General features: G+C 34.0%; 4 protein-coding genes and 2 pseudogenes across 5 annotated transcripts in view; 4 read left to right on the forward strand and 2 right to left on the reverse strand.

Moving 5' to 3' along the window:
• Positions 1-1,103, forward strand: part of LOC120115612 (protein NRT1/ PTR FAMILY 5.4-like) — a 4,114-nt gene extending 3,011 nt beyond the window's left edge. The window contains exon 5 of the mRNA XM_039136267.1: positions 169-1,103. Within this exon, the coding sequence (XP_038992198.1) occupies positions 169-1,060 (892 nt within the window). The 3' untranslated portion in view covers positions 1,061-1,103. The remainder of the gene's footprint in view (positions 1-168) is intronic.
• An 8,950-nt stretch (positions 1,104-10,053) lies between these two features.
• Positions 10,054-18,822, forward strand: LOC120115613 (PH, RCC1 and FYVE domains-containing protein 1-like). Its single transcript, XM_039136268.1, has 9 exons — positions 10,054-10,167; positions 11,007-11,093; positions 12,604-12,693; positions 13,143-13,223; positions 13,391-13,585; positions 13,665-15,797; positions 16,449-16,595; positions 17,532-17,914; positions 18,428-18,822. The coding sequence occupies exons 1-9, from the start codon at positions 10,102-10,104 to the stop codon at positions 18,543-18,545; spliced, it is 3,300 nt and encodes a 1,099-aa protein (XP_038992199.1). The 5' UTR covers positions 10,054-10,101; the 3' UTR covers positions 18,546-18,822.
• A 3,645-nt stretch (positions 18,823-22,467) lies between these two features.
• On the forward strand, positions 22,468-29,650 carry LOC120115608 (reactive oxygen species modulator 1-like). 2 transcript variants are annotated; one of them, XM_039136266.1, is made up of 4 exons: positions 22,468-22,474; positions 27,517-27,609; positions 29,060-29,097; positions 29,381-29,650. In XM_039136266.1, exons 2-4 carry the CDS (start codon positions 27,537-27,539, stop codon positions 29,492-29,494), a joined length of 225 nt encoding a protein of 74 aa, XP_038992197.1. In that variant the 5' UTR covers positions 22,468-22,474; positions 27,517-27,536; the 3' UTR covers positions 29,495-29,650. The 2 variants fall into 2 exon arrangements, with proteins under 2 accessions (XP_038992197.1, XP_038992196.1); XM_039136265.1 differs by lacking the exon at positions 22,468-22,474 and having other exon boundaries at positions 27,430-27,609; positions 29,381-29,641.
• A 19,042-nt stretch (positions 29,651-48,692) lies between these two features.
• On the reverse strand, positions 48,693-57,710 carry LOC120115614 (flowering time control protein FY-like). Its single transcript, XM_039136269.1, has 19 exons — positions 57,388-57,710; positions 56,945-57,036; positions 56,327-56,395; positions 56,133-56,237; positions 55,296-55,391; positions 55,108-55,190; positions 54,915-54,986; positions 54,743-54,840; positions 54,579-54,638; positions 54,432-54,492; positions 54,265-54,352; positions 54,131-54,154; positions 52,269-52,308; positions 51,957-52,035; positions 51,148-51,237; positions 50,419-50,507; positions 49,700-50,199; positions 49,215-49,466; positions 48,693-48,934 (listed from the first exon to the last, which is right to left on the reverse strand). The coding sequence occupies exons 1-19, from the start codon at positions 57,566-57,568 to the stop codon at positions 48,863-48,865; spliced, it is 2,151 nt and encodes a 716-aa protein (XP_038992200.1). The 5' UTR covers positions 57,569-57,710; the 3' UTR covers positions 48,693-48,862.
• A 5,474-nt stretch (positions 57,711-63,184) lies between these two features.
• Positions 63,185-64,349, forward strand: LOC120115616 (annotated as a pseudogene).
• Positions 64,244-67,612, reverse strand: LOC120115615 (annotated as a pseudogene).
• Between the last annotated feature and the right edge of the window lie 4,477 nt (positions 67,613-72,089).

Below are 72,089 nucleotides of genomic sequence, written 5' to 3' on the forward strand. Positions count from 1 at the left end.
ATTTGGGTTACTTTAAGTTCAACTCATTTCAAGTTCGAGTCATTTCTGATTTAAATCATTTATATTTAAATTGTTGACTTTTTATTATGTAAGTCAGAATAAATGTAATTTATATAGTATTTCATTTATTCAAGCTTGATTTATTTACTATATTTCTTGAAAATGCAGATTTTTGGATAAGGCAATGATCATTGACAACAAGGATTGCATGAGCAGAACCAAGGATCCATGGCGGCTATGTTCATTGAACCAAGTTGAGGAAGTAAAGCTTGTACTTCGCCTCATCCCCATATGGCTTGCTTGCTTAATGTTTAGTGCCGTGATAACCCAATTACACACATTTTTCACCAAGCAAGGCGCCACAATGTTGAGATCAATAGGTCCCAATTTCCAAGTCCCCCCTGCAGCACTCCAAAGCCTCGTCGGCCTCACAATCCTCATCGCCGTCCCGGTTTATGATCAGGTTTTAGTCCCCATCGCTCGAAAAATAACCGGACATCCCTGCGGAATCACAATGCTGCAAAGAATCGGCACCGGTCTATTCATTTCCATAATGACCATGGTTGTCGCAGGCCTAGTAGAGACGGCTAGGGTAAACACCGCGAGCAAGAACGGCCTACTCGACACCCCGAAAGCCATAGTCCCGATGAGCATATGGTGGTTAATTCCACAATACGTACTCACTGGGATCGGTGACGTCTTCACAGTCGTCGGATTACAAGAACTGTTCTACGACCAAATGCCGGAAGAAATGAGAAGCATCGGAGCAGCTGCGTATATAAGTGTAGTGGGAGTTGGGAGCTTTGTAAACACAGCCATAATCTCGGTGGTTCAAGCCATTACTTCAAGGCATGGGGATGAATGGCTGGGAGATAACATGAACCGGGCAAATCTTAATTACTTTTATTGGGTATTGGCCGGTTTGAGTGGGGCTAATCTGTGTGTTTATATGTGGATTACTAAGGGTTTTGTTTATAAAAAAGTGGAAAATAATGATCAAGCAATTAGTGATGAGGGGAAGGAACTGGAAATGGGAGGCTATTTGGAGGCAAAAGTATGAAATTTGGGGCCATTTGTATGTAATATATATTTCTTAGGAAGTATAATCGATTACAAAGATAAAAAATTAAGCTTTCAAATAAATTATATATACCTAAAATCAAATAAATTAACAATAATATTATGTTCACGTTTGAGTATGTTGATTTAAATGATATTAAATGTTTCGTTTTTTTTTAAATTTTAAAACATTTATAAACACACTTAACAATAACATCATCCAAATGTTATATACAAAGCTTTCTCTCCTTTTTCAATAATAATCCATATATACAAATTTAAACAAAAGTAAGCTTAACCAACAACCAAATAAAGAGTCAAACATCAAATTCCGACTCCATAAAATCTTAAAAAGATTATACGTATAAATCACAACAAAAATATTTACTAAATATTAACTGGACATAATTCAAAATTCAATACACCTTATCCTACTCCTACTCCTACTTATATCTATATATACTAAACATCATACCCTACAGTTGTATGCCGTTTCACTAACCATCAGAAAAGCAAACATGAAGACTTCCATGCTCAACTTGTTGCTCTCTTCAACGCTGCTTTTCGTTGTGACCGAAGCACGAATTCTGCCGCGCAAAGCGCATGTAGTGATCTACAATGATCTGAACCCTGGCACAATGCTCACGATCCACTGCAAATCGAAGAACAACGATGTCGGCGTCCAACATATCGCCTACGGCCACTACTTCCAGTTCCATTTTCGACCGAGCTTTCTGAGGAACACCTTGTTTTTCTGCACCATGCAATGGGGTGGCAAGAGCCATTGGTTCGACATTTACATTCAGTTCAGGGACCAAGCTTTTTGCAATCGGTGCGTGTGGAAAGTGAGGCCCCATGGTCCCTGTTTGTTGGTTTTTAATGAAATTTGCTACTCTTGGAACCCCCCTCATTAGGTGCTGTTACTAAGTCTGTTGAAAAATAAAGACTTTTTTGTCTTTTAGAAATAAGTTAGCCATAGTATCTCATATTGGTGTTGTTTATATGGGAATGAAATTGTTTTTTTATAGGTATCAAATATGTCGTAGAGATTTATTATGATTATAATCCTCTATCAAGGCTACTACACATATGTTATATCCTTGACATAACTAACACATATGTTAAATAATAGTTTGAATTAATATCATTTATTTAATATTTTTTTTGGATAATTACAATTTTATTATCCAAAAGAGAACATAGTCTACTACAAAAGAAACTCAATCAAGGCTACAATCAAACTGAAAGCAAAACAAAAACAAATGCTTTCAGAATATAACCCAAATTACCCAATAGGCAAAGGAACTACTATTAAATGTGCTGTTGGTGGGATGATAATTAAGAAAATAATATTTATAAAATAATATAATCTTAAAAATAATATTAATCCAAGTTACTATTTAACATATTTATTAGTTTTGTTAAGAATATAATAAATTTTTAGGTTAATTTGCTGGTTATTGTCTAGCATTACTTCATAAAGAAGTATTGTTCAAATTCAACTGAAAGTAATTTTTCATCAAATGATTTTAATAAAATCACATCATTTTAGGCTTTTTGAGTATTAAAACAGTCGTGTCAAATGACGTTTTGGTGAGGCAGCCACGTTAATAACGGCATACAGTTACGATATCATTGTCCTATTAATTTACTAATGGCAAAATGGTATAATTGCACTTAAAAATAGACATTAATACTAAAATTGACAAAATTAAAAATTTAATGGTATAAACGAATTTTCGGTGTAATGTGGATATAATCTACCAAAAAAAATTAAACATAAGCAAAATTTGAAATCTTTTTTATGCAAACCAATTTGTATATCGATTTGCTCCTTTTATATTGTCATGGCACTGTATCGTGTATTTGGTTTATCTTTCATAATAATTATTGTATTTTTCCTTTTCTATTGTTTAGATTGCGTTTTTTGGTAAGGAAATTTTTTAATAATATACAATTTTCTTTTATAAAAAAATTAATAGATTATTCAATAAACAAGACGTGTAAATTTTAGTTTTCACATGATTATATTAAATTGAGTTTATAGAGTTAAATTTTAAAATTTAAAGGATTTAAGATTTTAAAATTAGAATCCATAATCTAAAAGAATGTAAAATAACAAAGATAAACAAATTAGTTAATTTACCAAATGTGCTTGCTCTTTGTATCAAATATTTAATTTTTCATAATATAGATGAAAGTTTTTTTAATAATTTGAGTGATTATAAGATAATATCTATTTATAATGTTTCTTAACCTATCGACAAAGAAAAATAACATTCTCCAACTATTAAGGTCACTCAATAAGTTCGATTTAAATGAAAGTTTATTTTTACAATAATTTAAAATGATTACAAGTAATATCTTTTTAAAACTTTTTTAAATTTATTAACAAAAAACAATCACTCTACAAATACAGATACTCCATAGGTTCAATCATTTCTTTTATTACTAGAACCACTTTAATTTAAATAAAAATTAAATATTAATATTGAATTAATTAATAATATTAATATTGCAACGTCTAAAGATCATAACTTCACGATTACATGATCACAATATAACACAGTGAAACAAATCAGATGAAATTTTGGAGAGTTAGTTTTTCATAATCAGTAGACTGAACAAAACAATATCCTATAGTCGAATAATCTTTTTTTAATTTTTCATAGTCAGTAGACTCAACAAAGCGATATCCTATATTCGAATAACTATTTTGTAACCTCTAATAATTAGGGCTACTATTGTTTAAATGTGAATTTATAATTTTTTAAAACTCATTTTAGTTGATTAAATTAATTTGTTTATTCAGCATCACCCTTGGATTGTAGTGATGATAGTTTCTTTTTATTTTTCTAAATTTCCTTTTCTTCTGATTTTTTCTATTTTTTATATATTTCCTATGAATTTTTAATTTCTGTTCTCTTTTATTTATTTGTTGTGATGGTTGAAATTTTATTTTTTTTCACACTTTTTCGTTTAAATTTGTAAAATCTCTTCTCCCCTCACTGATCCAAAGACCAAAAAATTGTAATTATCACATTTAATCCTACTGAATTGATTAAAATTTTCATTTACAAACCTAAAAGATATTAATTTTATTTATTATTTTGCTGTTGTGTATAATTACACTATATAAAGTTAACAGATGATACATACTCATGGTATTCCAATGGCCTTTGTCATGCAAATGAGCATATCAATCACAGTATCGCACACGTTATCGTCGGCAACTCGAAAAATGTTTCTGCACGGATGATATCTCCATCTTCCAGCTCCAAATCATCGGCTGTTTTCTTCGGATCTAAATGTGAGCCGATTCGAGTACCGAGAAATTTCGTGCAATCATAAAATTGAAACGTGCGGTCGGTATAGTCACGAAATGCGTTTACTAGCGGAGTTTTCTGGCCGATCAGATAGGCCAAGTTACCATCCATTCCTACACACTCCACTTGCAGGCAGATCGGTCTCTCCCTTCCGCCCGGGGCAATGAGATCAGAGTCGTCTTGGATCCTTTTGCGACCATGTGTTCATCATATTATCTTTTCGGATAACATCATCGAATCTCCGTCTGCCGGATCTAAAAAATAGACTGGAACGGACAGGTATGGGAATATATACATGTTTATAAAGAAAACTCACGGAGTTAATCGAGATAGCAAGGCGACGAGTATAGTCCATCAGCAGTTCGGCCAGCCTTGTGCTCGGGCCAGTCCAATAGTAATATTGACCGGCATCGCCCTGGATTTTGAGAAGAACCCTCTTTTCATCAACTTGTTCCTCGGACTTTGGAAAAATGATTAAAGTCGATTGAGTTGTTCTTATCCTCTGGTTCCTACTCATTTTATTTTCTCTCGAAAATGCTTGATTTGGTTGTCAGTTTCTTATGGCTTAAATAGCTTTGAAGTTGCAGGAAAAAAGGAATGTTATGATAATAAATTAAGAATCAGAATTCAATTCTCAGAGGCATTCTTTACTTGTCATAAAGCATGAAAGTTATCTATCCCCTAATGAATTAAGAATCTGAATTCACTTTCCAAACGCATTCTTTGCTTGCTTGCTTATGCAAGAGCCGTCAAGTTGAAAGGACAAGACATCTCCTACCGGTTCAAGTTGGAGGAGTGATTCATTTATCGTTAGATGTCTTATCACCTCAACTTAAAGGGACAAGACATCTCTTGCTGCTTCAAATTGGAGGAATGGTTCATTCAAAATCTCATCGCTTCAAAGTAATGGAGCAAGACATTTCTCATCATTTCAATTTGGAGGAGCGATTCATTAAAAGTATTATTTCCTCATGTTAAAAGAGTAAGACATCTCTCACCATGTCAAGTTGGAGAAACGATTCATTCAAAGTCTCACTTCCTCAAGTTAAAAGAGCAATTAATTCAAAGTCTCATTAACTCAAGTTAGGGAAATAAGACATTTCTCATTGCTTTAAGTTGGAGGAGCGATTCATTTATCATTGAAAGCCTAATTTTCTCAAGTTGGAAGAGCAAGCTATCCTCAAAATCTAACATTTTAGAGTACAAAGGAGTAGATCGTCTTCAAAAAAATCCAACATCCTGGGGTATGAATGAGTGCCATTGTTCAAAATTTGGTATCCTCAGGTATGAAGTAGTAAAACATGAGTATAATATGGTATCCTTGAGTACGAAGAAACAAATCATCTTTATCAAATTCAGCATTTTCATATACGGAAGAGTGGAATTGAAAGATAACACCCGGTTTGATGGAGTATTAATGTTATTCGAGGTTAGGTTTTTCGAGACTGACAAAATTATCTGTAACTAATCGAACATGACATTGGAGTTCTTACTGGCATTTCCCCACAAAAATTAGACTATTCCACATTGTGATTGCAATTGAAAGATAACAACCATATGCTATGACTGCTACATTAATCTCGACAAAAAGCAAACAAACGTATGAAGTGAAAACGGGAGTCCCTTAGTAAGGTCCTAAGGCCCTAGCTGATAAACTCAAAAGGAAGTGCAACCAAAACAAGAAGATAAAGTCATCTTTCTACTCTCACAATCAGCACCCTAAATGCGTCTACATATCTCCATCCTGGAACCCCAAATCATTGGCTGTTTGTTCGGGTTCGATACCATGCCCTTTGAAATCAAACTTGATATCCTCGTATAACTCGCAAATGCGGTCAGCAAAATCAAGCACCAGGTTTCCAATCAAATAGCACAGCATCTCGCTTTTTCTTACATTCTTCACTTTCAGCATAATTGGTTTTTTTTAACACCATAACACATATATCTAGTAATACGAATTACAGATGTCAAATCAACTCAACTGATTTTTATTGAATTTAAATGCTTAAAATTTTATTTCATTTAATAATTTACTTTATAACTTTAAAAACATTTTTTTAATCATATAAATTTATAAAATATTATTTGATCATTGATAACTATTATGATTTCAGTCAGTAAGTAGGCAGTTCATTGTTGTTTCATAATCGAACACAACTGCCTAATATCGTTTGGTTTTAAATCATTTAAAATATAACATTTATACTAATCACTCATAAATACGATTAATACTAAAATTAGATAAAACTAAAGAAAATAATCCTAATTACTATTACAAACCCTTTTAAATAAATCTGATAAAGCAACCCAACAAATATAATGTACATGTCACTAATAAGTCAAAGTTATGATGTCTTACTGATATTGTTGTTAGGTTTGATTTTGCATAAGATGTTGGCAAGCTTCTCACTTCACGACCTCTACTTTATTCAAACACATACACGAAAACCATCAACCACTAAGTATAACTTAGTGAGGCAGAAATATAACTGAAGTGATATAAAACATAAATTTCATAAAATATAAGAAAAATTTGTAATTTAAGAAGAACATTAAACTTTAAATCGGGATAGTCAAGCCGTTTTTCCGTCTGAAAAACCTGAAAATCATCATCTCATGATTTTATAAAAAAAATCATGTAAGTTATCATTAAATATCATAAATAGCTTTTGTTCCTATCATTTGAACATATTTCATAACTTCCTTTTCAATTCTATGTTCTTTATTTTATATACTATCATAACTTTCACATTTACTGTTATAGCCCAATGTATATGTAAGAGAATATAAGGTACGCGAGTTTAAGGTGAGCACTAGACACAACATGGTGTCAAATCATAACTGAAACTGAGATATGACACACTTCAGTGCAATCATAACCTAAATGTGCACCAACGGTGCTGAACATTGATACACAAATGTACCAAAGTCGAACTGATAACTGAACATTGATACACTAATGTACCAAAGTTGAACTGATAAGTACTCACTTAATGGCATGTCAAATGTACCTACGACTCTCAATGCAACATACAATGGGCTTATATTTATCATCATAAAGTTATTTGTAACACTCCAAAAACCGGGCTAGTGACTAAAGTGTAAGATTTTAAAACTTTGTGATCAATTTTGATAAATTAAAAAAGTTCAGGGATTTATTTTGAATTTATTAGTGTATGATTGATTAGCAAAGATTGAAAGATGGGAGGGTATAATGGTCATTAGACAAGAAATGAATTAAAAATTCCTTAAGTGGTGTATTATATACACATGGATAAAGGAAAGGAAGAGTTACATAGAAATCTAGAATTCTTTCTTCATCCTTTCTTTCTCCTCTCCACCGTGAGTGCTTGGCTAAGGTAAGAAATTTTCAGTCAGCTATTTCTTGTAATTTTGATTTGGTTTTCATGCTTGGGGTATAGAGAAACTTGAGAAAGCTTAAAGAGAAGTAGAAACTAAAAGATAGATAAGTTATGGGTGATTAAGTAAAGAGGGTTTTTGAGAGAATTGATGAGAAATGATTAGTAACTGGATTTTGAAGTAATATTTGACTTGTCATTAGTTAGAATAAGAAGTTTAAGATGTTAGAAATGATTAAGAAAAAAGTTGAATAATTGGGATGATTTTTAGTTTCAAGTGATTATGTGGGATTTTGGATGTTTAGATGTGTTAAAGTGATTTAAGTTGGTTTTATTAAGGGTAGTGGAGTTTAAAGGCTTGAAAATAGTTAACAGTGTGGAATTAAGATAAGTTTTGGTCAAATTTCGAGTTGAAATGAGTATTTTCTAAGCAAGGGTATCGGCACTGGATGAACAATACCGATATTTCAAAGAAAAAATAGGTGAAACTGGATTTGAGTATCGATACTGGAATAATAGTATCAATACCATAAGGTAAAATTTTATGAACCTTAATACAATATCGATGTCGAAGGAGTAACATCGATACTGGATTTAAATGTAGTTATATGAAATGAAAATTGGTTATAAATTTTATATTGTCTAAAAGTCTATGTGTTAATGATATGAAATGTATAAGTAAAAGTAACATGAGTATAAAGTTATCAATGTTTAATAAGATATGTTATAAGCTATAAAACTTGTGGTGTTTGTACTTAATATTTCTTTTGTAAAATTTCTATAAATGTTTTATTGTTTTATATTGCTCATAATGCCTCATTAAGTCATAAACTTAGTGTGTGATAGTTTTCACACGTAGGTTTAAAGTTATGCGAGGAATAAGCCGAGTAAGCAAGGGGCAGGACAACATACCGCTGAAAATTATCAGATCAAAGAAATTTAAATTGTATGTGATTGATTAACTTTTAAGCCATAAGGGTGTTATCTATTATACTTTGGTATGAAATGAATGTATTTTGACTATCTGAAATAACTTCAAGCACAAACTTCATTAGCCTAGCCATCATAATACGGATTATGCATTTATAGACAATGTTGCTGCACGAGATAAGTCTATAATCTCACATATGACTGAGATTAATTTTTTTAGGAACGGGCATAAAAGTGACCGTGTTAAAAATAGACAACATTTTTTAGTGCTTAAAAAATAAGTCACACTATGAAAGACATCATCCTCAACGAACATAAATAATCGAATTTAAACGTTAATTGACTTTAAATTAAATTAATTCGATTTCAAAATAATTTAAAATTAAAAATAATAATTGAAAGATGAAAATTAACATGATAAATAAAAAAATGATTATAAAATAATTTATTTTTATAATGTATTGATTCGAAAAAAAATTAAATCTCAAATTCAAATAACCTAAACTTTAAAGTGATTTAAACACATAATAACTGGAAAATTTTCTAAACTTAAATTATCCGAATCCAAAACCAATTAACTCATCGATCTAAAAATCTACTCATAAAAATACTAAATATTAAACAATTTTATACGTATGGAGAGAAGCAACAATAGAAAGTTTCAATTTCTATAGAATAATTTGTAGTGATTATAAATTTTATATTAAAAACAAAAATGTTAAATGTGCATGAATTGAGTTTATACATGACGTGGCAAAAGATGATTGGTGGGTTTACTTTAAAAAGTGAATGTCAACAAGTTGAAAAGGCACTTCAACCAAACGAATCAATCATTTTCAACAAACTTTTCCATCAGATTCTTTCCCCTTTCACTCTACACTTTGAGGCCTGAGCTCGCTTCCTTCCCCACTAATGTCTCTTTGTTTTTTTTTTCCAGCTGATACTTCCGTTTTCCCTTCGCATTTTCCTTCATTTTCTCGAAAAAGAATCCCTCAAACCAAACGGGACCTTACCTTAAAAGCCAAAGGACAAAGAGAATCTTAGGGTTTCCCACCATTTTTTAATCTTTTTTCCAGCTTTACTCTCTCTGTCTCTTTGCTTCAAGAACCTAGAAACCCATATCCCCCACTTAGGTTTTTCCTAAAGATGATTCAATAGTTTCTGTATTTCTTTGTCTCTTTTCGATTTTAGCTCTATTTTAGTTGTTGGATGAAAAGAAGTTGATTTTTGAAGGAAATTTCTTTTTCTTTTTAGTTTTGATTTTGCTTGAAGTTTGTTGCCGACGTGGAACGCGGGTTTAGCTTAGCTGCGATCGAGTTAGGGTTTGCTTGAAACGGTTTAATGCGGTTTTGATCATGTGTGCGCGGGTGCATTTTGGGGAAGTGATGGACCTGAGTATGGTTGAAGGAATCTATTGTTAGTCGGAAATGATGGCTGCGGTCAGGGCGGAGCAGTTGAGGTCGACGGATGTACCAGAGAGGGATATTGAGTTGGTAAACCTTTGTACTTCGATCTTTTCTTAGAATCCTTTAATTGTAAAAGGAAATCGATTGGTATATTGCTATATAGAGTGAATTATGCTGTTACTTTCTTCTTTTCTAACGGCTTAGCATGTATAGTGACAATGTAGAACATATAAAATTGTTGTTGCTATTACTAGTTGAAATGCTGTCTAGATTTCAGATACAGAACCGTTAAGCATGCTGTTAATTGGGAATTTTTTTTTTCATTTTTTATTCGGATTGTGGTTGGTGGAATAATTGTTACTTGCTATAATGGAAAGGGAAAAGCTCGAGTTTCTATATATGTGTGTGCCAGCATTTGAGTGTCAGGGATGTTACCCCTATATGCTAGAAGATTTTCTAGAAGAAATGGTAACTAAGATAGAGAATATACATATGATTAGTAAATGTGGCTGTATTTAAAACGCACAAGATAGAACCTGATGACAGTGCCTCACTTGAGGAACCTATAAAATAGATCATCAAAATTGTTACTATTGAATAATGTCGAGATTAACTGTCATAATTAGCCATAGCTTAGCTGGAGCATCAGGGTGAAATAAATCTGATGTACAGTAATATTGTTTCTCTTACATTCTGTATGAAACCAAAACTTCACTGAAATGTTGAGATGTTCTACCAGTATTATTGTTTTTGGTTTCTGGTGAACTTTCTGATTTAAGTTAATGGCTGAAATTCATTGTGTTTATATTTTTTTTTACTATAATTCTTATATATATCCACAACTGGAAATCTTTTCTTTTTGATATGAAGTTCAGTTTTCAAGTTGGATTCTATGTCTTAATTCATTTTTTTTACGTTTACGACAGGCCATCACTGCCCTTAAAAAAGGTGCGCCATTGCTCAAATATGGTCGTAGAGGAAAACCCAAATTTTGCCCCTTCCGGTTGTCCAATGTAAGATTGACTGCCTTTGAAGATGCATATATTTCTGTTAATAAATCTGCAATTATTAACCATCTTTACTGTTAGTAAAAGTCATCTTTGAATGCAATGAGCTCTGCCTCTGGCTTACTATTTATTTAAAATGTGTCATGATGGAGCTTTTGGAAAAGTTGATCATTATTACTTTTTGGGGAAGTTAGATGTCTTAGAAGCTGTCATTCTACTGAAAGCAAACAGAAATTTCTTATGTATATACCTATACCAGGATGGGGTGTTAAATGATCTCTTCTCAATGATAGAATAGCTGTAATATGTTTTATGCATATTGGTTCAACAGATATCAGATTACTAAAAGTAAAAGGATTGTTTTAGCAACCTCAGCATGATTATTTTACTGAATAAAATTTAACAAACTTGATTTAGAAGTCTTGATACCTAGAATTTCATAAAGCTTGGTGGAAAAGGTTATAAAAGTCTAGTCGTATGTGATGATCACCTGAGCTTCCTTTGCGTAAGACTTGCAAGGAAGGTATCTCCTAACAAAATGGTGGCTTTGAATTTACACTTTTGGGCAACTATTTTCTTGTATTAACCAGTGCTGGTTTCTCATTAACTAAGTCTCGGGGCTTATGTTGCTTACAAGTTGCAGCCCTTAAGTTTTTTATTGTTCCATGATTCCATCAGATCTGTGGTGTATGCATATGGGTACTTAGGCAATGTTTGGTTGTGAGGAAAAAAGGCTCAATTTTAATACAATGGGTAAACTCAAAGAAGGAAAGTGACAATGAAAGTATGAAACCTAATTATTAGATAAAAAACCTTTTAATCCTTCCTACCTAGAAAGCCTTAGAATTGGGTTGAATTCCGTCTTATAAGTAACATTGCAACAGTTATATGTAAAGGCATAAGTGAAAAAAATATGGAAATTATTCATGGAGATTTTGTAAGTTGCTGTATCATTGAAGCAATGAAAAATTGGAAGTGACCATCAAACTTGTGATGAAGGGACTCCTTATGAGGGCTTCAAGACTTGCTGGAATTGCTGTCTCACATAACTTTTATCTGTTGGTATTTCTTTTTACTATATTTTGAAGAAGCTTTACGTGTCAATTTTGTTGAGTGAAAGCAATTATCAGACTAAAATCAGATATGTAAAATCCAGGTAATAGTATTTAGAAGAAAAAGGTAATACTATTTGAAAAGGGAAGAACAGTCTCAGTCTCTCAGGTGGCTTCCTTAAAATGTTTTTTGTTACTGATTGGATGTTACTTTCCTGGGAAAAATATGTGAGGCAATTCAAATGTGCTCATCTGGTAATGGCATTTTTTCTGCTTGTGCATGATGTTTTGTTATGACCAGTTGCAAGGAGACTACAGTAATATGTCTACACTGAATTTTGCTGGTTGTATTTCGTTTCTTTTGTTCCTTCCTGCGAGAACAGTTATCTTGTTGATGTATGCATCGGAAACCTACTGTAGCCTAAAACTTCATTTACCACATGTCTTTACCTTGTTTTTTCCAGGATGAATCTGTTCTAATATGGATCTCTGGCAAAGAGGAAAAATACCTTAAACTAAACCAAGTCTCCAGAATTATACCTGGTCAGCGCACTGTAAGTTTATCCCTGTCAATCTTTTCTTTACTTTTGTTGTTACATGTGTCTTTTAGTTATATCAAACATTAAAGACTAAGCCTGCATAAATTCAACTGATTCTCCGCAATAATGGTTGCAATGTTTAAGGTTATTGTTTTTAAATATTGTTGAACGAGAGTTTTCTTTTCCTGAATTTCAAGGGGCGTGCTTGTATCTTTTACTACGAAAATTCTGAATTTGTAAAGATTTTAATAAAATGGGGTGCTTGAGGTATATTACCGTGTAACCATCTCATCAGCATTCATAATTGTAGCGTACATGTTTCAGTTGCATGACTCTTCTGTTATTTTAACCCGGAGTTGATTAATTGAATTCCAATTTTAGTTCTGGCAACAAGAAATGCAAATTAGAAACTCTTTGGTGATTTGAATTTTATTGATCGTTTTTTTCTTTTTTGCTCATTGCAGCCAATATTTCAGAGGTGTCCTCGGCCTGAAAAAGAATACCAATCGTTTTCCCTTATATATAATGAGAGATCACTTGATTTGGTAAGCATTTCATTTTTTCCCTTGACATAGAGTTGCCCACTTGTGCCTAACTTCTAGTTTTTTTTCTTCTCTATGCATGCATAACCATTGCATTGTAAATTAATTACCAAGTTTTTGTTGGATGAAAATCTTTTATAGTTCATGACCCAACTTCTCTTTTGCACCAGATTTGCAAGGATAAAGATGAAGCAGAAGTATGGTTTACAGGTCTGAAGGCATTGATATCACGTGGTCATAACCGGAAAGGAAGACCTGAATCTAGAAGGGATGGAATTTCGTCTGAAGCAACTAGTTCTAAAGAACATACCAGAAGAAGTTCACCTCTGAGCTCGCCATTTGGTAGCGGTGGTAGTTCACAAAAGGTTTCCCCCCTTCCATTTTCTGTCGTGTACTTCTATCTTTTATATATTTAATGAGAGAATTCTCTTGTTCCTGATATAGGATGGGATGAATTCCCTTCGCCTTCACACTCCGCACGAGAGTCCTCCTAGAACCGGTTTAGAGAAGGCATTGTCTGATGTAATATTGTATTCTGTGCCCCCCAAAGCGTTATATCCTTCAGAACCTGCTTGTGGATCAACCCATTCTCTGTCGTCAGTAGGTTCAGATGGAGCAGCTGGGTACATGAAAGGCTTGAATGAGGATGCTTACAGGGTTAGTTTATCTAGTGCTGTTAGTTCATCAAGTCAGGGGTCTGGTCACTATGATGGTGATGCTTTAGGTGATGTTTTTATTTGGGGTGAAGGCACCGGTGATGGTGTGTTAGGTGGAGGAATACATAGAACTGGAAATTGTAGTGGTATTAAGATAGATGCTCTTCTGCCTAAACCTTTGGAATCTGCAGTTCTTTTGGATGTTCAGAACATAGCTTGTGGAGGGCAACATTCTGCTCTCGTAACCAAGCAAGGAGAGGTTTTCTCATGGGGAGTGGAAGCTGGTGGCAGATTGGGGCATGGTGTGGATTCTAATGTCTCCCATCCGAAACTTGTAGATTCTCTTAAAAATATAAATGTTGAACTTGTCGCATGTGGAGAGTATTATTCTTGTGCTGTAACGCTTTCTGGTGAAATGTATACATGGGGTGGTAGCTCGGGCAATTTTGGTATACTTGGTCATGGGAGTGAAGCAAGTCAATGGGTTCCAAAGAAACTAAATGGACCTTTGGAGGGAATACATGTTTCATCGGTGTCTTGTGGACCATGGCACACAGCTGTTGTAACTTCTGCTGGACAGTTATTTACTTTTGGTGATGGAACATTTGGTGTTCTGGGACATGGTGACTGTAAAAGCATATCTGTACCCAGGGAAGTGGAATCCCTCAAGGGCCTACGCACTGTCCGAGCAGCATGTGGTGTTTGGCACACTGCTGCTGTTGTTGAAGTTATGGTTGGGTCTCCAAGCACCAGTAATTGCTCTTCAGGAAAGCTTTTTACATGGGGGGATGGAGATAAAGGTCGTCTCGGCCATGGTGACAAAGAAGCTAGATTAGTGCCGACTTGTGTTGCTGCTCTGGTTGAGCCTATCTTTTGCAAAGTATCCTGTGGTCATAGCATGACTATTGCGCTTACAACAAATGGGCATGTCTATGCTATGGGAAGCCCTGTTTATGGGCAATTGGGGAATCCTCAAGCTGATGGAAAACTTCCTATCCGTGTCGAGGGGAAGCTCGCAAGGAATTTTGTTGAAGAAATATCTTGTGGTGCCTACCATGTTGCTGCTTTAACTTCAAAAACTGAAGTTTACACTTGGGGAAAGGGTGCAAATGGACAGTTAGGTCATGGGGATACAGATGATAGAAGTTCTCCATTTCTTGTTGAAGCTCTAAAAGATAAACAGGTTAAGAGTGTTGTTTGTGGTACAAGTTTTACTGCAGTTATCTGTCTTCATAAATCGGTGTCCAGTGTTGATCAATCAAAATGTTCTGGCTGCCGTCTTTTGTTTAATTTCAAAAGAAAACGTCATAACTGTTATAATTGTGGGCTTGTATTCTGCAATGCATGCAGCAGTAAGAAGTCTTTTAAGGCTTCCATGGCACCAAATACTAACAAACCTTATCGTGTTTGTGATAATTGTTTTTCCAAACTCACAAAAGCTCCTGAAACCAGCTCTTCGAATCATTATGCTCTGAGTAGAATAGGAAGTATGAATCAGGGATCAAATGACAGCGTTGAGGAGGTTAAAAGGTTGGATTCAAGAAACCATGCCCAAGTTAGTAGAAATGCTTCAATTGAATCATCAAAAGGGTTCGACAGTGGATCTTCAAGAAACAAGAGATTGGATTTTAATAGTACTCGAGTTTCACCTTTCCCAAATGGAGTTTCTCAATGTGCTCCTCAAAACAACCCCAAAACATCAAATGCTCTATTTGGTTCATCCAAGAAATTTTTTTCAGCTTCTCTTCCTGCGTCACGAATTGTATCTCGAGCAACATCACCTACATCTAGACGATCCAGCCCACATCGTGCTACAACACCTACACCAACTCTGTCAGGAGTTTCATCAAAGAAAGTTGTGGATGATGCTAAAAGGGCAAATGAAGGTCTAAGCGAAGAAGTTGTTAAATTAAGGACTCAGGTATTTTTACAATTTAAATTGTTTGCTGGGAAATGTGTTTTTCTTATTAGTTCTCATGTTTCTTTCTTTTTTTTCCCCAACATTAGTTTTTTTTTTTATTTGATAAAAGTCAGGGATCTCATTAAAAAACCCCTTCATGCTTTTCAAAATACTGCCAAGTATCCAAAAAGTAGCGGAAGGAGGAAAAGAGTACCTCGGATTTTATTATCATCTTAAATCCATACAAGAAGTTGAAGTACAATATCGTCCTTTAAACTCTCCTAATAAGACAGGACCACATTCAAACAGAGTTCAAAAAAGACCTCCCAATAATACACATCCATAAAGAACACTCTTCTACCCTATTCCTTTTTTTGCTAGTTCGTCCGCATTCGCGTTAACACTCCTAACACAACGAAGTTCGACTGCCCTTTCCTTAACAATTAATAGAACTTATCAATGTGCTGTGGAAGAAAGGAATAGTTTGAGATTCAATAAATTCTCTATGCAAATTCATGCTTGTAAAGATAATAATATAGCATAAATAGCAAGCTCTTGAGTTTAATATCAGAATGGAATGAACTAAACTGTTTTCTAGTCTTTCAACTTTTGTTTTATGCATGTGCGTGTTAAGTTTTTTTTGCTGTAATTAATTTTGTCTATCTGATGAAGGTTGAGGAACTTACTCGCAAAGCACAACTTCAGGAAGCTGAGCTGGAAAATACCACTAAACAGCTGAAGGAAGCCATAGCAGTAGCAACAGAAGAAACTGCAAAATGCAAAGCAGCAAAGGAAGTCATAAAGTCACTCACTGCTCAAGTAAGTCAATTAACTCATTCCTAAAGCCTACTACGGAGGGTTTTAACTGTTTATTTATTAACATTGTTATTAGAAGTCTTTATTTTCTTTAACTTGAGAATACCTGATCTTCCTGTAAGCTGCTGTGCATAGTCTTTGGTAAGTGTTGAATCCTAAATGATCTCTGGGGTGCTAAATTAATAACTTTTGAAGTATTCATTATGGCTCAAAGAGACCTGGATTTTGATGGAAGAATGTCTGCATATGATAAGTTTATCATGCTATACCCACTCCGGTTAAAGTCCCTAAAATACCTACCTTCGTCCCGCACATGGACTTAAATGCCATTCATCTATGCTTCCGAAGACGATAAGTCCTTGACCCTTTGTGACTTACTAAATATCTGTTAATAGTATCAATAGGAGAAGCTGAAAACCATCCCGAAATGGTTCTTTATGTCCTCATTAGCCTTGCTACGTTAGCATCTAATTCCATAATTTGGCTACTTATATTTAACACTAGCAATACTATTTTAGACATTTACAAGATCCTCTATTGCCACATCAATCATGAATATAGGATGCATGCTCGATGTTAGTTCTTAAAGTTTCTATTAAATTGGGGCTTTTGGTTGGGGTGGAGGAATTTAGTTCTTAAAGAAAAAAAGCTTCTTCTAAGTGTACAAAAGTAACTTGCTTGAGTATCTAGCAGGCCTGTTTTGTATGATTCCCTTCATGAAATTTGTTAAAACCCAAGTCAGCTTAACAATTGCAAAAGTGTATGCAACTTCATAAATTCAATTTACTTGCAAATTATGCACTTTTCATGACTATTATTAGAAGGCATCTATGTGGAGATGCAAAATGCTTGGTTAATTATTGTTCAATCTTGAGCACCAAATTTCAGGTTTTCATATACCTGTCTTCTTTGCTTGACAAGTTTTCTTAACTTTTGAAGTTGAAGGATATGGCTGAAAGGTTACCAATGGGAGCAGCAAGAAGCATCAATTCACCTTCCTTTTGCTATTCTGGCTCAACTCCTCCTCGGGATGTTTCTTCTACTGGCAGTGACCAATCAGGCGGTCCCATGAGTTGCCATGAAATAGATTCAAATGGGCCAAACAGCCTAGTGATTTCTAATGGGTCAGGATCCATTACTAACAACCTTTCAACTCGCACTGAAGTTTATCATCCGGATGGATCTGCAAGGAATAGGAACCGAACTACTAAAGTTGAACCCACCCATGGGGATGAATGGGTTGAGCAAGATGAACCTGGTGTATACATTACCCTTGTTGCATTGCCTGGAGGTATCAAAGATCTTAAGCGTGTTCGGTTCAGGTTTGTTATGACCACTGCCAACTTTCTCCCCAAATTCTGAGTTTTACGGTCTAAATAAACTGCATTGCCAGAAAAAAAGATTAGAACGTGAATTAAAGGGATTGAACCAACCAAAGTGCATCTGATTGGAATGTTACAAGTATTTAGCTCTCTATAGTATTCCAGCTGTTCCATACCTTAAAAAGCAGTATTGGCCTCCTATTGAACTCATTGTCTTCCCTGTTTATTTAAGCAAGTAAAACATGAGTGTAGGGTTATTCACGGATGCGGTTCTTATTCAATTGCACTGTAAATAAAAAACATTAAATTCTGTCTAGAAACATCATTATTACCAAATCTCATACGTCTTTTTCTTAATCATAAATCTAATTTTTGTTATATTTGTTAGTCTTTGTTGATCACTTCTATCGCTTGCAAACAACAGTTCACCATTGTGGAAGCTTATGAGAAGTAACTGACGGAAATTCCTTTGAAAAATCATTTGACAATGGTCATTGTTTCTCATGATTGCAGCCGGAGGCGTTTCAGTGAAAAACAAGCAGAACAATGGTGGGCGACCAACAGGGCTAGAATATACCAAAGATACAATGTTCCCTTGGTCGACAAACCTCCTGTTGGTTTAGCTCATTGACCTGCTGAATCATGCTACACAATCCAAAGTTCTTCGAGCTTTCGAGGCTGAACCAAGGTAAGATGCCCTCGATTTTGTTTTCATTTAAGAGGGTGCGTAATAGTAGTTCGTCGATGCGGAACATGATTTTAGCACTTAAAATTTCCTCTGTAAATGTATCTGTACTATTGTTGATTTAGGAGATAAACAGAGACGAGGGTTGTTAGAATTGATTTTCTGTAAGTAGGCTGCCCTACGGCCTTGTATTCAAAACAGATTGTAAATGTATCAGAACTTACCAAAGATCGAATGTTTGTACAGCATGAATTAATCATGCATGAGCTTCTTATTTTTAATGTTTTTTTATTAGGTTGGACCAATTTATTTTTAATATAATTCTAATTCAAACTTAAGCATTTTATAAATTAATAATCTCGGGTCCACTAGATTACATTTTGATCCTATCTTATGTATGGGTTTTTATTATATCATTTATTTAAAATTATTATATTGGATATTATGTTCAACTAATTTATTTAAAATAATTAAAATTCTAATAAAATATTATATATTTTTGACTAAATAACAGTTATTATATTTAATATATAATTATATTTGCCGAAAGAATTATAACTTATTATAGTCATCTTAAAAAAAATATTTGAAAACATTTGTAATTGTAGTGATACCATATATACAAAATCCTTATATAACATAATAATTTTATATTTAATGTAAAATTATTATATCTTTATGGCCCTTCTAATAAAAAAATCAATGTGATTTTGTCTTTAGATTTGTCAACAATCTCTAGAGAATATAGTTAAAAACTCTCGATTGATATTCAACACCAATTAAGAATAAAATTCTTCTTCTCTCTCTTCCCTTCGGTAAAAATTATTCAAAAAAAAATATGATCTTTAGACTAAAAAAAATTAATGTGACTAAAAAACTCGTATATTTCTGACATGGTAGTTGCTAGTGTTATTGTAATAGATCACATTATTAATGTGATAGTTCACAATACTAACGTGGAGATCCACTATGGATACGGTGTGTCAAAAATATTTAATTGATTCTTTTAAAAAATTTAAGTGTTTTTTTACTTTTAAGAAAAAATAAAAACTAATAAAATTATTTAAAATTTAAAAGATTAAAAATAAAACAATCTTAAATAAAAAATGGAATAAATTATAATTGATTTTTGTTTAGACGACAACATTAATCTTAATATTGGTTGTTGACGGTCGATGATTATTATTATTTTTGTTCTTTTTTTATATTATGTCATATTTTTTAGTTTTTAAATTTTAAATAAGAATACATGTCATTGTGACATATTTTTCTATGCTTTTGTGACGTTTTTTCTCTGCTTTTGTGGTATGTTACTTATGGCTTCTGGTATGTTTTCGAATATATTTGTGATCGTATTGGTGCTTGTACAAAGATTCTCACAACATTTGTTTTATGATTAGTTTTTTAGTGGTAACGTATTATCATATATCCTCTTTCATAAAATATTATTTGTCGGTATAATCATAATTGTGTAAAGAAGTAATTTGTCAAATTGTTTGGTTCACTCGTCACTCCTTTATCACTTCGTAAAGTGTCTCATTTAAAAAAGACTAAGTTTTTATGAATGTTACTAGGTTCTTTTGGTGATCATCCTTAATAGAAGGTTTCGCTTTTTTTCTTCGAATATTTGGGTTTGATATCTTTATTTTATGTATGAGTTTTTTTGTGATTATTGTTTCAAATTTTCTCTTTAGATACGTTATAAATTTGATTCATTCTATTATTTTTAGTAATGAAATCTAGTTACCATTATTTAAAAAGAATATAGTTGGTTTAGATTGACTGTGAAATTAATATTGTATTATTGGCAAGTTTACATTTACATATCTAAGAATAATTATAAGTACAAAATTGGAAATGAAAAATCATTTAATTTGAAATATATTATTGTACCAATAACATAGGCTTAATATAAACTTTTTCTCGGTGTCTAAACAATATTTTTCTTTATCAATTCAGGTGTGTAATAATCATTTTTTCCGTTTTACCATTATTATTATTATTATTAAGGTAAAGTATAGTAATAGTCACTGAACTTTTCTAAAACTTTTATTTAAGTCACTAACTTTTAAAACTTACAATACAGTCCTCCAACATTTAGTCCGTTTGCAATATGGTCCCCCGACGTTACAATGTCGTTAGTACGTTTGCAATATGGTCACTGAACTTTTCAGACGTTTGCATTTAGGTCTCCCAACTTTTAAAACTTACAACACAATCATCAATTTCATTCTAAACCCTAAATTCCTTTCTGATCTCTAATTTCTTTTTTCGCTTCTCTCTTCTCATTTCTAACGTAACTTTTCAGTCGGTGATGCAAGGGAATTCTAATCTAACTTTGAATTATGTGGAGGTGATGACTTGAATAAGTGTCCATTAAGAGAAGACCTAACTAAGGGACTATCGGGACTATCAACGATTCAAGGTGTAATGTTAGATAAAGGTCATGTCAGGTGAAGCATAGATGTTCGATGAAATGCTTGTGAGAAAAAAATGAGGTTAGAAATGCAGAGTTGACAAATATTACTAAGATTAACTAAGTATTATTGTTGAAAGTCACCAACAAAGCTGAAATTATTTTGTATAAATGTCATATAATAATTTATTCGTTCAATCCTCGTGGTTAAAGATTTTCTAACAGATGATCAAATATAATGAAATCTCAAACAGCGCATTCACCTCTCAGTCTCTTTCGCTTACATGCACTATCGTTTGGTTTTTGTTCTTCAATTTTCCGCCATGTAAAATTGTAAACATAAGCAGTGCTCTGTCTTTCAGCTTTTTATTTACAAATAAAAATGGAGGAAAAATTGTTGGAACTCAACACCAATTGCGTTTATTTCTTAGCCTCTCCCCTCACTTGCAAGAAGGTATTTATTTTCTCTTTTGAGCTATCCGGAAGTAAGTTTTTCCTCTTTCTCACTTTCCCATTTTCAGCTCGCATTATTGTTTTTGGTTGAAATTTTTTTGTTTCTGAAACTACATATCAATGATATGGACATTCAGTGTTAGTTTTGAACCAAAACCATCTAATTTTCTTTCTTTCTTCTTAATCAAAACTTTTAGTACTCCTTATTAGATATATTCAGTCCATCAGAATAGAAGTGAAAGAGGGTCTTTGTTGAACTATGTTTCGATATAACAATTTAAGGCAAAATGGTTTTTTGGACTTGAATTGAATTTACAAAATGATTTTTGGACTTGAATTGAATTTACAAAATGTTTTTGGACTTAATTGAATTTATTCAAAATTTACAAAAATAATTCAAAGTTCTTTTAATTTAAAATTGAGCACAAAAATGTTTTTATGAATAGTAATTTACTATTTGAACAGTAAATTACTATTTGAACAGTAAATCACTATTTGAACAGTAACCCGAGGCTCAAAAATTCCAGTTTGTAAAAGGGGAACCGATTCCCCCCAAGGGGGTACCGATTCCCTCACTGTTCATCAGCCCAACGGTCATAATATTTGAATATTATGAAGGGGTATCGATTCCCTATGAAGGGGTACCGATTCCCCCCATTCTGGGCAGTCTTTTTGAGTAGAAAAATCATTCCCAAACGGCTCCAAAACATCCCCAACGGCTATATACGACTTCAAACTCATTCCAAGCTATAAATACAAGCTGAGGACACTTGAAGAAGGTAGAGAACAATTATCCAAGCAATCAAACACAAGAGAAGAGTTTTTCAATCTTATTTCATCTTTCTCTTGTAAATATTTTGTTCTTGTGAGCTCAATCTTGTAAACACCTACCTTAGAGAGGTTTTCTTGTTTACTTATTTTATCCTTTTGTAAAGGGGAAAGGTTCTAGCTAATCCCGTGTAAAAGCTAGGGGAAAGGTTCTAGTTTAGCCCGGAAAAACTAGGGAGTTTGTAAGGTTACTCTTTATCCTCAAAAGAAAGAACAAATTAGTGAATTTGTTGGAAAATCCTTGGTGAGGAGCTAAGGTAGTGGACGTAGACTTTGATTGAGAAAGTCGAACCACTATAAATCGCTGTGCAATTCTCTATCTTTCAATCTCCTTACTCCCTAAACACAAAACCGTTCCGACCCCTCTTTACAAACCGTTCCGGTTGTCAATTCGAGCTTCCGAAAATCCTAACAGTCTTAAGCAAAAACTTTTATCTTCTTGTTTGGTTTTTCTTTAAATCAAGGAATTAGTAGTGAGTATCGATATAGTGAAATCGTCAGGCTCAATCTGAGACACTGTTGTACTAGTTTACTGGGAATTGTATTGATCTGACCTGTAGTTTTCGGCGTCCTGTGAGCTCGTATTCTTTTTAATTAGTTCATGTTGATTATGAGCCTGATATATCGTGAACGAATTGAAATTTTTACATGTTTTGAAAATTTTACAGTTGAACTGTATTAAATTATAGCTTTAAAAGACAATTCTGCATGCACACAACTCGAAATGCGTCATGACATGGTAGTATATTTGGAGCAGTTAATTGACCCTGTCATGATGACTTTCGAGTTGCGAAAGAGACTAAGAGATGAATGCGTTGTTTGAAATTTCATTATATTTGATTATCTGTTGAAAAATTTTTAACCACAAGGATTAAACGAATATATTATTATATGCCATTTATACAAAATAATTCTAGCTTTGTTGGTGATTTTCAACAATGATATTTAGTTCATCTTAGTAGTATTTGTTAACTCTACATTTCTAATCTCATTTTTTGCTCACAAGCATTTCACCAACATCTATGCTTCACCTGAAATGACATATATTTAACATTACACATTGAATCGTTGATAATCTCGATAGTCCATTAGTCGAACTTCTCCCAATGAATCATTATTCAAGTCAACACCTCCACATAATTCAAAGTTAAATTAAAATTTCACATGCATACACTGGAAATGAGAAGAGAGAAACGAAAAATAAAATTCGAGATCGAAAAAAGAATTTGAGATTTAAAATGAAATTGAGGACCGTATTGTAAGTTTAAAAGTTGGGACCTAAATACAAACGTCTGAAAAGTTCAACAATCATATTACAAACGTACTAACGGCAGTTTAATGTCAGGATATATTACAAATAAACTAAATATTAAAGGACTGTATTACAAATTTTAATATATACATATATTACAAAAAAGAGAAAAACTAAAGTCAAACAAAATGGACAATATCCCTAACAATCTGGGACATTCAATGCCCCTTTACCGTTTCCATGTATGTCCTGCTGCATCACTGTTGCCTGCAACAACACCAGTATTACAATATCCCGAAGGTCACCTGCCAAACCAACCTTCAGGCTAACTCATCTTTGATATAAACCTGAAAAAGAATGAAATGAAGGGGGAACCAAAAAATTCAGGAAAGAAAAAGTCCATCGAGCATATAAAAACATATAGGGCAATCGATAGGGGGAGCACAACAATACGAGGGGAGGGTCTATATAACCTGTAAAGAAAAGAAAAGAAGGGGAGGAGAGGAGAGATTTTTCAAAGAAATTTTTATATCTTTAAATATTGACTGTAAAGAGAGAGCTCTCCATTGGTGTTACACAGAAACAATGTAAAAGGGGTCTTCCCCATTCAAATGAAAAAAAAAATCAGAAGCATTTTTAAAGGTATTTCTTGTCCCTTTTTTTATTTTTGGAATATGATTCCCTTTGGTTTTCACAGAAAAACAGAGTCGTAGAGAGGGTTTAGCGTCGTTACCTTATTTCTTGATAGTAACCGGAGTGTCTTCACCGTTGCCAGAGATGGGGAGTTGAAGGTCGAGGCTTTCATGTTGACAGTAAGCTTTCTTTTTAGAACTCAGGATAGACAAGGGTCGATTTGATGTCTCGGTTTAGATTATGGGGTAGCCCGACCACCGTTGGTGGTGGTCGGAGCGTTGAGCAGGGTCGAGTTATGGAGATAGTATGTTCTTGGAAGCTTTGGTCGAAGAGGAATAGAAGAGTTAGAAACTAAGTAGGAGTTTCGGGTTAAGTTTGAGCCTTACCTAGTCGTTGTGGATGGTGATCGGAGCAAAGAATTCCATTAAAGCATGGCAGCCGAGCTTTGTCTTTTGGGATCCAGGGAGGAGACGGCCATAAGTAAAGAAAAGGGAGAGTGAGATTGAGAAGAACGAGCGGCAGCTAAGGGGAGGGTTTTATTAAATTAATTAGGTTTATTAATTTTAGTCTTAATAAGGCTCTAATTTGTCTATGGTGCGGCATCATAATGACTTAAAGCTAGGGTTTTCTTTTTTTTATACTTGTGGGTTATTTATGTAAAGACCTCATTCTTTTATCATTAATACATTTTAGTCCTCCGTGCTTATTTTTTCTGTGATTTGCGATCTAACCTTCGATTCTTGTCACGCCTTTTGTTATGCTTTCAAAGTTGTTTTTTATTTGGTTACCCACTGCAGTACATGATTACATGTTAATTCTCTGTTTTTATGTGTATATGATGTGACATTATGGTCATATATATATAAATATATAAGGCTTTAGTATTAACCGGGTATGTGTATGATATTTGATGTTCCTCTCATTAATAAGCACTCTCATATGTAGGTTATATATTATGTAATTCATATACGCATATTATATATGTATTTTATATGTGTATTTTCTTAGATCTATTTCGTATATATTCTTATATTACCTTGCATTTTATATATTTATATATATTTCATTTTCACTATGTTTTCACATATTCATGTATGAATACTCTATTATTCTTTAGTAGTTGACATTTTTGAAAATTATAAAATACCCTTAAAATTTGATTCTAATCATCGTTAAATTTATTTCGTACTTGTATGAATTTTTAAGAACTTCTTTTGTAGAATGGGCATGAAAAGTGTAACTTGTAGAGGTAGCACGATTCAATGACATTCGAACAAAAAATGAATTTGAAGATAATCGAGTATGCTTTAATAAAAAATGGTGGAATGAATCAATGTTCGATAAAAGGATTGAACTTCAAATTTCTACTCGAATCTATAAATTCCACCACTACGACAACATTTAAGTGACCGGTACCAATTTTTGGGCGTTGTGGGGTGCTAATCCTTCCCCACACATAACCGACTCTCGAGCCATTTATAAATGATTTTTTGGTTAACGAGACTAATTTTTGTCTTTAAAATGATTTTTCTTAAAATTGTTTTAAAAGATGTTTAGGTATTCGACCTACCTAACTTAAAGGTTGATGACGGCTCCGATTCGTTTCTAAATTACACCCTAAGTTTTAAATTTTATTCGATCTTTAAAATAAATAATTTTTTACGCTATAAAAATAAAAATCATTTTCGTTTAAAAAAAACATTACAACAAGGTGCTTAATATTGCCAACATTATATTTTTAGGTGTCTTGATTGTTATCGTCGTTAAATTTTGTTTTAAATAACATATGTCGCTTTTATAAAATTTCCAAAATTACTTGAGATGACACTTGTCACGGAATTTAATTTTTGTTAGGTCGAGACACCTAAAAATGTAACATTGAAAACATTAAGCACCTATATTAACCTAAAACAATTTAGACACCTAAATAAAAAACGATATTGTTTAAACATTTATTTTTTTATTAAGCTTAACTAATAAAATAGTTTGTGTACAAAAACTAAGTGATAGTTTGAATGATATAATAATTTGACCGAAATTTTAAAAGTAGACGATGAAGTGTACAAATTAAATTATATTAGTAGTTAAAGGATTATATTAATAGTTAAAGGGATGTTTATTATTTGTATATGTTTGGAGTTTAAACACCAACAACTATAAAGTATTTAATTTTTTATAATCAAATATTTGGGACTCTTTAAAATAAATACTACTGCTTTAAAATAAAATTTTACAACGATGGGTTGTAGTAAGTTTTATTTCGTCAAAATTATATCAACATTGTTTAAAAAGTTTAATGATTAGATAATTAAGATATATATAAAAATAAGGGTTAATTATATAGTTGATCACTTATGTTTGTATTTTATCTATTTTTTCTCATTAATTTAAAAAATATATAATATATGATCAATTTTGTTTTTATTTAATTATAATGTGGTCATCATGAGTTAACAGTTGTTAGTATAATTACACATTGTCCCTATTATTTACATATTCTTTTAATTTAATCACATTTTTAATAAATTAAAATACTTAACATAAATTCATAATATTTTATATATATTAACTTTAAAAAATATTTTTATATTAACTTATTAAATATATTTATTATTAATTAATTTTAAAAATATTTATTTTTTTTAATATAAAAATATATATTTTATGTTAAAATATTTTGAAGTTAAGATAAGAATAAAATATATTTAATAATTTGAAGTAATAATATAATAATTTAGTAAATTAAGATAAAATATATATTTTGAAAAGTTAAAATAGTAATAAATATATTTTAAAAATTTACATAAGAATAAATATATTTTTTAAAAATATTTTTAAATTAAAACAAAAAATATTTTTAAAATTAAATTAATAATAAAATATATTTAATAAGTTAATATAAAAATAGTTAACTATTAACGTTGTTATTCAATTAGAGGATTATATTTATTTTAATTTATTAAAAATTAAATTAAATTGAAAACAAAAGTGATTATGTCTTAATTAAATAAAAACGAAAATGATTATATATCGTGTTTTTTAAAATCAATGAGAAAAATGAACAAAAAAAATGATCAACTGTATAATCAACCCTAAAAATAATGATCAAAATTAAAAGGCTTAAAAAGTTGACGAGTATATAACTAGTTTACCTGAACTATTATTTGTAATTCTATATATATATATATATATTTAATTTATATTAATTTTATTTTCATAACTTTTTATACTACAAAACGTAAGTAAAAACATCCGGCAAACCTAGCTCAGCTACCTAACACACCAATCTCGCAAAAACCTAAGACATCAAAGCAAACAGAAAATTAGGGGAAGAGGACGACATATTGAACGGAGCATGGCAAGAGATAGCTGCTTGGCTCGCGTCACCGCCGGAGTCGCCGTTGGAGGCGCAGTTGGTGGCGCCGTTGGTAAGTTCCTAATTCTTCCACTCACTAAAACCCTAAACCTCTTTGCTCTGTTTTGGTTAGGTACTGAAACCATTGAAATCAATGAACTTCTCTTCAATTTCAGTAACATTTTATATTATTATAGTTTTGAAATCAGAAGGCCAAATGGAAATTAGCAACTATCGGCTTAAGATTCTGTAACAAAATGTCCAAATTCTCAACTTTAGGGTTTTTAACATAGGAGATGTATTTTAATGGTTCTTTTTTCATTGGATTACTGTTTCTTTCTTAACTGATTTTGCTTACAGTGTTGATTCTTTGCAAATAAAATTGAGTAAAAGAAAAAACCCAGCAAGTTAAAGTGAAAGTGTTTTCTTTTAATTCCTAAAACTCAAATTCAAATAAAACCCCCACTTTTGGTTTAAGAATGGAAGGGAACCCTTTATTTTTGTAATTTAGAATCGGCTGTTAGGCTTGATATTTATTTATTTCCTAGTAAAAAGAGGAAAATAAACATACAAACAAACAAATAAATAGAAGGATGATATTTATGATCATATTTGGTACAAATGTGGAAAAATGCTTCTTTTATTAACTTATTTTATGGAGGACCAAGTAAAAAAAGTTTGAACTACTGATTTTTGGTTAGCTAAGTACTTGTTTTGAGTTTTTTCCCCTTTTTTTCTTTGTTGATTCTTTGATTTGTTTCATGGTCCCTATGAATTAATCGAGACTGGCATGTATGCTTATCGTAAATTGTCTTACTGAATATGCATTTAGACTTTCAAGCAATTATCTTGTGATGGTTTGTTTTGGTTGTTATACTTGGAAAATATGGTGTGCATAAATTGAAAAGAAACAATTTCAGAGACAACTATTGCAAATCTATAGTTTTGGGATTCAGAAGTGTCATTGTTTCCTATTCTTGGCATGTAAAACACATTGCGATTCATTTACAGCTAACGATTGAGAGCTAGCTAATATAGATCTCGAGCCATCCTTCCCAAGGCTTTCAAAACCTATACCTTCAGTTGGAAGTTAAAGTTCTAAGCATTAGGAACATGGTGTCTGTGTTCAATTCACACACATAATTTTCAACTAACAACAGAGACCATATTCTAGGGCAGTGTGCTCCTATGTTGCTCTGATGCTTTGTTTTTCTTGAAATACCTGTGTACAACACCCATGTTTGATTCCCATCCGGACAAAATTGGTATGGAGACTTTATACTCCAAAGGGATCATCCAAACTCATATAAGAAACTTGAGAAATTTTCTGTTTACCATTGTTGTGCACATTTTTTTACCTGTCAGTCACTCAAATCTGAGTGACAGTGATGTGCTCTGTATGTCCCCTAGAAACTGGAAGAATAAGGATGGATGATTAGGAGGATTATGTGATTATACACGATTACTTAACTTTACTTGTTATCCTTTACTTTTGGACTGTTAATGTGATTGTGCTCGTACAGGTGCTGTATATGGGACTTATGAGGCTATTAGGTACAAGGTAATGTCCAGCATTTTTGCTTTCTATTTCTAGAGATGAAACAATGTCAATTATGTGTTTATGTTTTCTTTTTTCTTTTTTTTTGGATAAAAATTATGTGTTTATGTTTTCATATTTGCGGATATCTCACCACACAAATTACAGTAGTGTTCCATGGATATATGATCCATATTTCTATGAACCATGAAAACAGTATGCTGTGTCTTTGCTGTTTCACCTGTTCCATGTGATTGCATAAGATCGCTTTTGTGCATATCAAGATTCATATTTTCAGGTTGTGCAGGTACCAGGACTGCTCAAGATTCGATATATCGGGCAAACCACAATGGGTAGTGCAGCGATATTCGGACTGTTTTTGGGCGCAGGAAGCCTAATCCATTGTGGGAAGTCCTATTAAACCAATTCATTGCTCTTCTTAAAGGCCTCTCAGGATGGTGGCTTGGCTTTAGTTGTTACAATTAAACGTGTTTTTAAGCCTTTGTTTTGTTCATCGAGTTATTTGTATTGGCTTCTGTGGGTGAATGAAAATATGAGAATATATTTCGACTTCAATGTTACATAAATATTTTCTACCTCTTTTTCCGTCAACTTTTTACTATGATAATTTATCACATCTGTTGAAGGGAGAAATGTGATAGTGGTTGTGTTTGGCGGTTTACTGTTTTTAATTTGGGCGAAGAATCGTAGATGGTTGTTCTATAGAGGTGGTAGACAGTTTGCTCATTGATCATCATCTTCCTGAGTTAATTCACTCTCTAACTCTTTACAAAACCACCGTTTGCATCTTTTTACCCAATCTAAAATGATGAACTGTCAAACACTACCACATTCTCATTTCTCTAATAATAAATTTCAAGTTACAACTGTAATAGGTCTCCGGTAAATTTCTGTTTCATGACCATTGATCATGATTTTAATGTTTTTCTTTAATTTTGTATCATTTTGACATAACAAAATTATCATTCTACGTTTACACATAATTTTAAAAGAATTTAACATGATTAAATTTGTTGGATCTTTTATGCTAGTATAACATCTAAATGTTAAAAAGTTTTCTCATGAAGTTAGCCTATCGTCTTATTTCTAATAAAGATCAACTTTGGGTGTGGGTGTTATGTTCTAAATATAAATTGAGCGACAAGTTACTGTGTAACACCCTAAATCCGATTGGGCTTAAAGTATCACATTGGGCAGACGAGACAATCCCTGATTTTCAAAACATGTTCATTTTCATTTTAAAACACACTATGGTAAACATAAATAGTTATAAAAAAAATTATAAACCAGAAATTTGTGATACATAGTTTAAATCAAAATAGTATATCTTGAGGTTACAACTCAAATATGTAAGTAAGGTACTATAAATAAATATGCCTACTAAAGCTACAATACAATACAATGAAGGAGATGCTAGAAGTCCTACTGGGACGGTGCTCCACGATCGGGCTTAGTTATTAACATGCAAATGAAAAACATCCAAACACCGAGCTTACAAAGCCTAGTAGTATAATTTCTAATCTATAGCAGCATTATGAGTTTCATAAACACAAGCTTGCTAAAGACATAGTATTAAGCAGTAGGTACATGCATGATCTTAATCAAGTGCTACCTACTTAAGGTTCAACTATTCTATGACTGAAGTAGGAGTCTCACGCTTCCCCCTAGTCCTCTGCTAATGGCCTCGCCATGAGTACACCTCTAAAGGGTCTCTAACCCTAATGAATGTAACTGCTACACATTATCTAAATGCAAAACTGAGACTTTTGTGAATTATCTTAATGTAATACTGCTAGTATATGATCTCACGTAGCCATCAAACACTGGTTAACAGAGGAAACCCGATGTCACATAGCATCGATAAAATTCTCACTAAGCTGTTGAATGATCTAATGGTCCTCACATTAGCCATCAGGTAGACCATGAAGGGGAACCCAATGTCACATAGCATCGATACAATTCCCACTCAACTGAAGCATTAGCTCGGTCTTACATAGCCGTCAAGCCAAGCTTTAAGGATATATGTTGTATTGGATTGATGCAACTATACATGCATATCCAAGGGCCCAAAAGCCACACAACACACTAACCCACTCCTCGTGAGTGTTTGGGCCTTGTGCCCTAGTTAGCCTCTGAAGTGCCTCGCGCGCTGACAATTTCCCACTAGGACAACTAAGGTAACCTGACTACACTTTAACATAGCTAGTCACACTAAAGTGAGGTCACCCTCTCACTAGCTGATATCTCACTCGTTCTCTTATCTAGAACATTATGCAAGGGTTTATTGGTTTGTTACTTCTGATAGTTTATTAAGATATTTTATTCTGGTCATTCGTTACTTAGGGTGTTTTAGTCATTCTCTGTCTCTAAAGGAGTCTATATGCATTTCGTGATTTTACGATGATTACTTTGTTTGATGTTCACTGGCTGTGATACTAGTTACCCCGATACATGACTCGGGTTCAACACTAGGTAGCGATACTCTATTTGCACTTATCACACTCTTCCTGTATTCACCCTCGAATTAAAGGGATAATTGTACGTCCACGATTCGCTAACATTCATGTTGTACACAATCCCGCTATTTCATAATCTGATTAATCTGCCATACCGCTTGTCGGTACATCCTCTGCAATGATCCTTTTTTCTTATATACTTGTTACATGCTCGACTGAAGATACTTGGACGTATTCCACATACTATGGTTACTTTGGTTGTAACTCATTTCTATAAGTATTGGTACCAAAAATGACTTTTGTTGTTGAAAATGTGACCCAATATCGATACTATTACCCTGAGTATCAATATTGTAGGTGCAGTGTCAATACTCTCCCTAGAAGTATCGATACTCCCAGCTGGAAATCCATAAAATTCATCCCAAATTATCCAGTATTGATACTATTCATCTAGTATCGATACTTGAACCCATACATGTCTTATTTAGGCTCGAAAAACACCAAATATCATATCAAATGTCTTTGTTTGGTTTCTAATCATGTGCTAAAGTTTTAGGAAGTTACTCAGGGTCTTAAGTGGCATAAAACATCTTATTTACATCTAAAATGTCATTTAATCATGAATTCAAGTTTAAACCTTAAAATGCTCAACTGCACAAATCATAGCAATTCTCCACATTTATGAAAGCCTTAGTACTTCAAAGGATTAAAAATACACTACCTTAGTTAAAGAATCCCGAAATGAAACTACTTTCTTAGCCACACTTCCTTCCTCTAAGATTTGGATGAAAACCCTTCTTTCTCTTAAGCTATAAAGAACCCAAGGCCTTGAAACATTAATATGATGTTCCTAGAGGGATTAGGAACGAAATTAAACTATGAAAGAGGTTCAAGAACTTACCTTTGAGCTATGGTACTTGGGTGGAAGAATGGAGAAAAAAAGATGAGAAAGGAATAAGAAGAAATGAGAGAATTGAAGGGAAGAAGATGAAATAAGAGATATAAAAGCTCTCATCCTTTAAAATAGGGTAATTATCCTTTTGGTCCCTTTTTATCTTCATATTATCATAACCGTCTTTCGGTTGGGCCCCAGAATTGGGCTTCGACTTGAAAAATGTGGATTGGAGTCGCCATCGACCATTTTAAAATGAATTTAGGTGGGTCGGACACCAGAAATTTGTCGGGTTCGGGAGTCGGTTACGGTCAAAGAAGGATTAACACCCTTGAACCGCCCTTTCGGTACCAATTAATTTGCCGGTTGTCTTAGTTGCGAAAATTCGAAATTTAAATTAAAATTTAACAGACCCGATTCAAATTACTTACAATTGATTGATTTGAATACCCTTAAAAGATAAAAATGTTAGATTCGTAGCGGAGTATAAAATAGAATTAGAATAGCAAGTGTGCAAACGTGAGAATAATAAATAAAACAAGGAAAAATGGAAAATAACAAAACACGTAAAAAAAATAAAAATAAAAATAAAAAAATGAATAAAATGTTAAAAACTAAAGACACAGATAAAGGGAAAAATTAATGGAGTAAAAAAATAAAAAAAAAAAGTAAAAGAAATTAAAAAGGAATAAAAATAATGGTACATATAAAGTAGTATTTACTAAAACAAGTAAAAATAATAAATATATAATACTAAGTAAAACAAATAAAAAATAAAGATATACATGATATTAAAAAAATAATAGAAAAAATAAAATAAAGTAAAAATATAATATATATAAATAAATAAAAACAAAAATATAATATTAAGAAAATATATATAAAAACGTATAAAATATAATATTAAGAAAAAATATATACACAGTAAATGGAGAAAAATAAATACATATATACATATATATATATATATATAATGATATAAGATATATATAATAAAAATAATATAATATAAATAAAAAAAGAAGAATATAGTAAATAATTAAAAAATATAATTAAAAATAGAGAAAATAACCTCAGTGACCAAAAATGTCTTATAATATATGATTTTAACCAACTTTTTTTGGATTTGCCAAAATGACCAACTAAATCGCAATGCGATCGATAATTCGCAACGCGATCTCCGGTATTGCAAATCAGTTTCCAGATTCGCAACGCGAACTTCGACTATCGCATTGCGATTTACATATTCGCATTGCGATAGTCCAAGTTCGCGTTGCGATTTTCCAAATTCGTTGCGATTTATTCCAAATTCGTTGCGATAGTCAAAGTTCGCGTTGCGATAGTCAAAGTTTGCGTTGCGATTTATTCCAAGTTCGTTGCGATAGTCGAAGTTCGCGTTGTGATTTATTCCAAATTCGTTGTGATAGTCCAAAATCGCAACGACTGGTGGTATTGCATTTGTTTCTTAAGAATTTTTTCTAAAAAGATAGTATTCACGCGGACGTGTCGAAGACACGTATTACCACGACCCGAAACGAGACGGCGGCGGCGCGCGAGAGTCTCCCTTGTTCTCTATCACTCAATAAGGAAGTGGGAAAGCCAAACCTTAAATACCATTCCCAATAGTGTTTTCAATACTATGTGGGATTGAGCCTTAAATAGTGATATTATTTTTGAATGTTTTGCTTAAAATTGCAATAATCGCGATTGATTGTAGAATGACTTTTAATTATGACATATTTAATCGTATAATACTAATGCAATTGGTTGCTGATTCAGTTGTTTTAAGGTGCATGATTGTTAATTGTTTCCTGAATAATCACATTGTATTGGAAACAAGTGTTGGTAATGCTCAATCCCATATAGTATTGGAAACACTATTGGGAATGGTATTTAAGGCTTGGCTTTCCCACTTCCTTGTTGAGTGATAGAGAACAAAGGGGACTCTCGCGCGCCGCCGCCGCCGCCGTCCGTCTCGTCTCGTGGTCGTGGTCGTGGTAATACGTGTCTTCGACACGTCCGTGCGAATATTATATTTTTAGAGAAAATTCTTAAGAAACAAATGCAATACCACCAGTCGTTGGGATTTTGGACTATCGCAATGAATTTGGAATAAATCGCAACGCGAACTTCGACTATCGCAACGAATTTGGAAAATCGCAACGCAAACTTCGACTATCGCAACGAATTTGAAATAAATCGCAACGCGAACTTCGACTATCGCAACGAATTTGGAAAATCGCAACGCGAATCTTCGACTATCGCAACGAATTTGGAAAATCGCAACGCGAACTTCGACTATCACAACGCGAACTTGGACTATCGCAATGCGATTTACATATTCGCATTGCGATAGTCCAAGTTCGCGTTGTGATAGCTGAAGTTCACGTTGCGAATCTGGAAACTGATTTGCGATACCGGAGATCGCGTTGCGAATTATCGATCGTATTGCGATTTAGTTGGTCATTTTGGCAAATCCAAAAAAAGTTTGTTAAAATCGTATATTATAAAGCATTTTTGGTCACTGAGGTTATTTTCTCTTAAAAATATATATATAGGGGACGAAATTAATATAAAAGTAAAATTAAAGGGTAAATTTCAAGGTAAATTAAAGATTAAGATTGACTTAGGGGGAATATTAAATACTTTTAAAAAATGAACATGCCTTGGGAGTAGATCTAGGTTCGAAACTTCGAAACCCCGCCCCTTTTTGGTCATCGGTGCAACCCACGCTTTGGGTTATTCAAACAAAATCTCAAGAAAAATAACATGCACATGCGAGAAATGAACGAATCAATGTAAAAAAGATGCTACCTTTTATTTCCTTTTCGAATCGTTTACAATAGCTTTGCCTTTGTATTTTTTCGTGTTTTCCTCTGTATCTTGTATGCAAATCGTGTCTTACAAATGGGGAGGATTACATGTATTTATAGTGGAAAAACTAACTATTTTTAGAATCCTATTAATAATAGAATCCTAATGCAACTAGACTCCTTGCTCGGTTGTTGCACGTTTGTTGGTGTGATTGTTGCTTTAAAAGATATGGTGGTGGAAGAGTCCTCTTAGAAGATGAACTCTTGCTAGTTCTATCTTTTAAGAAAATAGGTGTCTACAACTGCCCCCCTTTGTCCTTTTTCGTGGAACGAAAAACATGACAAAGATAAAAAAACACAAATTTTGGTTCAGTGGAGTTGAAGAATAACTCCCTGTCGAATTGAGTTGTGGATGGATCCTCTGTCGCGAAGTCGAGTCCATCTTGAAATGATTTGAATCATAATGTGGCTTCTAGTCCACTTTGGTCTTCTTCTCAGTTTAAAGTCCTTGGCTAAAAATTCGACTGGAAAGTAATCCCTTGACTCCACAATGTGGTTGATATGCCCTCGAGCTGAATGAAACTGAAAAGTCTTCATTGACAGATAACTTTTCTCGACTTAAGCTATGCTGAAGGAAAAAAGGCTTCTTGCTACTAAGGCACGGCTAACCCATATCTTCTTCTCGGCTTGAAAACCTCGATTGCAGCCGGATAATAGTGTGATTGAGGTGTCATCGAGCTAAATGGAATCGAACTCGACAATTTTCGTTGACAGATAGCCCTTCTTACCTTGAGCTATGCTGTAAATTTGATTTACCTCTGAGTTGAATGTAATCGAACTCGAAGGTCTTTGATGATAGATAACCCTTCTTGCCTTGAATTATGCTACAAATTATGTGTCTTGGAGCTGCGTAGTCGAACTCGAAGGTCTTTGTTGACAGATAACCCTTCTTTGAGTTGGATATCCTTCGTCGTGAAGATGAAATCCAATCTAGAGATGGATGTTGCTTGTGTACACGATTCCCTTTCGTCGTGAAGTTGAAACCGTGGATGGCCCATTCGTCGTGAAGTTGAGCCTGGTAATTGGATATCCTTCATCGTGAAGTTGAAATCCAAGTGGGTAGTATTGTTCCAAGTTCAATATCCTCCGTCGTGAAGTTGAAACTGGCTCTGGAACTGGGAAATTGTTTGTTGACAGCCAGCCTCCCCTTCGCTGTGAAGTTGAGCTTGTGTTGTTTTGAGTTCAATATCCTTCGTTGTGAAGTTGAAATTGACTCTGAATGAAACTGAAAAGTTATTTGTTGATAATCAGTCGCCCCTTCGTTATGAATTTGAGCTTGTGTTGTCTTGAGTCCAATATCCCTCGCTGTGAAGTTGAAATTGGCTCTGAAACTGGGAAGCCCCTTCATCGTGAAGTTGAGCCTCAAATGGCACGATATCCTCCGTCGTAGAGTTGAAATCGTGGATGGCTCATTCGTCGTGAAGTTGAGCCTTTACTTGAATATCCTTCATCGTGAAGTTGAAATCCAAGTATTGTATGTTGCGAGTGGACACGATTCCCTTCGCCGTGAAGTTGAAACCGTGGATGACCCCTTTATTGTGAAGTTTGGCTTCGAGTTAGATATTCTCCGTCGTGAAGTTGAAATCTACTCTCAAGCAAATTGTGTCGCTTTAAGTTCAATATCCTTCGCCGCGAAGCTTAAATTGACTCTAGCTAAAACCTGAAAAAGTTATGCATATATGTGATGATATGGATGCAATGCTCTTAGGTGTGCCTAAAATGCATATGCAACATATGTTATCTTGGATCTCTGGAGAGAAATCTCGATCTCCGGTTTCCTGTCTGGAATCTTGATTCTTGAATCTCCAAGTTCTGATCCCTGATCTTGAATTCTTCAAATGTTCAAATCTGATGTGCACATTCTATTTTTGATTTGAGAAATGCTTCTCAACCATCTCAAGTATGTGTCTGAGCTGAGTGTAACGGTTCAGATGATGCTTCAAGAGAAGTTGTCTCGAAAGAGATAGAATTCGTTTCAAGGGAAACGATCTCAAAGATATATGTTGTTTCATGAAAACGGTCTCAAGGGAAACAAAATTTTGTTTTAAGGGAAATAAATTTGAAGATTTTGTGTTTCAAGAGAAACTGTCTCAAGGGAAACAAAATTTGTTTTAGGGGAAATAAATTCAAAGATTTTGTTTCAAGGGAAACTGTCTCAAGAGAGACGAAATTTGTTTCAAGAGAAACTGTCTCAAGAGAGACAAAACTTAGTTCCAAAAGAAATTGTCTCAAGGGAGATGAAATTTATTTCAAATAAAACATATTCAAATAATTTGTTTCAAGGGAAATTGTCTCAAGAGAGACATAATTTGTTTCAAGGAAAACTGTCTGAAGAGAGACGGAATTTATTTCAAGGGAAATGTTTTCAATGTTTATGTTTCAAGAGAAACTGTCTTAAGGGAGACAAAATTTTGTTTCAAGGGAAACTATCTCAAGTGATATAAAATCTTCTTTTTAAAAACAGTCTTGAGTGAAATGAAATGCCTTCTTTCGAGTGAAACAGTCTCAAGTGAGACAAAGTCTGTTTTAAGAAAAGTAATCTCAAGTGAGATAATCATCTGTATTAAATGAGGCTGTCTCAAGCGAGACAAAATTTATATTGGAAATGTTGAATCTGAAGATGAATGTCGATCTTTCAATCTGTCGAGTTGGTTGAAGTGTGACTTCTTGTTGTTGAGTTAAGCAACCACCATCGATTTTTACAAACTCTTTTGAATCAAGTATCTTTCGCCTTGAAGTTGAAACTTGACTCTAAAGCTGCAAAACTTATGTATGTGAAAAAATGATAAATATGATGCTCTAAAATATATGCATAATGAATGAGTTCTTGTTTTATTCCTTGGACAAAATCTCATTTTTTGCCTGTTGGTTCCTACATATGGAGGAAAAGCCTTCGGAAGATCTGATCGTCCGCATCAGGATTTTGAATCCCCGGAGATGCCCCAATATTCAATGTTGAATCTCCAAAAATGCCCCAACATTAAAAGTGTCCCTATTATTCCTCATTTCTTGCTTCAACATTAATTCTAAGCATGAGATTACTGTCTGAGAGCCATATGACATTTACCAAGATCCACTCTAGAGAGATTGTCTTGTTTGAAAAAATGTTTCTCTTTTATTTTCAAAGTTCTGAAAATATCAATTAAAAGAGTTTCGAAAAATGTTTAATCAGAAGTTTTGAAAATATTGCCCCTTTCATGGTTTTACAATTGAGATTCATTGGATATCAAAGAATTAATTACAATGTTAATCCTTCAATAAATTATAGCTATTTGACACGTGCCAAGATCAAAGCTATTTTTAGGAAATGGTTAAGTAAGGAAATGATAAAAAGTCTCAGGTTATTGTGTTTGGTCAAAGGTTTGACATTTTTTGTTTATTTGATGCTCAAAGGTTTGATGGGGTACCTTGTATGCTCCTCTACTGGAAGTGTTCTCCGACTCCCAACTTTCATAGTCATGCTCGGATTATGCGATGCCTTATCAAGGAATTTGTACGATCGCCTCAGCTGCCCATTTTTCGTATTCGAGCCGCCTTTTCAGGTTTTCAACTCGAATCCTCCTTTGGTTTCAAGACGTAATTCGTAATTTACGTCTTGAACCCCCCTTTGTTATTTTTCTCTATCATACATTAATTACACTGTTTTTTGCAAATAACGATTAGTCCTGATGGGTGGGATGAAATCTGAAGATAGTCTCTTCTGTTTATAAATCCATGTATGATTAGAATGGACTTTTAAGGCACGTAAAATAGGTCATGGTTCATGGTTATGAAAGAAAGGGATAAAAGGCCCAAACAAGTGTTTAAGAGTGATTGAACCAATGATCAATTCACTCTGATGTCTTCAATCATATCTTGCTCAATTTGAATATGCTCGTATGTGTCTCTCTCTTGATGCTCTATGATCTTCGAGTGAAGTGGTTAAGTGATTCAGAAAGGATTGTGCTTGATCAATCTCATTTGATGCTCTATGATCTTTGAGTGAAGTGGTTCAGTGATTCGGAAATGATTGTGCTTGATCAATCTCATAGTTTGAATCTTGATGCGTCATTTGAATCGAGATAATCTTTGCATATGCATCTTGTCTTCTTTTTTCTTCAATTTTCCTTTGTTTTTTCTCTTTTTATTTTCTCTTTGCTTTTTTCTCTTTTTCTCTTTTTGCTTTGATTAAATCTTTACACTTGGCATTTGGTTCACTTTTCAGTTTCTCATCTGAATCAATATCTTCACTCATGCGAGCAGAGTTTCTCCACCTTGCCCCCCCAGTGTGGAGGGTGATTCTTGGTTAGGGTTGAATCAGAAAAAAATACTATAGGCTCAAAAGGGGACAGAAGAGATATATATTTTCTCCTGTTGTGAAGGGGTAAAGAAAAAAAGCCGTTCATCATTTCATACATAGAAGCTTTCACATAAGAGATGTAACATCCGCAATATCGGGTTAGTGACTAAATTGAAAAGTTTTAGAATTTGGTGATCAATTTAGGAAAAATTGAAAAGTTTAGGGATTTAAAGTGTAAAATTTTGATAGTGGATTAAATGGTAATTATGGAAGAATTGAAAGGGTATTATGGTCTTTTTATGTAAAAGATATTTATCTTTTATTTAAAGAGAGAAGCTTATGGGTGAGGAAGTATCTGGAAAGCTTCATTATTCTTCTTTCTTCTTCCCGTTGGTTTACTTCATAAGGGTGAGTTTAATTTCAGCTTCTTAATTCTTGAATTTATAAATTAGTTTTGATTCTTTGGGTATTAAATAAGCTTAAGGAAAGCTTATATGGGATTTAAACAATAAGATAAAGGAATTAAGAATGAATTTGTAATATGAGTTTTAAGATGAAATTTTGATATGGTATGGTTGTTGAAGTGTTATGGATGAATTTGACTTGTCATCAATCTAATTAAGAAGTATGAAGTGTTAGAATTGGAATTAGAACACATTGAAAATTTAGTGTGATTCTTGAATGCCATGTAAATGATGGAATTTTGAGGTTAAAGAAGTGATTATGGAATAGAAATGAGTTTAAATATGTGTATGGAAGTTAGTTATATTAAAGGAAGTAAAATATGAAGATTTAAGCTGAAATGAAGTGAATTTCGAGTTCAAAAATATGATTTCTGGGCAAGGGAATCGGTACCCATTCAAGGGGAACCGATACCCCTTCAAACGAACAAAATTTCCAGAATGTCATGAGGGAATCGATACCCCCATAGTAGGGAACCGATTCCCCCTAAAGGAAAATTGTAAATATTGGTTTAATAAGTTCGTTTAAGTTACTAGTATCAAATTACAAGGTGTAGGTATCTAATAATTGTCTTAAAATGTATAATTATGTAGATTCAGAGCCTAAACGAGTTCCGGAATCATTGACAAGTAAGATCGATAAAAAAGGAAGATAAGAGATTGAAATGGACTAGTGAGGCCAGGTGAGTGCATACAAGTTAGTTTATGATGTTTAATGGAAATATGACTTGCGACAAGTCTATTTCCTATATTAGAATGCATTAATTTATGATCATAGGCATATGTTTGATGTGGGTATGTGATATATATTACAATATGTGTTAAATGATTGTGTGAATACATGTATTGTGATAAGTATAGGAATTAATATGAATGGTCTATATGATTGCATGGGAATGTGAAATAGGTTATATGATAGGTGACCATACATGTTAATAGTATACGTGATCAAGTATAAGAATTAATATAATAGATTTATATGACTACATAAGAAAAGTGATGAGTTAAATAAGATTAGACTATAGAGTAATATGAGAATAATATATTAGTGAAGGGAATTGAGTCTAAATGATGATACCAAACCATAAGATAAGTATTTACTTATAGGATAATATGATATTATATGAATATAATATATAACTTTATGAGGAAGAATTGGGTGTTATATGATTTAGGTATGAAAATGATCTATGCGTAAGTATATTACGTGATTATGTGACTATGTGTGAAATAGAGTAAACTAGGTAAGTATAAGATATGTAAATATATGGTTATGGAACAAAGTATGTAATAATACAATGTTATTTGATTTATGATTTTGATATGTGCATGGATACATGAAATGGATATAGGTTATTATATATGTTACATGATTATATGCATGTGTGATATATGCTATGAGACATGCCCAATGTGAAATGAAATAAGCCAAGTGACTATATGAAATATGTGATTATGAATAGGTAGAAAGGAAACAAATGATGATATAAGAATCTATTATAAGATATATGATATGACATCTATGTTTATATGAAACAATGCAAGGTGATATGAGGTATGTGAGATATGAATATAAAATCATATGAAAATTGAAAAGAATTACAAGAAAATAGACTAAGTGATTACATGTATATGTGAAAGAAGCTATGAGCTTATATGAACATGTGATATGATATGGAATACATGGTTACACATACATATGGTATATGACAGAAGAGAAATGACAAGTAATGTGAACTGTTAAATGACAATGCCCATGTTATGTGTCATGAGAGCTAGGGGTATAGTTGGCATGCCAAGAGTCGAGGGTCTATGTGGTCCTTCGGGACATATATGTATTCTTTGGAACATGTGTGAAGTCTGGTGAGACACATACTTGATCCCTAGTATATGTATATGATTCTTAAGGAATGATATGTGGTCCTTCGGGACATTGTGGTCCTTCGGGACATATATGTATTCTTTGGAACATGTGTGAAGTCTGGTGAGACACATACTTGATCCTTGGCATATGTGTATGATTCTTAAGGAATGATATGTGGTCCTTCGGGACATATATGTATTCTTTGGAACATGTGTGAAGTCTGGTAAGACGCATACTTGATCCCTAGTATATGTATATGATTCTTAAGGAATGATATGTGGTCCTTATGGACATTATTATATGGCACTACGGTGCAATTCTACGCGGCACTATGGTGCAATTCTATGTGGCACTTCGGTGCATTTATATGAGCTGTGGTGACAGCATTAGTGCACAACCTCCATAAACTCACATATCTATAGTTCTCACATATGTACATGAGCTAATCAAGAGATATCAACAAATATATGTTAGTGATATGATAAATGTTATAGAAATGATATGATGTTGTGTGTGTATAGTGTTTGATTGAAAAGGCTAAGTATAAAAGTATGTGATTACATGATGAACTGTTAATGATGAGTTATGTGTATGTATGTATGTATGTACTGTAATTAATCTGATATGATTTTATATGATACGAGGAAATCATGTAATTTGGTATAACATGATAGAACAGAACATGCATGTATTGATATATGTTATAAAGTGCATTATAAGTTTTTAATGCCTCACTAAGTCTTCGACTTAGCGTGTGATTGTTTCACACGTAGGGTACAGAAGCAAGAAGAGAAGAGAAGAAGAGTAATACAGGTCAGCATCTCCCTTACAAGATTTTAGATCAGAAAATAGATGTGTTAAATGATTTTTGTTATTTTGAATATAGTTGGCATGTACTAATTGATTGAGTTAATTATGCTCTGATCGATTTTGGTTATTGTGGTTAAATTATGTAACTCAACTGCTTTTACTTTAAGGAAAGTTTTAAATTTTCTTTGAATTTTGTCAAGAGTTAAAGTTTGAAAAGTCAATGTGACACATCGGACTCGTATCCGGGTCGGGTACGGGTTGGGGGTGTTACAAGAGATATCCCCAGGGGGATAGATTTTCAGGATTATTTTTATTCACATGAAAATAGTGTAATTAATGCATGGTAGAATTATTGCGAGTGAATTATTCTTTCTGCTTCTTGCCCCCAACATGTCTCAATGTTCATGCTCCCTACGAGATGCCCTAAGTTGTGTCTTAGAAGAAGGCTCATGTTCAAATGAGCAACTCAATGCCTTGGGTTTTAATGGCATAAAAATGTCAATTTTGAGTCTAAAAAAGTAATAGTGTGACTTTATTTGACTCAAAGAATGGTATGGGTGTATCAAACGATAAAGGCAATGTTCAAAAGTTTCAAAGGGAGATAATGTCAAAATTTGGTCTTTTTGGTAATGACCATGAGTTATTTTGGGTAAAGAGTCAAGGTATTTTATTTTGGGGTTTGAGACAGGATAAGAAAGGTCTAATCTTGTCATATGTTAAAAATCTATAATTCTTGATGAATTAAAAGAAACCTTAATTCATTTAATATTCGAATAACTAAAGATTAAAATTTGTTCAATTGCTCCACCTTAGAAAGTAGCATAAATTCAATCGTTTAAAAGATTAAGCGAACATGAAAGATCAAAGACGTGTTCAAACAAAACAATCCTCTAAGTGCAAATGATATATGCAATGCCCCTTCTTCGGCTGTCCGTGCCCCTGAACCCATCAGGTTTTGGATCTCATGCTTCAGCGCCTTATAGTTCTCAAAAAAATGTTTGGAGCATCCTATGTGGCAACTGCAAACAGCTTCAACATCGTATCCCTTAGGATATATGGACTATTTTCTCAGATCATCTTGGCAGGCTTAGTCGTACAACCAGTTGATCGAGCTCATTCGTTATTATTTCAATTTTTTCTTTTGATGTTACAATCTTGCTTCCATGTGGTGTCATGTGGTTAAAACCACTTCATCGAATTCTCCATGAAGAAATTTCATGTTTATGAAAATGCTTAAAAATGAAATGTAGATGCAAAATGCAAAAATGCATGAAATGTTCGAGGCATTGATCCAAAAACATGTATGTTATTGTAATTAAACTTTATTGGGACAAAAGTGTTTTATCTTTTAAGAGACAATAAACATATTTAAAGGTACATCCGGACTAAATCCTCTAGACCCGGAACAGGTTGACTAGTCATTTGCCTTCGTCTTTCACCGGTTGAATAACCTGTTGAACCACTCCGGCCTCTCTGGATGAACCGTGAAAATGTTGAGTTATTTTTTGTACTGGTTCCCAAAAAGTATCGAATGACTGCATCTCTGGCTTTCATCCTTTGCTGAATAGGAAATTCCATTGAAATCCTCCATAAAAGGGATTATCCGAAGTTCATTTGCTTGTTTCTTGAATTTGTCGACAGTGACTTGTCATCTTGTTCTTGTTGTCTTTGAATAGACTCTCGAGGTTAGTAACCTTTTTCTCGTCTTGCCCCTGCCACCTTTGTCAACCCATTTTTGAAAAGTTGACTTTTGATGTACTTGATTGTGGGCACCATGTCTTCTTGATCGAATGTGACACATAGTTGTCTTGCAAATTGTCCTCATTTTCTTTCTGAGTCTTTTCTGACCATTGTCAGACCCCTGCGTTTTTCATCTCTTGTATTACAACCCCTTTGTCCATTAATGCAAATTATTTATGGTTAACGAACACGTTTTTTTTATGGATCAACACCTCTTTTGAATGATGCAGACGATGGAAATAAAATAAAAGAGAGAAAAATTGAAAAGAGTTAGTAAGGTAAAGATAATAATAATGAAAATAAAAGGTCATACCCCACATGATATATACCCCACATGCTTTAATTTCTATCCGGACATGATCTCTATCTCGCATGTTAATTCCACACAAATCCTAACCGCATATTTGTCTAGTTCGCATGCTTTGAACAGAAAGTAAAGCATGAAACAAAGCATCCTAGGGTTTGGAATGAGGTTTTAGGGTGGGCTCTAATTCTCCATAGCCTCCCGGTTTAGGTTTTAAAAAAATGGGACCCGAGTTCTCCTTGCTGGTGCCCCCTTGGGCTTACCAGACCCTTGGTCCTAAGCCCATTACAAGCTTATGTGGACTAAGTTAAACTCGAGAGGAAACATTCCCTTATGCCCGCACGGTGAATAAATTCACACGAAGATATAAGGTATATGAATCCCAAAGGCTACTTGCTAGGCTCGCACGGTGAATAAATTCACACGAAGTCGTCGCTTTCACCCCCACTTAAAAGGGTTCAGAGCTTGGGTATAGAGCTAGATATGGAAACTTTTTCAAAAATCTAAAATCATTGAAAAAACGTCAGTACAACTATTTACTTGAAAAAAAATCAAAGATAAATAATTGGAATCGAATAAATAAATTAAAATTTAAACTTGTAATTTTCGCTAAAAAAAGATAACCGAAAATTAATTTCGGTCTGACTCACTTACATGTCCCCAGCGGAGTCGCCAAGCTGTCGTAACCGTCTTTCGGTTGGGCCCCAGAATTGGGCTTCGACTTGAAAAATGTGGATTGGAGTCACCACCGACCATTTTAAAACGAATTTAGGTGGGTCGGACACCATCTTACCTGATCTGCGTTTTTACCAGAAATGTGTCGGGTTCGGGAGTCGGTTACGGTCTAGGAAGGATTAGCACCCTTGAACCGCCCTTTCGGTACCAATTAATTTGCCGGTTGTCTTAGTTGTGCGAAAATTCAAAATTTAAATTAAAATTTAACAGACCCGATTCAAATTACTTACAATTGATTAATTTGAATACCCTTAAAAAATAAAAACGTTAGATTCGTAGCGGAGTATAAAATCGAATTAGGATAGCAAGTGTGAAAACGTGATAATAATAAATAAAACAAGAAAAAATGGAAAATAACAAAACAAGTAAAAAAATAAAATAAAAAATAAAAATAAACAAAATGAATAAAATGTTAAAAAACAAAGATACAGATAAAGGAAAAAATTAATGGAGTAAAAAAATAAAAAAAGATAAAAGAAATTAAAAAGGAATAAAAATAATGTGTACATATAAAGTAGTATTTACTAAAACAAGTAAAAATAATAAATATATAATACTAAGTAAAAATAAATAAAAAATAAAGATATACATGATATTAAGAAAAAAATAATAGAAAAAATAAAATAAAGTAAAAATATAATATATATAAATAAATAAAAACAAAATAGAATATTAAGAAAATATACATATAAATGTATAAAATATAATATTAAGAAAAAATATATACATAGTAAATGGAGAAAAATTAATACATCTATATATATATATATATATATATAATGATATAAGATATATATAATAAAAATAATATAATATAAATAAAAAGAAGAAGAATATAGTAAATAAATAAAAAAATATAATTAAAAATATATATATAGGGGACGAAATTAATATAAAAGTAAAATTAAAGGGTAAATTTCAAGGTAAATTAAATATTAAGATTGACTTAGGGGGAATATTAAATACTTTAAAAAAATGAGCATGCCTCGGGAGTAGATCTAGGTTTGAAACTTCGAAACCCCACCCCTTTTTGGTCATCGGCGCAACCCACGCTTTGGGTTATTCAAACCAAATCTCAAGAAAAATAACATGCACATGCGAGAAATGAACGAATCAATGTAAAAAAGATGCTACATTTTATTTCCTTTTCGAATCGTTTACAATAGCTTTGCCTTTGTATTTTTTCGTGCTTTCCTCTGTATCTTGTATGTAAATCGTGTCTTACAAATGGGGAGGATTACATGTATTTATAGTGAAAAAAAAACTAACTATTTTTTAGAATCCTATTAACAATAGAATCCTAATGCAACTAGACTCCTTGCTCGGTTGTTGCACGTTTGTTGGTGTGGTTGTTGCTTTAAAAGATATGGTGGTGGAAGAGTCCTCTTAGGAGATGAACTCTTACTAGTTCTATCTTTTAAGAAAATGAGTGTCTACACATATCATTCAAAAATCTCATTTTTATGACAAATTAGGCTCAATTCTAACTCAATTAAGCCCAACGACTTAAATTATAAAATTCACAGGATCTATATGCCTTTCGGATAAAACCAAAACTATTAGTCCGGAATTTGGGGTGTCCGGAATTTGGGGTGTTACATCCCAAATTCCTTACTTCATAATGGCTATTCTCACATTTGGCGGGGGCTAAATATAGTGTGGTCGAAGGTCCGACATGGCATTGTCTGGAACCTTGAAAATGGGACGAGGATTGATTTTTGGAAAGATTATTGGTTAGGTGACACAAACCCTTTAGTAGAACGCCGCTTAGGGTCTTTGCTGCATATGTCCCTTCCGACTTCGTTGAGCTCTATGATGGGTTTCGATGGTGATTGGCAATGGGAGGAAATTCATAGCTTAATGTCGGTTACTTTACCTTTTTCTCCTACTTCAGTGAAACCTCCACTAATGATGGGCGGGGATGACCGACCTGGATGGAAGTGGAATAAAAACCATATATTTTCCACAGTGAGTGCTTATACTCGGAGGTTAGTTGTTTCGAGTGTCGTGGTCATTATGCTGGGGAGGGGCATATCGCGCTACAAGGATGTGCCATGGATTAAAATGCTTCTCTGGTTACTTTGTAAGAATAAATTTATGACTATTGAAGAACGAGTCCATTTCGGATAGTTCCAAGAATGACTATTGTAGGATAGCAGTGAAGACCATTTCACACATTCTCCGTGACTATATTGTTGCCTACTCGACATGATCAGAGCTTATTAAACTGGCATTGCTAGATGAGTTTCTTCACATGGATTTGCTAGGTTGGGATCGAACTAATATCCAAGACCCCACATACTTTTCGATCGATGAGAAGGATCAGATATTCTTTTTAGATCGATTCTTTAGCGCCTTTAGATTCGGAGGAATAAGTTTATCTTTGAATCGGAATTTTTAGATGTGGAGAGTGTGGTTCAATGTGGCCGACAGATGTGTACCGAGGCTGCTCACGCAATTGCTCACTAAAGATCACACCAGGCTAGGCTTCACGAGCTCACTAGGATACTGCTGCTTGAGGAGCCCAAAATCCTTCAAAGAGGCTCGCAATTTGTGGAGGTGTCATTCGGGAGTAATAGTCAATGGATGATGAGGTTTATAAAAGTCTTAGGATGCCGATCTGTATTAGATGCGAAACTTTAGGGCACTTACGAAGGGTTGAATGTAGCTTGCTAAGTGTCGTGGTGGAAACAAATTGTAAGGAGGTGTATGCACCCCTCCAGCAAGGTGTGGCAACGGACGGGGTCTCCCATATGGTTGCACACTTGATTAATATGATCTCTTGTAATTAGCAGCTTTAGTTTTCTCATGTTCTGCGAGAGGGTAATAGAGTTGGAGATAATAGCGTTGCAGATGCAGACGTGATGGCTAAGATTTAATAGACTCTTCCTTTTGGTACGACTTGGTATCTCCAACCACCTGCAGCAGTACTCGTTCCTGCGTGAAGATCTGGCAATGGCCATTGTGTATTAACCACTCTTGTTCTCGTTTGGTATTAAGAAAATGTTGACAAGTTGATCAAGTCAAGAAGTCATTCATCTTTTGTATAAAACTCTAATTTAGTTTGATCATTATTGAATCAAATTCAAACTTCAACATCTTATAATTTAAATTCAATCAAGTCTTAATCCACTTTTTTAGTTATATATAAATTAAATAAATCAAAGTTGAGAAACGAAAGGAAGAGGATTAATTTTTCAAGCATTCCAGTTTCCATACACTAAAATACCGCATAAGTAAACAAAAATCATTTGCTAGCTGGTGCCAATTGTTGCAATATTCAGGTCCCACGAAAGCAATAGTCTTAAGAAAAAGAGACCCCAAAACGGTACAAATAATCTACAATCATAGGTCTTACTGTGGCATTTGGCCATGAGGTGGGGGACCTGTCAGCGGCTGAGACGGCATACCGGACTGACCACCAGACTGCAGTAAGTGAAAGCAATAACAAGCGAGTTTCACAAGTTAGTTTCATATGAGCTCGAGTACTGTTACCCAAATACAAATTGCCTCGGAAGAGGCTGCATGAAAAATGCCATGCGTGTTCAGTTATACCATTAAAAATGGGGAGTCAAGAAAGAAGGAATATACCCAGTTACGTGATTCTTTTTGATGTTCTATCATATATTTCGGCATGAATCTGGTCACAAACATAAAATATAGGGACACAGACAAAATAAGATCAAGGACAGAATGACTCATTTACCTGATGAGGATTGTACCCAGGCCTCATTGGCATCTGACCACCCTGCGCACGATTGAATGCACCACCCTGCATATACATTTGGCCGCCGCCCATATTTGGTGCCCCCTGCATATTTTGCATACTATTTGAAAAAGCTCCAACTGAAGGACCACCACCACTAGTGGGAAAGGATCCAGAGTGCCTAGGAGTCGCACCCATAAAATGACCTTGTGGTAATGGAGGAGACATCTGATTCATAGTACCTTGCATACCCTAAAATTTTGAAATACGTTTGATCAAGCTTCTTCAATTTGTCCAACCCGTGTCCAAAAACCGTATGCATGTCATCCATGCATGCAGCAAGTCAGGCAAATGAACCATAGAGAATAAAACATGTGCCCTCTTTGGAAACAAATTAACAACTCCCGGGAGCATATAATTTGAAAACGAAAACCATGGTTGCAAAATAGGAAAAATTATGCAGTAGAGCTATTTACAGGTCATACCATTGGACTAGGCATTGATGAAAATGGATTGAAAGATCCTGGCATTGAGGACGGGACTGACGAAGGCATACCATGGGGAGGCATTTGGTGTGGAGGGCGTTGTAAATGAGGATGCGGATGGAGCGGCATACGAGAATGCAGTGGAGGTTGTAGCTGCTGCATATTTGGAGGTGGCATTTGCTGTTTCATTGCCTGTTGTTGCTGTTGTTGAATTTGTTGAGGGTTTTGTTGATATCCATGCTGCTGATTGGCTATAAGAGATGGATGTGGTCCAGGAGGAAGAGGAGGAGCTCCAAAAGGCATGGAACCTGGATGAATCTGCTTTTGGTCCCCCTGAGAAGATGCATCAAGTGATGGAACCGATAATGGCATAGGAACTCCTATACCAGGAATTGTTCCCTCATTTCGAGTTGCAAATGGTCCTGGGGTGGTTGGGCCTTCGGGTGCAGCAAAATTGCCGGGCATGCGGCCAGCTAATGCAGGATTTTGCTCACCATAGCCTACATGCAGTTCATAGTTCTACCAAGTATAAACCAAAGTACAAATACTCCAACATATTCACAGAAGTTTTGCAATAAATACAATGACTAGTGCGACTTAATTATTCAGATAAAGTGGACAATGAATAACAGCTTAAATATCTTTTTCTTTTTGCCTATTCCCTTTCCAGATCGGGAAGATGAAAAACTGTAAAAAGAACAGAGGCAATAAGTAGAAACCTTGATTCTGACCAATGTTAAATTTATCACGAGCAGTATCTCCAGGCCTATTTCTGCACCAAAACTTTGTTGTGTGATCATTGCTACCACTGCATGATTATGTAAACAAGTTAAACAACTGATGATGGGCTTGACATAATTTACAGACTGATGAGACTTGATGCTTATCAGTATAGGATGTAGCCTGGAATAAATACCACTAGAATGGAAAAGAACAGAAAACCAAATAAAACCAGACGAGCTCTAGAAATTTTGTTGTATTTAAACCATAAACTCCGCATTTACAATGTTTACTGATCAAATAGTATTGAGCCAGACAAGGGTCATATAATATTTCAGTTTCACAGATGTCCACAAACCAATTTCGTTCAGTCTCTATCTCAAAAAGTCAAGCATCAAATATAGCTAACACTAGCCTGCAGTCAAACAGTGTACACATATCGACAAATACAAGCATAGGCATGCATACAACTATTTTAATTCTCATATGAAATGCATAAACTACAAGGAAATTTTTAAAGGTAGAAAATGAGAAGTAAACTTCCATATATTTGTTAGGAAAGGAAGAAAACATACTTACATATACATAAACGCTCAAACAAATAACACACCCATACTTTACTAATAATATTCCCTGACATTGACCATACACAGCCCATAGAATTCTATTATTCTCCAACAGAAAACAACAAGCATGCAGGACAATCATAAGTTCTAGAATGTGTTTACCTGCACAGAAGATATCCAATAGGATGCCAAGCAATACCCCACACACTATTATCATGTGCACTGGGAAGGTCAACCTGTGGAATTTCATGCCTGTACATCAGAATAATGTTTGGCAATCGTAAGTAAAAAAGATCATTCATCAGTAATGCTAGTCTAAATCCCCCTTAATTTTTCACTTTTCCAAAGTAAGCATTTATGCTTTTATTGTACCCAAATAAGTCTTTTAACCTTTCAATTTGCATCCAAATGCACCCTTATTCCACAAAATAATTATTCTTTGAAATTTTTTTTTATTTAGGTACAAATTAAAGGTTAGAGGGCTATTTAGTTATAAAGGTTAAAGGCTGATTAAGGCATCATGAATTTAGTACATGAATGTGAAAAGGTATCATTATGAATGTAGTACGTGTATATAGTAAACAAATGAGCACTCTTATAGATAAAGATCGTAAAATGAATTTTAATATGAAAAATAATTTAACATAAATACTAAAAACAGAAAAAAAGATACTTCTTTCAAGTTAAAACTCTATTTCCCTCACGAATATTATCAGCCTATATGATTCTGACTATGTGTATTAACATCATCCAGATCTACAACTTTTTTAACATGTTTTGATGTCTCCCATAATTGACATTGTCACACGCCAACTTAGTAATTCACCCTAAATATAAATTCCAAGAGACAAATAACCAAGGTAATAGTGAAACAAATGATATCATACAAATTTTGTGACCTGGAGCATAAAGGACGGGACAAAACTAGGGAATTCTGTAATCCAGCCAGTACTTTGAATCAGAAGATTTACCCAACAAGCCAATGGAAAATGGATCCATCATAACTCCCACTGACAAAGTATTCTTCATGGAATGGGTGCCAAGACAATGCTGGAAAAATCAGAGGTCAATATCTTAAAGAATTCTTTATTCAAATCATGCAAAAAGAGAATTAAATGATCAAGCACAATAATAACTATAAGCCACAATCAACCCAGTCTTTTTAAGAGCTCTATAACAACATATTGGTGACCAAAAAACTGCAGTCAAGCATATGTTTAATGATCAGGCGCTTTAAGTGGTATCCATACGCAAGGGTTCTAGTTAGAATAAGTCTGACTAACCAGTCACATCCTTCCTATGGCCTCGGAAAGATTCAAGTTCCTTCATAGCTCTGTGTTTTAAAAAGCGCGCCTGAGGCGCTTTGAGGCGCTAGGCGAGGCGAGGCGTTTAGAAGAAAGCCTCCGACCACCAAGGCGGCGGCGAGTACATGAGGCGGCGATTCAGTTGTCAGAGGCGGCGAGAGTCGACGAGGCGATGCTTTTGGCGATTCACGTACAATGACCCATTTCTTTCCTTCTTTCATTTTAGCAGCGCTTTGCTGTTGCTGTTCTTTCTCGTCCTTTGGCTTGGGTTTTCGACCTCTCTTCTTTGGTTGCTGCTGTTGTTGAGATTGGGGAGACTCCATTTTTTAGATTCGTAGTGTTGCTGATACTTTAAAAGCAAAGAAGGGGAACCCACGCACAAGGAACTGTTGGTTTCACTTTCAAGAGACCAGAGACCGAACCCCTAGTGCCTCCTACCAGGATTGTGATGGGAGAGAGCGAGAATACTAAAAGCAAAAGTAAAAAAAAGTGGTAATGATTTATCTGGGTAACTCTGTTTCAAAGATGGTGATTCACACCAAATCTGTTCGTATATTTTATTCGAGTCTATTTAATTAATTTTTTAATGTTTTTCTTATATAATCTGTGTGTGATGTTAAGGGTTAATAATTATAAAAAATATTAATTGTCATGTGTTTTAATTTGCGATTGTAATTATAATTTTTTTATATTTTAAACGGTTGTGATTAAATTTTTTTATTATAATTTAATTTTTTTATTTTTAATAAATTAACAGTTTTTATCTTGTTAAAAAAAATTAAATGATGGCTTACGAGGTTATTTCTTATAGTATAAAAACTATATAATATAATTTACACTAAAATAATATTCATGAGTCTTATTTTTATTTTGGAAATTGAGATTAATTTATTTATATTATGGATTAAACAATCATTGATGTTGTGTAAAATTAAATCTTGATTTATTTTACACAACAGTATATTATATATATATCATACCTCACAAAATTAAATCTTGATTTATTTTATATGTTAATAGCGGATTGGTGGTTTGTATATGGAGCCTCAGCACCGGAGTTACAGAAATTTGCAATCCTAGTTCTTAGCCTAACTTGTAGTGCTACGGGTTGCGAGAGAAACTGGAGCGTTTTTCAACAACTTGAGAAATAGATTGGCACAAAGTCGTTTAAATGGCATGGTGTATGCCAAGTTTAATTGTGCTTTGCGACGGAGATATCAAAGAAAGGACACCACAGATCCTATTCTTTTGAAGGAAATAGATGAAAGCAACGAGTGGTTGATGGGCCATATGGACGATAAAGATGGTGAGGAGGAGGACTTTGTCTTTGATGGAGATGATTTAACATGATATGCTGTTGATAAAGCTTCCGGGGCATCTCAAACTACTTATTCCACTAGAAGAACATCTACATCAAGTTCATCAAGAGATAGAGGAAAGGGTGTTGCCCAAACCTCCACTCGTAGAAGGCCCTACTGGACTAAATTTGATTGATGAAGACGATGAAGAGATAGAACAAGATATTGGACTTTCCGAAGATGATGGGGAGGAGGAGGTGCTTGGGATTGATGTTGATGACGATGATGATGAAGATGAGTTTTAGGCATTTTGATTATTGATGATGTTTTTCATTTGTCTTTTTGAGATACAATATGACATATGCTTCTTGGTGTTTTTACTTATTAAGTTGTTTTGTGTTTGAGGTATGGTTATAAAATATTTACAAATGTTTTGTAAAATTAAGTGCCTCGTGTACGTGAATCCCTCGCCTCAAAGCGCCTCAAAAATTGAGGCTTTCGGGTAGCTAATCGCCTTGGAGCGCCTCGCGCTTTTTAAAACACAGTCATAGCTCTAATGTCATAAAGCTGAAAAGGACAAAGTAAATATGGGGAAAAAAAGAAGAAAAAGCATATATAGTTATACATCTATTCCATCAATCACATAACAACTTTGCAGTGATAAAGAAGAAGATGACCTTGATGATTTGATCTTTTCCAGCAGTCAACACCCAATTCCCATTTTGGTTCCATTTGACACAAAGAACTGTGTTTTTATGGCCATGACTGCAAAAGAATTGCATTACTAACAAAAAAAGTCAAAATCATTAGCTATTATATGTGTTTCACCAAGATAGTTACTCACAATGAGCAAAGCTCTCTCCCTGTCTTAGCATCCCAAAGTTTCACAAGGTTATCTTTTCCACCTAAAGAGTGGCCAAGCATGGCATTACAATGACAGCTTCCGAAGAGATCGTGAAAAAGTGGCTTGGAAAATGAGTTTGATACACACCTGAAACCAGTAAGGATTTTGTAGGATGCCAATCAACACTTTTGACATCCCACCCATGGCCTGCCTGAGTTCAAAACATGTATGAAACTCTTAGGTTAATTCAAGCATACAAAAAAAACATACTAATTCATATACTTAATACTTTACAAGCCAAGAAACATTACCGATTAATGAACGCTCCTCCTGGCACCTGGCAAAGTCCCACACTTTAACAGTAGTATCATCAGAACAGGAACAAAATTTCAAATCTGTCCTGCAAAAACTGTTAAAAGAGTATATCTTAAGTTCTATATTAGATAAAACTCTTATCTGAAAAAGAAATGTCAGAAAAGGCACCTTAAGTCACGAACTGATTCCTTGTGAGCAGACTTATTGACCTTAACATTATTCATGTTGTTCTGCCAATATCTATAAGGTAAATTCACAAATACACTTACATCAACAAAAAATTATGACTAAGCCAAATAAGAATTCACAAGCATGAAAGCAGCAACATTAAATCACACAAAAGAATCTGAAGAATGCATACTTTAATGCACCTCCATCATCACCAGAAACCATCCAATTGTCATTGTGACTCCATACCATAGACCTGATGGCTTGATCGTGGGCCTAAGTATTTTAAGGGGAATAAAAGGTCCAAGTGCCATCAATTTAGATTCTCTAATGAATAATCCTAACTAAATAAGATAAATATGTCAGTTAATAGAAGTAAACCTGAAGAATCATTTCGAAGTTGAATGATTGTCCATTCCATAAAGTAAATTCTCCACTCTGAGAACCTGTGATGAGACGTCTACCCGTAGGAGTCCACTAAAGGGGAAAAAACTCAGTATAACTGCTCTAAATTTATTAACTTCAAACAAAAATCCTTTTTTTCCCTTTGGGAAGTAAGAAAGGGGGGGTTAAATTGGTATTCCAGAGAAAGCAGAAAAAACAACAGTAAAACCAAATCCCTTCCCGCACAAAGTCATAAACAATTGAAAAAAAAGAAGCATCATCAATAGAAACAGTAACAAGTTAAGCTATTTCCACAACATCAGCTGTCATTACGCATGAAAACATCAAGAGATAAGTCATGTAAACATGCAAGTATAAAAGGGAAATTGCTTCTATTAGGTATCACTACTTGACTGTAACTAATAGTAAACCGAGGATAAAAAATAATTAAGATAAATCTGATGGTTTTTATCTATCTGATATCCAACTGTTGATTGAGATAGCCTTTGTTGGGTAAACAAGAAATCCCAAACTTTTAGAACTTAATTTAATTTGATGGATATGTGATCACATTAAACACATTAAGACAGCATGAGTTATCATTTCTTGCAAGAAAAGCTAGTTATAGAGCCTTTCAACTTTTTAAAAACTAGCAATCCCAAAGTCAGATGCCAAACAATTCTAGGCCCCATTGCTTCCTATTTCCTACTTATCAAGCAAGATTGACGCATTTAATCACAGACATACTAGAACATAGTTGCATGAGATTGATTCTAATCTAACTCCCTGATGAAACATAGTTGTACCAAAAAAATTTATTCTGATCTAACTCACCAAAACACGATTTATTGAACACCTATTTTTGTTTAGAGATGTATGAACAAATTTGGCAGCGAAGCCTGTGGATGGGTTGTCTAAATAGGCAGCTGCTGGCAACATCTGCATGAAAGATCAACAGAAGTACAAGTTAAATCTTAAAATTCATAATCCAAGAAACAAAAGAATAAAGAAACAGGAATTTTAGTAACATCGATAGCAGCTGCTGGTGTAGGCTGCAAAGTTGTCCTGTCCCTTGAATCCCGCTGTGACATTTGAACCTGCAAGATCACAGCTGTGATTAGATTACAAGTATGTCACCCTCATTTGAGATTCAAAAGGAAACAAAAAATCAAGTTTGCTATCTTATATAAGAGAACATGCCCCTCAAACAAAATAAACACGGGTACAACAACAACTATGATTAAGATAATCTGCATTGTTTTTCCTACGAATATAAACTAATACACCCCTAATCATGAAAGGTGAATATGGGTGTAATGGTAGGATTAATATAGTCATGAATCATGAACTGATTATGATACACGCAATTGACTATATTGGTCCAAAAAGTAATTAAGAGTAGCTACTATGAGAAACTACAACATAAAAAGCATTTCTGGATATCAACTTAATATTGTCCCTGTGAAGCACAAAAACGTACAGCTTAACACCATACAGGATTGAATACGACAGTCAAGCAAAATCAAAGCCATGTAACAAAAAACATAAGCACCCACGATAATAAGAATCACCATTCTGACCATGCAACCGCTTACAGAAAGATATATAAAAATACATATGAAAGTGGCAAAACATGAAAATATCACCTGCATATATCGCACAACAGTGCTACTATAATCAACAGCCCTCCTCTGGGTCATCTTTCTCATTCTTTTTGCAGAAAAATTGTCACCATAACCTGAAAGAAGTATTTAATAGAAAAACAAAAGAATTAGTTAGCTAATATCTCAAGTGAATTGCAACGCATCATCTAAACATGCAGTTGAGACTAGCCATATTTTTTAGACCTAGAAGTGTTACCATAACATAAGGCTCATGGTGCAAAATGACCCTAAAAATGTAAATACATGTCATACATGATGCCACAACCAATAGATTTTTAGATGAGTTTTAGAATGAAATCACCTAAACTTTGAATTTCAAGAACAAAGGAACTATTTCTTCATAGAATTCTTACAATGTCCTCTAATTTGAACAAAAACAAATACAAAGCTGTAAGCAAAAGAATCTTGAGGAATTATTATTCTACCGTCATAAGGAAGATTCTGAGGAGGAGGAGGAGGAGGAGCATGGTGGTGATACTCTGAGTTAAGAGTTGTGGAAGATGCTGAGGGCTGCCGCGTCATTTGAGGAGGCGGAGGACCTCTCTGGAACTCCCCACCTTGCGGGTGCGGCTGGTTCTGCTGCTGCTGTGGATCACCGTACATCATTTTGAAAACCCCGGAGAAACTAAATCATACGACGGTGAAGAACTGGAGTGAGTGTACTTGCAAAGAACTTAATAAAACCCTAAATCCTAAATTCTGTTCAGGAATTGGGAGCGGGATTTTGCGTAAAGGAAAATGAAAAACAAATCGTGTTTTGGTCCTTTACCTATTTATGAAAATGGATTAGGATTTATACCATGAACGTTAATCCATTTTATTAAAAGGATAAATATATATTTGAGTATCTTAACTTGGTTTCAGTATTCAATTTAGTACCTCTTTAACTAACCTAAATGAACTTTTTTTTTTATTTATATTGATATCCGAAATTTATTTTTTATTATTTTATTGTTTAATATATTTTAAATCTAATTAAATATCAAATTAAATTTTTTAGTTTAAATTATTACTTGAATTTGATTTTATTACATTTCAATTTAGGTAAAAAGATTAAAAAATAAAAATATTGATCAGTTTAATTTTTTTTAAAATGTAATATCAATTTTATTATAAAAGAGAAACTATGAAAAAATTTACGTCATAAAATTACATAATATGTTCAAATAAAGAAATAAATAAAAGTAGGGTAAACTACACAAATGGTCACTATCGACGGTGGTTTTCGTCCCACTGTTTTATTATTATTATTATTATTATTATATTTATATTTATATTTTATTTCTTTTTGCAGGCCTTTCCAACAAGCCCAACTGGGTCCAATATTACAACATAACTAGCCCAACTGGTCCGACTCAAACCAAATAACCCAACAGGCCCAAGATCAGCCCAGAAAAACCCTAGCCCAAGTAAGCTAAGCACCTAGAGTTTTGAAACCCTAGAGTTTCCAACTGCCTTCGTCGCTGACGAGAAAAAGCTAGCGCTGCCACCACTGTTCCGACCACCCGTTCTCGACGATCCGATAGCCATTTCAACTGCACATTGTCATCTACAGTAAACCAAATCAAGCAAATCAATAAAAAAAATCAAAATCAACAAAAAAAAGCATCAACGGTGAACATCCAACCAAACCTATTGAAAAATCAGATTTTGTCAGATTGGGGATCCGATTTTTAATGTGTTTTTAGAGAAATCATTTTCTTATGGTTTAGCCACACCGAACACGCAAAAAGGAGAGAAAAAAAGAAGATTTTCGAGGAGTTTAAAAGAAACCGAAAGAAAGAGAAAAAGGGAAATGAAGGGGTTCACTGGCTAAAAAAGAAAGAAAGAAAAACAAGAGAGAGAAAACAAAGAAAATGAGAAACTTTATTTTGGGATTAAAGGTCTTCACCGACGACGAGGAGTTTGGTCGAGCATCTAAGGTAGCTTCCTTATTTCGGGTTATATTTTGGGGAGATTTAGGGTACAAAGAGCTTGGTTTAAGGAGAAATGAGTTAGGGGTAGTTGTTTAAAGTAGTTTCGAAGGTATTAGGCCCCTTGTAGGGGCGGATTGTGGTGGTGGTCACAGTGGTTCGTGGCAACCAATTGATTTTTCGGTTTCGAAAAAAAACAAAGAAAGGAAAAGAAAAATGAGAGAAATGGGAGGGGGAGGTTGAACGATTAAGAAAATGGGTATTAGGGTTTCCCAAAAACATATAATAGGGTATATAAGTGGGCTTCAAACCGATGTCATTTAGAGAGTCTTAGGGTTTCTTTGTTTTGCGCGTGAGTAAATTATTTGAGGGGGTCTCTGGGTTTGGGAGGTTTTATTTTAATTCTTGTTTGAAGGATTTTGGAGTTTCTGATTTTGGCCTCTTGTTTCACGCGTGTTGTATTTTGGTCACTATAAGCTATGCACTTTGGATTGGTTTAATTTTTGGCATGTAATATTGAATTATTCCATTTTGGTCCTAAATATATGGGCTTATTACACAACTAGTGCTTGTAATGTTTGATTCTTGTATTATATGCTTTGTTATTTATTTGATTTACAATGGTTGCCTTGATCTCTTGTTGGTTTTATAATTTAATCCCTAAAGTCGCCATATTTATTATTTTGATCCATCATTTACATATTTGTTAATTTCTTGTTATTTGTAATATTTTCAAATATTATTTTACTTGAGGAATTTATAGAAACGTGCCTTAACTGACACGGAGTGTGATTCCAAGAATTCTTCGAACAAAATAATACCTTTTTATATTTGAAAGAATTTGTTTTTATATATTTAATATATGTATTTTATCTAAAAATTAGGACAATATTATTTTGTATGGGGAGTATACGGAAATGCCTCTTTAACTGACAATGAAGGTATTTTCGAGAATTGTTCGTACAAAATAATACCCCTTATATTTTTTTTTAAAAAAAATGATCATAATTTAAATGTATATTCGAATTTGCAAATTTCAGTATTTAGATGACGTGTAACTACTTAGGTATCGATTTCAGGCTTTGTGGGGTACTAATATCAAGCATAATCGACTCCCGAATCCTTTTTCAAAATGAATTTCTGGTTAAACAAATATCATTTTTTATCTTTTAAAATTATTTTTCTTAAAATTATTTTAAAGGGTATTTTTTAGGTATTCGACTTACCTATCTAAAGGTCGATGGCGATTCCAAATCTGTTTATTTATGTATTTATTTTTAAAACCCAACCTTTTCCAATATTAAGTTAGATTGCTCCCCCGAAATAGCCTCAGAAATATTAAGGACCGTTCTGACAGTCACTAACCTTTGAGTAAATTTTTGTTTTTCCCACTAAAGTTTCAAAACTAACAAATCAGTTATTGATTTATAACAAACGGGTCACTAACGTTGTTAATTTATAATAAATCACACACTTGATATTGACAATCGTTAACGTGGATGACGGAAAACTTACATGACCTTTTAACGCTTATCTGGTAACATTAATCGCCCATTGGACTCTTTTTTTACCGATCACATCTTCAACTTTAAATAAAAAAAAATCTTATCCTCAAGACTTAATTTACCCATATGAGCTTCATCATCCCTAAAACTCATTCATCTCTTTTGCGAAAACATTTTATATGTGAAGACAAAATACTTCATGGACGTCAATACACCAAGTTAGTATGTGTTCCCTATTTCTCCCATATTTGGACAAGCTTTAATCGATGAAATCGACCGTAAAACTGGAAAAACCTTTATTGGCTGAAGCTTATACAATGGGAGAGACAAGGAACATATACGTTGATATGGCGGATTGACGTCCCTGAAGTCTTCCATCTTTGCTTGTAAGATATTTTATGTAGAAAAGACGAATAGATTTTGGGATGATGAAATTCAAAAAGGGTAAAATAGGTTTTAGAGAGTGAATTTTCTTTATTTAAAGTTGAAGAGGTATTCAGTCAAAAAGGAGTGCAATGGGCAATCAACCTTGTCAAGTAAGCGTTAACAGGTGAAGTCAGCTTTCTGGCACCCATGTTAACAGTTTGTTATAAATCGATAATGTTATTTACCAATTTGTTATATATCGACAATGTTAGTGGTCAATTTGTTATAAATCGATAATGTTAGTGGTCAATTTGTTATAAATCAATAATATTAATGGCTGATTTGTTATAAATCAATAATGTTAGTGGCCAATTTGTTATAAATCGATAATATTAGTGATCAATATATTAGTTTTAAAAATTAAGTAGAGAAAACAAAATGTACTCAAAGATTAGTTACCATCTGTGTAGTTTACCCATAAAAAGTATAAAACACATTACTTTGCAAGCTCAAAAACCCTACATTCTTCTTCCGCTTTAATCTGACACAATTTAGATATCTGTATCAATATTGAATCGCGTCGAAACCGGTGTGCCGTCGGAAACGCCGATTCCGATCATTGGAGCTTTTCAGGTACTCCACACACAAATTATCTAGGAGCCCCATTTTACATTGTTTCCACTTTTTGCAGTCTATTTTAAGGTATAGGTTAAATTGTTCGAAGAGTCTTAATGTCCAAGTCTTTAATACATTCGTGGTTTATGTTAACCACACTGGAACCCATAAACCTGACTTTAGTTGTTCCTTTCAATGTGTTGATTTGGGAATAGGAGTTTTCTTCTGTATCGTGTTTTAGGTATTTATGTTTGTCACGTTTAGAGGATTAGGAGCTGTTTGGCTTGGGGAATGTAGCATGGGAATGAAATCCATATTTCTCGTTTGGTTGGTCGGGAATGTCATTTCGGTAATGTTTTATTACTAATAGTAGATTTTTTTGGGTATATTACCGGGAATATTATTACCTCTATTCCTTTAGGTATTGTTGGATTACATGCGTTTTGGACTAAAATGTCCTTAATTTTTTTTTAAATATCATTTTTCTGTCATTGAATAATAAAAATTCTACGAAAATTAAATTACAAATTTATCTTTAAATTATTTTAGATTTACAAAAAAAATCTATAATTAAAATTTTATATGAAGTTCAAGGGTTAAAATAAAATTTTATGCTTTTATTAAATCATTTTATATTTTTAATTTTGTAAAAAAAATTATATAAATTTTATGATTTTAAATTTTTTAAAGAAAATGTATAAATAGTTTTCAACTTGTTAAAAAAACAAATATATATAATAAGGATAATTTGGTCAAATATACATTCCAATAATCTTTTATTCCTTTAACCAAACACGGCAATCTTATATTCATGCTAAACCAATCAAACACAAAATACAACATTCTCCGTCATCATTTTCTCTGGTAATCTTTTATTCTCATTGGTAATATTACATTCCGTGAACCAAACGCACCTTTAGGGTTTCTGCATATTTTTACCTTGTGAGACTTCAAGTTCTTTACTTTTCCGCCGTTAAGAGTAGAGTTGACTTGAGGTATTGTTTCTCTCTCGAATGCATCCTTACAGTTACAGAAGATGAATTTGGATGGCCATCTGTGGCTTTAATTTGGAACTAATATTGGCTGTTTTGTGCGTGTGTGTATATATATATTGTTTCAATGCCATGTTGCTCTGAATCTTCATTTTCTTGAATTGTCCTCGTTGGGCACTCGTATCTATGCATATTAAGAAATAATTATGGGAAGATGATCCTTCAAGAACCCTCCAAATACAATAAAATCGTGGGAAAAAGTTAAAAATGCACATGTTAAACACAAACCTCGTCCAAATCTCATCCGAGACCAAGTAACGAAGCTGTAATGTGCTTAGTGCATTGAAACATTTTAACTATTTGGAGACGCCCACAAATAAACTTGCTAGAAAATAATTTTCTCAATGATAAGGGAGTTGTTCTTCTCTAACTTATTTTTAATGTGCATGTATATACATCTCCTAGTAGCATCGTCGAACATATTTAATCAAATTTTCATGTGGATATATATGCGTCATCTCCTATCAGCATAATCAATCACCATTCTTTATCGTGCTTCACTGCATGCAAAGCTGTCGGCATACAAATACTTCAAAAAATGTTTGGAGGAAGAAATAAAAGAAAATGATAGAATGTAATTTAACTTTTGTAATATGTGCATTTCTTGTATGTATAGTTTTGCTGTTTTCCTCCCATTTAAATTCTATATTCGCCTCTGATTAGATTCTGTTTTTTTTTTACAATCATGGTAGTTGGCGCAATTATCTCTCCCCCATTGTGAAGAAGAGTTTTTGCTTAAGTTGATGTAGTGTTCTGCACTACCGCTCCTCCTCAAGATCATAACTGCAGTTGTACTTAGTTCGGGGGAAAGCGGATTGTCGGAAACAAGAAATCTTTGTTTTGCCAATGGCTGCATCTACAAAAGTTCTCAACCTTGAGAATCCTACGCAGTCTGGAGAGTGGACTGTTGTTTTACCATGTAAGGGCAAACACAAAAGGAATTCCCGGAAAATAACAGCAAAAGGACAACAACAGCCGTGGGTTCCAACCGATCTTGAGGTTGATCCTGAGAGACAAATCAAAACTTATGCATAAGATACAAGCATGCATGAAGAAAATTGAAAACTAAAGATTTTTTATGGTTTTCTTGGATCAGATGCAAGGTCCAAAATTCTTGAATCATTTCCACTCAGTTATGGGATCTGAGTTGAAACTGCAGATGGTAATATATGGTATTGGCAGCATTGAATCTCATGAAACTCCTCGACTTCAACTTAGCCTTGCACTTTTAATTAAAAGAAAGTTTAGCTGGATCAGGGATATAGAGGTGTTTGATCATGTTCTATCTGCAACCGAGTCTCGGGTTTTAGAAGCCCTTGGCTGTTCCATTTTGTCTGTTAATGAGCAAGGCCGGCGGGAAGCTAAGAAGCCAACACTTTTCTTCATGCCGCATTGTGAAGCAGAGTTATATAACAATCTTTTACAGGCAAATTGGGGAGTGGATGCATTGAATCGAGTGGCACTGTTCGGAAATAGCTTTGAAACTTATGAGCAGCATGTGTCATTTAAGTACTATGACCAGGAAGCCTCGTTTATGGATTCATCTGTAGCTGAATAAGTCACACACATCTTAGCTGCCCGAAAATTCACAGACGAATACAGAATTGAGACGATCTCAGATGATTATTTTGCAGCCTTTCATGATTCAAGTTGGCATTTTTTCTGGCTTTCGTGTGAGGAGGAGCTGCAGTTGCATTGATTTTGCAAACCATATTGTTTGTTTCTACAATCATTTTGGCGTGATTCATAACTGCCTGTTGGATTAATTTTTTTGCTAAATGTTTTATTTGAATGCTGTAATATATATAAGTATCACCCTGAAATTTCAATAAGTAGCTCCTGTTAATTTGATAAAACTATACATTCCAAAAAAAAGTGTAGTAGTTTTGTTACAATATATATTTTTAGGTTCATATTTGTATTGTTAAATCACAGGAAAAAGTACTTGCAGATTTCAACCTGGAACTCCAATGCTCATAAACTTTAAGTAGGAACAGTCGAAGAAGCTGCTGCAGTAAACGAGCAGCAAGACGCTGAGTGATCCCACCAGCTACTCGGCCCCCTAGACTCCGTCCCTCTGGTTGTTGAAGAACCTGTTCCACAACCCCCTTCATTAGCCAACTCTATTGAATGATATAATAGTGTTTTTTTTTTTTTTTAAATATCCTTATTGGACATATGTTTTATTACACTTGTCAGCCGCCTTCAAAGGTTTTTAGACTGTCATACATATATTTATGTAGCATATTCGAATATGTGTCGGATATAAGTATCAAACCAGAATAGTTCAAGAACAATGAAGAATAAACAAACTATGCCACAGATAAGGACTAACCTGTAAAATAGGCTGCAAAAGTGCTGGATCGAAATTTTCAGAGGAAGTTAGAAGCGCCCAGATTCTAAAAGCCTGATTCCTAAGATCCATCATGGCTTCCAAATCAGCACTGCTCATTGCAAGCGCTCCGTTGCCATTGCCATTGATCATCAGAGTTCGCACAAAAGACGGGGCAGAGTTGTATGTGTCAGCCACCGAGCCTAAAATAACGGCTTCAGTGACACGAACGGCCTCTTTAATCGTTAAGGTCCGAAGTTCTTCACCGTCTGGCCCCAGTAATAGCTTCAAAACAGGTTGCAATGCATCTTTTGCTGAGAAATCTCGGTCCTTCCTTCCCTCTATAAGAAGGTCTTCTAGTCTATTCCACCTGTTACAAACAGAAATCGAACATATCCGTGTCAGACGCATGCTCGTATCCGGCACTCGTATCCAAATATGTACATTACGAGTAACTAAATTTCATGGACTGAAACTCAGAGAGGAGTAGAGGGTGTATAAGTAATAAGGTTAGGAAATACACGCCTGAACCTGCCATCCTTGAAAAGCAACTCTACAAGAGCATCTCTGAGATATGGATTTGGATCAGTGAGAAGCCTTTTAGCAAAATATGGATATGAGGCAGCCAACACTTTAAAATTAGGATCAGCATAAAGGGCTAACCCTTCTAGCACTGTCAGTGACCTCAATATCAGAGCATAATAGGCAGGTACTGCAACAACATCGAGAACCAAACCATTAGACATAAAAGAAAGTTTTTTCCATAAGAAATTAATAAGTACATGTATCACACCCAAATTCAAGAAACATACGAACCAAACTCAGGGCTCGAAAGTAAATGGAAAAAGATATATCATCTCACCATTAAATGGGTATTGGTATAAAACATTTCCCAGGCCATCAACAAGTGTTTTGAAGTTGAGCTCGCTCACAGTGTAGTTCAGAGCATCATCAAAGAAGTCTCTTAGAGCTGGCACAATGGGAGAAACATCTATATCAGTTTCCAAAATGTCCAGAGCATAGTAATCACGAGCCATTGCTTCATAGTACCGATTAACCATATGAACAACATGACCGATTATGGCTGACCTTGCATCCTCTGGTGTCTCACTCATCATCCCAAAATCCAAAAATGCTAGCTTCCCTTCGGGTGTCGCCAAGAGATTACCGGGATGAGGATCGGCATGAAAGTAGCCGTGTTCTAGGAGTTGTCTGAGGCTGCATTGGATGCCTGTGGTTACTAAATCTATAACCTTTAAACCTTGGCTTTCAATGGCGGCTTGTTGGTTTAGTTTCACTCCATTAACCCACTCCATCGTTAATACTTTACCACTCGTGTAATTCCAGTAGATATCTGGGACAAGGATATCCTCTTTGTCAGCATATAACGTCTTGAATTTCTTTGCATTTTGTCCCTCCTGCAAGCAACCTGCTAAAATTAACATCTCATGGCACAATAATGGTACATAGACACGTGTAGTCCATGGGAATATAGTAAAGAAACTAACCTGGACATAGTTGAGCTCTTCGTAAACTCTACGGGCAAATTCATCGATAAGGGCGACAACATCGGTCGTGATGATATCAACATATTTATTGATGAAAAATCCCAAGCTTCTAATAAGGTAAAAATCAAGTCCACTTTGTAGACTTGGCCTAAACTGGCAGCAGCAATTGGAGAAGCAGATATCGAAGAAAATATGGATTCAATCGGCATTCCCAATTCCCTTTCAATGCATGAGAATGCATCGGCATCAGGAAATGTAGGCAATGCATCCTAGGAACATATAAGGGTTAGTAAAATCAGCCCGAGGAACTATTTAAAGGAGTGGGACAGTATTTTACTTGGTTGACTTTGATTGGACTCGATTCAAATATACATATGTACCATTACCTGCAGCTCAGCCAGCTCCTCGAGATACTCGGGTGGGCAGAGATCAGGTCGAGTGGATAAACCCTGACCCAGTTTTACGAATGTCGGGCCTAATCGGGTGAAAATGCTCCTCAATTCAATGGCTCGTTTTCTCTTGTTTCGATCCAGTGTGCCATCCCTTTGATCCAACAACAGCTTCGTACCAAAAGAGCCCAAGGCTACCAAGATTTCCAATGTCCTATTTACAACCTATATAACCATGCCAATTTCATAAACATTAGCAAAGCACCAATACACAATCAAATTCTATTCATTGAAAACAATTTTGCGGTTGTGAAAATCATATAATCTGATTTACATATATATATATATATATATATTAAAAAAAACTATGGCAATTTCATCAACATTGACAAACGTGAATTCCACCTACGTTTCATTCAATTCAAAACGAATTTATCATAGTCATAACAGTTCATTTCAATTCGGTTTTATATATCTATATTCCTCTACTGCATACAAAACCTTAATCTGAGTTGCGGTTCCGAGTTATCTAAAAACCAACTTTAAAAATAAAATTCGATTTAAATTTTGTAGAACCGAATACATTTAACTGTTATTCGAATCGAAATGAATGGACGATGATGATTTTCTTCCCATTTTTGTTTGGGCCTAACCTGGATAGGTCGTGACCCATATTTGTTGGCAAGAAGTTCGGGGCTGTAAACAGAGGCATTGACTGCGCGCGCCATTGCCTTGGCCTCCGCCTGCAATTACGCCGCCCGGTCCCCTCCCAATACTTGCAGAGCCACCGGCGTACCACTACCATCGACTCTTGGCCCTGCTTCTACCAAAGCAGCTCGAGTTCCCAACTTGTAACCCTTGGGTTTCGAGATTGAAAACCGATTACCGGCCTTTGAGCAGGAGTAATGAACCCCCGCTGAAACAACCAGATTCATGGCCGCCATTGCTGAAATGAAGGAAACTGCAAGCCACAGCTTGGAGCAGTGTTATTGTATTTTCGAAAACGACGTGGAGTTTTTCAGAGTGGGATTTTGGGTATTAATTGGTTGCACGTCTGCCATGAACGTAAGTGAACAGAAAGCTGCCATCTGTCACACTCTGACCCACTTGCTCATCCATTCCATTAAAGATTCGTTCTGTAGATTTTTCAATCATTCGATTAAAAATTAGATCAATCTATTCTATGTTTTGGGTCCATCTACAGTCCTCCTATTTATGATTTAGTCCCTCTATTTTGATTTGATTTGGTTTCCCTTTATTGGCTATTCCAAAAAGTTGACATATCAACTGCTCCCATTGAAATATTGATGTGAAATTTTTTTAACCATGAAACTGAATTTTATTAATAATAGAAATAATTAAAATTATAACATATTAAAATATAGTAAAAAATTAAAGACAATAGTTATTAAAATATTTATACAAAAATAAAATATTAAATTTAAAGATACAAATAAAAAAAATCTTCATTGACAATGACAATTAATATAAAAAATCAATAGTCTTTAAAAAAACTCATCGTCTCTATTGAATAAAACTCATTGTCACTATCGAATGACACGTTTTATAAAGTGATAAAAGAGTGGTGAGCGAATCAAACAATTTGGTTGGCTGCTTCACTACACAATTCTGATTACATCGACAAACAACATTTTATCAATGAGAGGATCTGACTACGCGTGACTACCGACAAATCAATCAGAAAATAAATGTCGTGATGGTTTTTGTAAGAGTACCAAAACGACCACAACTGTATGTGAAAAACGTATCAAAAACCGTAAGGATCATACCACAAGAGCAGAGAAAAACACTCCACAAGAGTAGAGAACACGTGTGCCACAAAAGCAGAAAAACATATCATAAATACAAATTATTATTCAAAATTAAAAACTTAAAAAATATATGATATAAAAAATATAAAATAACTAATAATCATTGGTGGTCGACAACCAATATTAAAATTAATTTCATCGTATGCTAAACAAAAATTATTGACGTGAATTCTTTTATGTATGGATTCTAACATATGCGAATTATGAAGGCCATAAACTTTTCATTACCCTTTCGAAAAAAATATTTTTAATAGAATATATAGTGTTATCGTTTATACATTCTATAATTTTCTTTCTCTATAAAAAATTAGTGTCTTTCGTTTTCTTTAAAGTGTAATATTCTTCCTCATTTATACATGTGACGTTCTAGTGTCATGTGTGTTCACCTTATCTATTCACTCATTAAGACATTTGGAGAAAAATTAGATAATCAAAGGATTACTTTAAGGGTAAAGAATATAAATAGTCCATGAACTTTTAGGGTGCTTGCATTTTGATCACCCAACTTTTGAAACTTACAATACAATCATCAAACTTTTAGTTTATTTTCATTTTGATCCCTACCGTTACCTCCCGTTAGTTTTTGTTGATGTGGCACTTAACCCCGTTAACTTTTCTGACGTGGCAGCTTCCTCTGCATCCTCTTTTGCTTTTTCTTTCTTCTTCATTCTTCTTATTATTCTTCAAAGCAATCATCTTCAACTTCATACCCGAGTCCAAAATCGACCAAACATGCAGGAGGGATGGGAGATAGAAATTACCAAGCTGCAGAGACGTCGAGGTTGGGTTTGAAGCACGGCGGGGGCGAAATCGTTGAGGTTGAAAGAGGTCGAATTGTTCAATCAACTACAAGGAAAGACCGCCACAACAAAGTTTGCACCACTAAAGGTCCTCGAGATCATCGTGTTCGTCTCTCGGCACACACCCCCATCCAGTTCTACGATGTCCAAGACTGACTTGGTTACGATCGCCCTAGTAAAGCTATAGATTGGCTTATAAAAAAAAAGCCAAATTCGCCATTGATAAGCTCGCCAAACTACCTCCTTGGAACCCAAAAACTTTGAAAACAACTACTTCAACCACAAAATTACCAAATGACCAAGAAGATCAAAATACAATAAGTGCAATAGATCATGAAAAACATGTCAGTTTCACTGCCTTGCTATTAGGTCAGGTACTCAAAGAAAAATGGCTAAAATTATTCAGAGATATCAAACTCCTTTACTAAATATAAGAAGCTAACAATTTTTTATTTGAAAAACAGGTATTAAGCTATTAGTTAAAAATTTTGCAGAATAAAGCCTAAAACTTTCAATGAAAGTCATCTATAATACCCATATTAAACAATGAAGGCAGTTCGCCAAAAGGAATTGCAAGGAAAATTCAATTCAATTACCCAATTTAATCATCCATAAGAATAACAAATTTATTAAACTACTAAAGAAATTGCACTGCCTAAAACACCTTTTCATGAGAGATAAATCAAATACTCAGGTAATTATCACAATAAAAAAGCCAAATGTGGAAGAATAAGAAGTTATCACCTTCAACCTCGTTCAACGATCTCACCTTCGATGTGCTTCAAACTTAACCTCGACGTCTTTGCAGCTTGGTAATTGCCATCTCCCATCCCTCCTGCATGTTGGGTCGATTTTGGAATTGAGTTTGAAGCTGAAGATGATTACTTTGAAGAAGAATAAAAATGAAGAAAAAAGAAGAAAAAGTAGAAGACGAGGAAGAATAAGTTACAACGTCAGAAGATGTTGAGTTAATCGATCGATGGAATAGGCCAAGAGGGGGTGAATTGGCAATAAAAATTTCGGTGGAAGCTTTTGTAGAAAATTAAAAATATTTGCACATCGATTTAGAGTGGTTCGACTTTCTCAACCAAAGTCTACGTCCACTACCTTAGCTATCCACACTAAGGATTTTCCACAAATTCACTAATTTGTCTTTCTTTTGAGGACAAAGAGTAACCTTACAAATCACTCAATAATTATATCAAAAATTCTTGAGAACACTCTCTCCCAAAGAGAACAATACAAATTTTGCAAAATTACAAGAAAATCCTCACAAGGCAAGATGTTTGCACAATTCTAGAACAAAGAAAGAACACTCATGAATAATACAATTGAGCATAATAAGTGTTCTTGAAAGCAAAAATGAATATTGAATGAAATAGGCTTGAAAATGCTTTCTCTTTGATTCTCTATTGATTCTTGTTGATTGTTGTTTCTTGTTATTGATCAATGGCTTCTAAGCTTGTTTAAATACTCCTTCAATTGATTCTGAACGTTGGGGATGATTAGTGGAATCAATGGAGCCGTTTAAGTGTGAAAACAATTAATAAAACTGCTTGGAGCGTGGGGGGAATCGGTACCCCCTCATAGGGAATCGGTACCCCCTCATAGGGAATCGATTCCCTTAGTGTAAAATTCAAATATTTCGACCGTTGAACAGGGGGAATCGGTACCCCCTTGGGGGGGAATTGGTTCCCTCCGAGCATTCTGTTATTTCTCGGAGCCAAACCATTCAGGGGGGAATCGGTTCCCTCTGGGCAATATGTCCATTTTGGTTTGATTTTAATTAAGAAATGATTTTTGACTCGATTAAGGCTCAAAATACTTTGTAAATTTGTTTAACATGTTTTTTACACTTTAGTAAGGATTAAAATTAACTTTGAAAGACTTGGAGTAATATTTTGATATTCGAATAATTATATCGAATATACTTTAGAAAACCTTTTGTAAAATCTTAAAATTCATTTAACTTAATTTGTTATATCGAAACATCAAAATATTTTTAACAGAAAAGTTAACGGGGTTAAGTGTCACGTCAGCAAAAACTAACGGGAGGTAATGGTAGGGACCAAAATGAAAATGAACTAAAAGTTTGATGATTGTATTACAAGTTTCAAAAATTGAGGACCAAAATGCAAATGCCCTAAAAGTTCACAGACTATTTACATACTTTACCCTTATTTTAATATCACTTATTGTAGAATTATTATTCTCTTCCTAGAGATGTGTAATTTTTTTTTAAAATTATATTTATTAATTCTCTTAAAAAAATTATAACACCCCTCAATTTTTTTATAAATAATCATAATGTCTTGTAGTTTTTGATTTTTTTAATTATACTCCTTTTTTTAAAAAAAATCTCATTAAGAATCTAAAAAGTTTGGAAATTTTAATTATATTTAAAATTAAAATAAAATTATTAACACCCATATTTTTGAAAATTTAATAGTACCCCTATTTTTTTATAAATTGTAAAAATACCTTATGGTTTTGAATATTTTCAATTAAACCCTCTATTTGAAAAAGTATCATTAAGCCTTCCAAAATTCTAAATAAATCCCTCAATTTCTTTGAAAATTTTCACACAAAATCCATATAACAAAATTAATGTTAATTATTTTGACTAACTAATATCATCCTAAAAGTAAATTGGTTAACAATTTTTTTTCTTCAAAAATCTAATAATTAGTTAACAACGTTAGGTGAGAGGACCAGACGATGAGCGCGTGAATTCACGCGTGCCAGTTGTGAACAACTCCCTTGGAAGCTTCTGGAGAGATGGTGGGGACTGAAGGGTTTCACAAACCCAAGGTTG

Source organism: Hibiscus syriacus, unplaced genomic scaffold (genome assembly GCF_006381635.1).
Source record: "Hibiscus syriacus cultivar Baekdansim isolate YM2019G1 unplaced genomic scaffold, ASM638163v2 tig00110267_pilon, whole genome shotgun sequence".
Classification (NCBI taxonomy): Eukaryota; Viridiplantae; Streptophyta; class Magnoliopsida; order Malvales; family Malvaceae; genus Hibiscus; species Hibiscus syriacus.

Coding starts and splice junctions, on each gene's coding strand:
- LOC120115608 (XM_039136266.1), top strand. CDS start 27,537: ATGGCAAGAGATAGCTGCTTGGCTCGCGTCACCGCCGGAGTCGCCGTT. Junction 27,610..29,059: donor CGCAGTTGGTGGCGCCGTTG/GTAAGTTCCTAA, acceptor GTGCTCGTACAG/GTGCTGTATATGGGACTTAT. Junction 29,098..29,380: donor ATGAGGCTATTAGGTACAAG/GTAATGTCCAGC, acceptor CAGGTTGTGCAG/GTACCAGGACTGCTCAAGAT.
- LOC120115613 (XM_039136268.1), top strand. CDS start 10,102: ATGATGGCTGCGGTCAGGGCGGAGCAGTTGAGGTCGACGGATGTACCA. Junction 10,168..11,006: donor CAGAGAGGGATATTGAGTTG/GTAAACCTTTGT, acceptor CGTTTACGACAG/GCCATCACTGCCCTTAAAAA. Junction 13,586..13,664: donor GCGGTGGTAGTTCACAAAAG/GTTTCCCCCCTT, acceptor TTCCTGATATAG/GATGGGATGAATTCCCTTCG.
- LOC120115614 (XM_039136269.1), bottom strand. CDS start 57,568: ATGATGTACGGTGATCCACAGCAGCAGCAGAACCAGCCGCACCCGCAA. Junction 56,396..56,944: donor CTGTTGTGCGATATATGCAG/GTGATATTTTCA, acceptor GTGATCTTGCAG/GTTCAAATGTCACAGCGGGA. Junction 55,392..56,132: donor GTTCAATAAATCGTGTTTTG/GTGAGTTAGATC, acceptor TTTCCCCTTTAG/TGGACTCCTACGGGTAGACG.